Here is a 72,089-nt window from a genome sequence, read left to right on the forward strand (position 1 = left end):
ATGATCCCTAATGCTTGTACCAGAAAGAACTCTTGCCACTATGTTCTGGATATGTTGCAATTTATGGACAGACTTTGCTGTTAACCCTGCCAAAAAGTAGTTGCAATAATCAAGGCAGATTATAATAACTCATAGTGTGGATTCAGGCTGCATAATCAACATCTCATAGCAGAGTGGTCGTCTGAAAATTCTTTTATTCAGGGCAATACATTGCTGGCAAGTTCTTGAGACAGACTACCAATGAGCAAGTTTTCTTCTCATGAATTTCTTGTCTTTCTGAAAGAGCGTACAAGATTATATAGACATTAAAAAAAACTTACATCATAGGGTCAGCTAAAATTCAGTTCAGTAGGTCAGCAAAATAACAAAAGAAAAAGAGACTTTGACCATTAGCCAAAAACATATGGGTTTCAGGACAGAAAAACATGTCTTAGGTAACACTTTCTCAACCATTGATAAGAGAAAGAGAACAATTACTGATGTGTCTTATCTATCTAAATCATTCTTTATACAACACGTGACTGGAAAAGAAAACAATTGCCCCTAGCACCTTGCCTTGTGAAGTTTACTCTTCCTCATGGGCCCCTCAACTACAAATAAACAGTTCAGTTCAGTTCACATTGATCTGGCCTTCTCCTGAGGTCAGTTGAAAAGCTGAGAGCTGCAAATTTGTCTCATGTAACCTAGAAGCAATGCCCTAAGTTTTCCTGTTCCACAATACCAAGTCATCGGGGTTCAAGTAAGAATAAATCTTTTTGAAATCTCTGAAATATACGTATTCAGTTGTAGACCCTGTCTCATCAACTCCCAAATTGCAGAATCACTGGGTGCTAGAGCTCCACCAATAGTAAAAGGGAGAGGCAAATAAATCTGAAATGTAGGGGGTAGCACTGAAGAGGGAAAAAGTAACCAGGTCAGGAGAGGGGGAGAATCTGGCATTGGGGAGGTAGAGGTAGGGGGCAGGGGAGATGGATGGGAAGGGAATCCAGAATTTCTAAAGGACATATTAAGGAGGAAAGAGAGGAAAGATCCAGGATCAGGGAAGGGAAGATAAAAGAAAGAGAGAGACAGAGAGAGAAGCATGAGGCAATCAGGAGACAGAGGATTCCTTCTCTAAATACAACACGCCCCCCCCCCCCCCCACTACCACCACCACAGGTTCTCTTTCTCACACTTAATCCCATGCACCACAAAGATTTATCCCCACCAGTGCAAAATCTCTCTCACATACCACCGTGTCTCTCATCCACCATGCTGATCTCATCTCCCACCAACCAACTTTGGCATTCCTAACCTCCTTTCCATGACCCCTCCCCCCCAACTACTAAAAGCCTGTTAGGTTAGCAATTCCATAATCATCAAGCAGAACATATATTGATTTATAGCTGGCTTTTTCACTGAAATATTTCACTAAGAAGAATTAAAAGAAGCCGGTGAATATTTAATATTTCACAAAGGGTGATTAAGCAGGAAAGGAAGAAAGGGATTGAGAAGGTGTATCTACATTTGGGGAGAAGCAAAGATGTTGGTGGGGTGCATGTGTGTATGTTTGGGAAGGAGGAAAGAATTTGTTGGAAGTGTGAGGGTGTGTTTGGGGTAGAAAAGAGGATTTCTCAAGAGGAGGGAAGAGATTGTTGCCATTTCACATTTAGATATATACAACCTAGGCAACTACCTCTGGTACCAAATTTTGATATGCATTTGAGTGTCACTGCCACTGCCATGCCTTGATCTAGACCTGCTGTTGTGATGCTGTAAAGAGCAATTGACCTCATAGCAATAACCCCACCTCCAGTAAGCAGCTTCCATATGCAACCTGTGAGCCCTTATGCACAGACAAGCTTAATGGTACCCTAACTCCTTGTATGAGTTTTTATGATGACAAGAAGCCCGTGTGCAATGAGGGGATGGGGAGCTGTAGGGCAAGTGAGAATGCAAGGACCGGCAGAGCCTCACTGAAGTTTTTTTTTGCTGAAACACTGTTGCCACTGCAGGGACCAGCCTTCTTCAGAACGACATAGATGAGGGATGGCCACAATTTAAATCCAGTGCTGGGTTGTCAGAGTATATGTATATGTTTAGGGAAATGAAGGACCTTGCAGTGAGATGCCGGTATTTGGAGAACAAAGAAGAGTTACTGGGTGCATGAGTGTACATATGGGGAGAAATGGATGACCTGCTGATGTATGTACAGTATCTTTCAGGAGGAGTAGAGACCTTGCTGGGGTGTTTGGGGAAGAATATGGACTACTGGCGGTATTTTAGACGAAGGGGGGAGCATCACATTAATAGACAGATTTGTGCTGCTCTTATATGGCAGCTGTGATAGTCTTAGATCTCAGGTTAACAGTCCTCAAGCAGAAGGAAAGGATGTTTCAAACGTAACGGCATCAGCTTTACAACATTCAATGGAGCATGTGCCTGGGTATAAGATGCAGTGAATTGCCTTCCCTTGGCCTAAACATTCATTAGTTTCCTGTCTTCAAAACAGTTTATTACAGAAACAGAAGCTTAAAATCCACATATCATGTTAGCAGTCAGGTTACCATTTTTGTAAAGGCTTAAAACAAATGAAAACAGAACATTTCTGTTTTTGCTCCATTTTTTCCTGGTTGCTGTGGAGATGTCTTAAAGAATTAGAGCTTTGAACATTCTTTCTGCAAACCTACTGGTTGCACATATTCCACAGCAAACTTACACATCCCTAAGGCATCCAGTTCAAGAGGTGACAGACTCTGTACCCCTGTGCTCACTCCCTAAGCTCTCCAGTCCTAGACCCAGATGCACTAACTCCACGGAAAAAAAAACCCTGCCCTTACCAATCTCCAATTGCTGCTTAGTGATTTTGAAAAAAATGGGCATGCATGAAGGAAATTGCATGCAAATGAGCTGCTCGCTGTTAGCTCATTTGCATGCTATTTCCTTCCTAGGGGGTGAAGCCAGTCGGTCAGCCGAACATGCGCAGAGCAGCCATGCATTAAGCGTGGCTGCTCTGTGCATGCCAAAGACAGCTTCATACACGCAGACAAGCTGCATGTATAATAGCCATCTAAAGCCTCCAATAAATTGCCACAGAAGTGCCTGTTATGCTTCCTGCCCAGCAAAACCAAAGTATAATCTGGTTACGATGGCATTCAGGAGGAGCAAGAACCAGCAGATCAACAACTTCCTTGCACCAGCAACAGCTCACAGCAGCCCCGGCCAGGCATTAACGAGAGGCACAGACCTGTTAGGTTTTCTATGGTAAAGGTAAGGATTGATGTTGTGCATGGGGTAGTAAAATGGTTGTGCATCACCTTGCATTCACATTATAATACTAATTAATTCATCACAATAGATTTTAGATAATTTGCATTCCATTTTCGTTAGCTGCTACCGTGACAGGAAAATGGTTCGGAGAACCCTTTTGTACATGTCACGTGGCTCGTTAAGTTTAGTGCATCTGGCTCCTAGAGTTCACAGGGGCCAATATTCAGACTGTGGGAGTTATCTGGGCTGCCTCCCACGGTTGGCGGTGAACCCGGAAATTCAATGCCAGGCTGTATCCGGCAACTGGTTTTGAATTTCCTGGGGTTTTTTTTGGACGCTGTATACATAGCTGGTTAAGCTGATATTTATCGGCTGAGCGGCTAAATTATGGCGGGCAAAGATAGACCTGCTATTTATACGGGTCTATCTGGCCACTTAACGTAGCCAGTCAGCCAACGAATATTGGTGTTAACTGGCAATGTCCCGCTGAATATTAGTGTTTAGCCGGCTTAAGGCTATTAAATTGGCCAGGAGCCATTCCTGGCTAGTTAAATAGTGCTAAATATTAAGTGGACAGTCTCTGTATCCCTTTGCTCCTCCCCTGAGCCCTCCAGTCCTAGAGGTGACAGGCTCTATTTCCCTGTGCTCATTCTCAGAGCTCTCCAGTCCTAGAAGAGACAGGCGCTGTATTGTCAGGGCTCATGTCACTGAATCTTCAGGTCCACTATGATGTTGAGTTTCTCATAGGAGCAAAAGTCCATGGAAATCAAGAAACTGCTCAAGGCAACTGTCTCTCTTACTAGCAAGGTAGCTGGAGCCCTGATTAGAACAAGGAGAGTGGCATTTCAGCTGCACTCATTGACTGAAGCTATTGACTGCTCCTTGGCTTCTGTGACAGCCCCAGAATATGCTGACAGCTCACAGTCATAAAGCTGCTTAAATCGGTCTTTCAATAATGCAGCTTTTGTCTGAGTGACCACAATGTCAAAGATCAGGACAGCACTTCCAGACCTCAGTAAGCTTTGTACATTTTTTAAGTGGACTGAAGCAGTGGATGCACTTAGCCCGGAGCCACAAACTTGCGTATCACTATACCTTTAATGCTATGGCGAGGAATGCTTCCTATGATCTATGTCTGCAGTAATTCAAGTTTTTCCACTAGATTGGCTCACAGGACCCATGAGAACAAGTTAGTGTAGTCAGACCCATTCACTTTAAGGCTTTCCACCTTTTAAGTGAAGTTCTATAAAAGCACCACCTGCAAGTCCTAGAGACGACCTCCTCCTCCCCCCCCCCCTCCATTTGCAGAAAGCTAAAATACAACAGTATATTTACTGAAAGATATTCTGCCTGCAATGTTCAGTGATTTTATTTTTTAAATGCTGGCTGCTGTGGAGGGGCATAATCGAATGGGGCGCCCAAGTTTTCCTGAGGGCGTCCTTGCAGGATGTCCCGGTGAAGGGGCGGGGAAACCTGTATTATCGAAACAAGATGGGTGTCCATCTTTCATTTCGATAATACAGTCGTGGACACCCAAATCTCAACATTTAGGTCGACCTTAGAGATGGTTGTCCCCGGTTTTCGGCAATAACGGAAACCGTGGATGCCCATCTTAGAAACAACCAAATCCAAGCCATTTGGTCATGGAAGGAGCTAGCATTCATAGTGCACTGGTCCCCCTGACATGCCAGGAAACCAACTGGGCACCCTAGGGGGCACTGCAGTGGACTTTATAAATTGCTCCCAGATGCATAGATCAAGAGCCCCCTAAAAATGGACAACCAGAGGCTTTCGACATATCCTCTGGAAACTGCTGTGGCTTAGTTTGCCTCAGTTCTTTAACCAAGTTACTGTATGCGCTGTCATGGACCTGAGTATGACATCTGAGGCTGGCATAGAAGCTGGCAATCAATATCTTTAATGATGTTTCTTGAGGGTGGGAGGGGGTTAGTGACAACTGGGGGAGTAAGGGTAGGTCATCCCTGATTCCCTCCGGTGATCATCTGGTCATTTCGGGCACCTTTTTGTGCCTTATTCGTAATAAAAACAGGTCCGGGTGAAAATGTCCAAGTATTAGTCATCGACATCTTTGCTTTATTCCATTATGGCTCAAAGACATTCAAGTCTTAGGAATGCCCAAGTCCCACCTCCACCATGCCTCCGATATGCCCCCTTGAGATTTGGACATCCTTGCGACGGACTTCCATTAGAGACGTCCAAAATCGGGGTTTGATTATACCGATTTGGACATCTCTGAGAGATGGACGTCCAAGTGCTAATTTATGTCAAAAGATGGACGTCCATCTCTTTTGAAAATGAGCCTCATAGTAACTTATGGAACTTTGTAAGCCTATGTGCTTTGAAAATAAGCTCCATAGGCTTCTAAAATTTTAGGTGTGCATAAATTGTATATATGCATATACTTGTGAGCTGCATGCATACATTGTTCCCTGGATTTTATAAAGGTCACAGATCCCAGATCTATGTGCCAAAAGAATTAGTTAATGAGCTCCAATGATTTCATGATTGGAGATAACAAGCACTTAATTGGCATGCATTATGATTTGAGTGTGAATCTATAATAGGCACCTAAATTGGATCACATGCAACTGAAAAGGCGGCACGGCCATGGGAGAGGCATGGGCAGGTCAGGGGCGTTCACAAAATTTAGGAACAGTGTTATAGGAGATTCATGCCAAACTTGCACACCAGGATTTACACCAAGTTTAAGCAGGCATAATTGCTCACATCCAAAGTTGGGCGTGAAAATCCATACTAAGCACTATTTGATAAACAGTGCTCATCCCAGAGTGCACTTTATTGAATTGCGCTGAGTACGTGTGCTTAAAAATTGGAATGTGTGAAAAACACACAGAAATCTGAATTAAATAAATAAAACAAGCTTTCTTTTTGGCCATGCATTCCCTTAGCTTTAAATAGGAGTGGTAGGTGTGTACATTTTCACAGAACTTTTAGGTTGTCTATTCAGTAGATTTTTAATTTAGAAGTGTTAATAAATCCTCTCATAATATAATAAAAAGAAAACCAAAATGCACATCAGATTTTTTGAAATAAACATAAAATTCACAGCCAGGTCTCTCCAAACAGTGGTTTTTAATTTGTATACTATGAAAGGAGCAGTTCAGTGGTTATAGGCATGAAGCTCAAGCTGGTAGCACAATTCTTGCCTGTTTCTTTAGGAAAGACATTTCAGTACCTTGGACAGTTCTTTTTTCTGTTTAAGAGTAACTTTTGCAGCAAAAATTCTCCTGCCTTTCAGAGCCCTACCATGGAAGTGAGAAAATTGATTCTAGTGGTGCAGTGGCAGGATGTGGTGAAAACTGACCTCCATAGTGAGTGGTTTTGGGAGAATATGATCAACAGTATACAGCAGTGAGAACTGTGAGGAAAATGATAACAACAGCTTCATTAGTGGACCATTTGGACTTACTGTGCTAAGCTGGGCATATTTTCACTTCAGTGCACATGTGGAAGCAACTCAACAGAACACATTTCTATTTCCTATTCCTTTCGAGTATAGGAGAAATATGAAGGTGACATCTGGACACTGGCTCTGGGGGAGGAGAGGGGAAGGGGTAAGAATAGGAAGTCAAATTGATTGCTGGCATGGAAAAGCAGTGACCTAACACATTCCCAGTACTAGGCTTTAATGACTGGAGAAAACACATTTGGATACTTTCTTTGTTACATATCTGAACATGTTGAAGGCAATTCCTCCCACCCCCTCTTCTCCCAATCTCTCAAGCTGTTCACACTGCAGCACAAATGTGACTTTTAATCCCCTGGAATCTTCATCACAATACCAAAAAGAGTGGAATGCACTATCATCCTGGGATAGTTTATCCACTGAATACATGGCACGGAGCTTTGGGCATATTTGGGTCTTTCTGAAGAAGAGGACTGTTAAAAAGGGCCTCTCTTTTTACTCTGTTCCATCTGGCTTTCATCAGGTAGCCATCACCCATAGCCTCTACACTCTGCTCCAGGCAGATTTCATGGGGTACCACAAAATGCAGCCTCTCTCTCTCCCTCCTTCACCTCACTTAACTACCCTTAGGGAGCCATCCAGTCTAACCTCTTTCTTTCCTCCATCTCTGAGTTTCCTGAACCACTCCTGTGACCCCACAGCCAGTTGAGAACTTCAGGATATCCTCAGGAAGATGTACAAGACAAAGCTGCATAAACTGAATCTCTAATATATGCAAATTTATCTCAAGGATATTCATCACAAATTTCCTGAAACCCTGTCTGGCTGTGGGGTCAATCAGGACAGGTATGGGAGGCCTAGCTCCATGTCATTCAGCTGTCATCAGGGAGCCATCATGCATTAATTTTTACCTTCCTGTATCCTATCTGGCAGCCACCTAGAACCCCTCTTTTACCTCGTGCTACCCAGGGAGCTATCATACACAATCTGTCCTCTTATTCTGTCCCATTTAGTTCTTATCATTAGCACCATTTTCTGCGAGACCTTATTAGAGAAATGAAACAAGAAAGCTGATGAAACCACTGATCAGCCTTTCTCTTCCTCTCAATATATAGCAAACAGAAGCTGAACTTCAGGAAAAAAAAATGTAGAAAAGGTTTGTTAGAATCATCCACATTTTTCTTGCACTGCAATTTTAAAGGCTTGCACTCAAGGCCTGCAAAGCTTTCTCTGAACCACTTTAAGAGCATCGGAGTGTGTTTCCCAGGGACCTGAAAGCTTTCCAGGGACTACTGAAATAATAAAAACTAAGACATGGGGTTTCTTCTCAAGGAAGATAAAGGGGCAATTTAAGAATCTGTTCTAAGGGGGCAGAGTGAAAGACTATCTACGTTTAGACTCAACCTCTTACTAAAATCCTAGCATGAAAGTTTAGTTAGGTTTATTATTTAATTTGAGAACACACTTAAAATAAGCATATCAAAACTGGAACTATTAAGTTCACCAATGCAACAAAACAGCTGGTTTCAGGAAACAGACAAGTTTTCAGTATTTTTCTAAGGTCCAGGTAACATTCTTCATTGCCTAAGGTAGCCCCGATGGTCTCATATCTCAGATAACAGCCCCCAAACAAAGTTTGGGAGTCAGATAGGAAAAGGCACTTCAATGAGTAATCTCAAGCTTGATAATAGATGATGTGGGAACCTAAAACAATCTTTTCTAAGAAGAAAGATGTGTTCTTAATGGAACAACATGCTAAAATAGGTGTCATGGGTAGTTCCTGCACTGACCAGTTACAGCATCTACATTACCATGTAATACTGGTTAGCACAGGAATATCATGTGAACCCTTACCACCTACAAAATGGATGGTGATAAATGCTGCAGCAGCCAAGCAGTGGAGATGACCAAGAATAAGGGTGTAGCCAAGATTATTCCTTAAAATCCTTTAACAAACAAGTTGGCAAAAAATCATGCAATAAAATACATGACCTTCAAGAAAGACTTGATATGGGCCATGTTTTGGCGATAGTGCCTGCTTCATGAGTCCACAATACACATAAATCTGAACCAGAAAAATGAAAACATACATATGTATGGATTATGGATAATGAAATAAGAAACTACATGAATATAAAATCCAAAAAGAACTGTAATCTTAAAAAATGGCCATGCACTAATGGCCACATCAGTGCATTGCCATTAATACAGAAAATAGAAAAACAGCCATTTTATGAGGTAAAATGGCCTTAGCGTGCCATATGGGTGCATTAAAGCCTTTTTTGCCACAGCTTAGTAGATACTTAGAGCCCACCAACTTCAAGAATCTGAACACAATGCGTAAGAGTTTGGACGGGGCCTTTTTGATACAAACAGCCAGAGCTGCTTTTGCAGGACATATAAGATCTCTCCTCTCTATCCCAGTTAACAGCCTAGCTGCTGTGTTCTGACAACCTGAGAATGGTGTTTCAGTGACTGAAAAAAGCCAGAATACACAGAGTTGCTACAGTAAAGCTTTGAGATTACCAGTTCATACATAGCAGTAGTGAAATCTTGCACAGACAAATGCGGATGCAGCTATTGTAAGAGTTGTACACCACATCAAGTGAGGAAAGCATGCAAAGCATGACTTATGAAAATCTTTTTTAATTCCTCTATGGGTGGGTGAGTGCATGGCATATGTCTGTGCTTGTGCATCTATCTCTTGGGATTGGAGTAGTTTGGGGGGGGGGTGGACCAGTTATCAGGAAGAGGTATTTTGGGGGATCGGAGAAGTTGTGGTGGGGTAGACCATTTCAGGAGAGGGAAGTATAGAAAAAAGGATGAGGTGGTTTGAAAGGAAAAGTTCCCTTACTAAGATGTTTCAAACTATGTGTGGAGTGGAGGAGTGGCCTAGTGGTTAGGGTGGTGGACTTTGGTCCTGAGGAACTGAGTTCAATTCCCACTTCAGGCACAGGCAGCTCCCTGTGACTCTGGGCAAGTCACTTAACCCTCCATTGCCCCAGGTACAAATAAGTACCTGTATACAATATGTAAGCCACATTGAGCCTGCCATGAGTGGGAAAGCACAGGGTACAAATGTAATAAAATAAATAAATGTAAGTTTATATGCTGCAGAAGCTGGACCTGCTTTTCCCATAGAAATTCACTAGATCATTTTTTTTTTTTAAAGGGAGAGGGGTATTGCTCTGGAACCATCAGTAAACTCTGGCCCATTTTGTATCTCAATGTGTCTTTTCATCAGTTTCCCCCCCTTGCCCAAGCTAAGTTTTTATTTTTTTTTATTTTGTTACATTTGTACCACGCACTTTCTCACTCATGGCAGGCTCAATGCGGCTTACATGGGGCAATGAAGGGTTAAGTGACTTGCCCAGAGTCACAAGGAGCTGCCATGCCATTCTAATTTTTGGCCCCAGACAGTGGCGTACCAAGGGGGGGCGGTGGGGACAGTCCGCCCTGGGTGCACGCCACTGGGGGGGTGCCACGCACCTGTTGGCCGAGTCCGCTCGTTCCCTCCCTGCTGCTCCCTCTGTGCGGAACAGGTTACTTCCTGTTCCGGGGCAGAGGTAGCAGCAGGGAGGGAATGAGCGGACTCGGCAAACAGGTGTGTGGCACCCCCCCAGCAGGTAAAAATGCACCCGGGCAGGGGGGAGGGTGTAATTTTGCCGGGGGGGGGGGGGCAAGGGCGATCCGCCCCGGGTATCAGGCAGCCTAGGAACACCACTGGCCCCAGAAAGACAAGCATTCATTGACCTTTCTTGGATATTTCTTTCCAAATTTTGTTGGGTTGGAAAGAATAACAAGAGGGGAACACATGTGGCGCTTGGTTGATGGAATTCTTTCCAATCCCTTTGCATGTAAATGCATGTGTGTGTTTTTATGTTTTTGAAGTGGGGTTGGTGGATGTGTATGTATGCATGTGTGTGTGTGTCTATGCATGTATATTTGTGTGTTGGTATGTTTGTGTGTTGGAATGTGTGTATATGCATGCTTGCATATATGTGTGCATTGTAGGGGTAATCCCTGTGTCTCATCTTTGTTAGGCTTGAGGCTTGGTTAGGCCATGAACCATCTTTTCTGAAACATGGATTCAGCATTTCTTCCAGGCAGCATTGTGCTGTCTGGCATCATTCAAGGCCATGCTGTTTACTTGCTCTGGCCCTACAGTTCATCTCCTGGGAAACTGCGGTGGAGAGAGAGCTTTCAGGTACACAGGACCTCCAGTACCTTGTGTGAAATTGTGGAGGAGCATATGCACTGCAAGACATGAATGAGGTCATGCTTGTTGTTTACTTCGGTGGTGAGACTTCACTACTACTGATAAGGTCCCTCACTGTGATGACCATATGCAACCTGCTGAACAAAGGTATACGGTTCTTGATTGGTCCCTGATTGTTACCTGGGGACCCAGAGGGCAGTGCCTGAACTGAGACAGAGGAGTTGGGCTAGGAAGGCAGAAGAGGAGAGGAGCTGATGGTGTATGGATCTCTCTGAGGAGAAGGACTGAATTGCCAGAACACCTGTGAACTGTATCTCTCTGAGCTGTGTTTAGCACAAGGAAAGATTCGGAAGCTGATTTACAGCTTCCCATAGACTGAGTATCCAGCTGTTTTCCAGAGCAAGGATACATGGGACTATTCCTGATGCTGTCAGAAGGCTCACGGGGAATCCTGCTCAAGCCCTGAAGAAGAGACAATTCGTCACCCCCATTTAGATGCTGAAGCTATGGACTGCAAGGGTGAGAGAAGGGGATTTTCCTTTATAGTTCAGGATTAGTTAGTTTCTGGCCTTTCCTAGTGAAGGGTAGGTTATTACTCAATGTAGCCTAATATCGCTACTGACTTGGTAATAATAAGTATTTTGTGCTCAGTATATTTTTAGATCTTGCTTGCCATATATATATTTCCACATTGGCATGATTCCTTCTTTGGGGACAGCTTAGCTCAGACCAAAGGGCACTTAGGTGCTCTCATACCTCTAACCAAACAAGTACAGAGTAATTGCTATCTGAGTGATTATCTGTCATATAGCAGTGCCTACAGTGTGAATGGATATATATGTTTATGTCTCTGCATATGTATTTGTCTGTTGGTATGTGTGTGTGTGCTTTGTGTGTCTGTGATCAGGAGAGGAGATAAGGGGGAAGGCAGTTTGAAAGCTGCAATTCCGTAATCAGAATATTGCAGTGAATAAGTATTTATATTGCAGCTGTTGGAGCTGCTTCTTCTATAGAAGTGCACTGTGGCATGGGGGGAGGGGGGCATTTATCTTCCACCTCCCACCAGATACAGAAACTTCACTTGTAAAGCACAGAAAGCCCCTTTGGATCAACTTTTCCCTTCCTGTGACTAGAGCTGCCTCCCAGTCCTTTGTCACCACTGCCTTTCCATTGGCAGGATCCTAAATACAGCCTCTGCCACTGGTTACACTGGGCACAGGCAGGGCGGGGGGACTACAGAAGTGCAGACAAAGGTTTTATGTTTATTAGATTCTTAATATACCGCCTTACTGTGGAACAACCAGAGTGGTTTACATAATGTCCAGCATAGGTGGAGGTGACTCATCTGTTTGGGGAGGCTAAAGTGGCTGGGGCTAGATGAGGTCATAGGGTGGGGCTATGGTCAGGGTATGGGACAGAATGGAACTGAGCAGAGCAAGTTTAAATCCTTGGAGCAGGGGTGGGGGGTGGGCAACACCTTTCTCAGCAGTAAAAGGATGGTGGAGCATTTTTGAACACTGTGAAGAACGAGTTCTTCATCGTGTAGCTCTGGTGCAGCTGTATCAGCTGCCTTCCCAGTACCTCAGTAATATGCATACTGAATACACTCCAAGAATTATGTGCCAAAAGAAAATAATGCACTAAAATAATACAACATATTAAACAGAACAATATTTCCAGTATTCTGGAAATATATACATGCACTTTAACATAGATTCATAAACCCTCCAGAGAGAAGAAAATACCTACTGCATCTTAATATAACTCTTACTTAGCTACAATTGAAAAAAAAAAAAAAGCCAGAACTAAATCCAAATCCAAAATTCAGTACTAGGCATACTGTGAAGTAATACAAAACCTTACAAATCAGGACCTATATAACAATTCTACTAAACCCATAACACTAACCTCTAGGAGTCATACAAGGTCCTTCCTAGAAAAAAACAACGTAAACATTGCAGTGGATAGAAGAACATCAATATACCTACAAGAAAACTATACAAGCTGGTTTAGTACAGATCAGTCCTATACAGACATTTAATGCTATCACAATACCCAGCCTTTTTCACACACGAATACAGGCAGACTCTCATCAAGTATAGAATAAGCAACCACAAACTAAAATTAGAAATATGTAGACAAAAATTAAACTGAACTCCAAGAAGCCATATTCTATATACAATGCAACACCATAGAAACAGAACCAGTAACACGTCCCTGTGTACCGTACAAAATATAGAGAGCAAATATAAATTTCAGAAACTGACACATTCCAATTGCTACATTAAAAATTAGCAAAACAAAAACAGAAAATAAGGTGATACCTTCTTATTGGACTAACCTATTACATTTTTTGTTAGTTTTCGGAGGCCAAAACCTCCTTCTTTAAGTCAGGATAAGCATACTATTACAGCACATCAGAGGTAGAGAACTAGGTTTTGATCTCCAAAAGCTAGTCAAAAAATATTTATTAACTTTAAAAGTGGATTAACATGCTACTGCATTACTTCATCCTAAATTAAAAATACAATTATTTTCTACTTTTGCTGACTGGCTATTTAGTTTTTCTAATGGTGTTGGTCCTGGTCTCTGGTTACTGCTTTCCTGTCTTCTTTTAACTCTCTTTTCAAGGTTTTCCTGTCCATATGCCATTTTTTCTCTCCTTCTGTCTTCTTCAATCAGCTTTCCATCTCTTTTCCTCACTCTGGCCTACTCATTCTCCTTTCTCTTATTTCCCAGTTTTTCACTAACTCTTTCTCTCTACTCTTGCCATCCAGCATCTTCTCTGTCTCCCACCACCATCCAGCATCACCTCTCCTCTCTCTCTCCCCCCTGCCAGCTAGCATCCCCTCTCTTGTCTCTCTATCTCTCCCCTCCACCATCCAATATCACCTGTCTCTTTCCCTTAACCTCACCATCCAGCATTGCCCTGTCTGTCTGTCTCTGTCTCCCCCACAACCAGAATTGCCTCTGCCTTTCTCACCTCCTACCATCTAGCATCTCCCCTCTGTCTCTTCCTGCATCCAGCATCTTCTCTGTCTCTCCTTCCCCTCATCTAACATCTCCACTATGTCTCTGCACATACACCCATCCCTCTGTCATCCTGCATTACCTGTCTGTCTCCCCCTGGTATGCAGCAATGACCATCTCTCCCTCACTCTCTCTCTCTTACATCTGCTTCCTACACCATTCAGCATTGCCCCTGCCTACCTCTCTTCCCCCATCCAGTCTCTCTCTCCTATGCAGTATGTCTCTCATTCTCTCCAGCTCATAGCCTTTGTCTTCCTCCTTTTATCCAGCATTGCCCCCTCTCGCTCTCTCTTTCTCCCATTCATCCCTGCCCTGCAGCACAGTTTTGCTTCCTCCCTCCTGTTGTACCTCAGTCGGGCTCATGCTAATAAATAACCATAGAAGACTACCAGGCTCATTTTCAAAAGAGAAGGACGCCCATCTTTCGACACAAATCGGAAGATGGGCGTAACTCCAGAAAGGGTCATCCAAATCGGTATAATCGAAAGCCGATTTTGGACGTCCCCAACTGCTTTCCGTCGCAGGGATGGCCAAAGTTCAAGGGGGCGTATCAGAGGCATAGCGAAGGCGGGACGGGTGCGCCTAACATATGGATGTCCTCGACCCATAATGGAAAAAAAGGGCATCCCTGACGATCACTTGGACGACTTTACCTGGTCCTGTTTTTCTTATGACCAAGGCACAAAAAGGTCTTTAAAAATATTGATTGCCAGCCTCTATGCCAGCCTCAAATGTCATATTCAGTTCCATCACAGCAGTATGCAGGTCCCTGGAGCAGTTTTAGTAAGTGCAGTGCACTTCAGGCAGGCGGACCCAGGCCCATCCCCCTCCCTACGTGTTACGTTTGTGGAGGAAACAGCGAGCCCTCCAAAACCCACCAGAAACCCACTGTACCCACTTTTTTGTGCCCCCTTCACCTGTAAGGGCTATGGTAGTGGTGTACAGTTGTGGGTAGTGGGTTTTAGGGGGGGTTGGGGGGCTCAGCACACAAGGTAAGGGAGCTATGTTCCTGGGAGCATTTTATGAAGTCCACTGCAATGCCCCCTAGGGTGCCCGGTTGGTGTCCTGGCATGTCAGGGGGACCAGTGCACTAGAAATGCTGGCTCCACCCATGACCAAAGGGCATGCATTTGGTCATTTCTGAGATGGGCATCCTTGGTTTTCATTATCACGGAAAATCAGAAACGACCAAGTCTAGGGACGACCATCTCTAAGGACAACCTAAATTTCAAGATTTGGGTGTCCCCGACCTTATTATCGAAACAAAAGATGGACATCCATCTTGTTTCAATAATACGGGATTCCCTGCCCCTCCATCGGGACGTTTTGCAAGGACGTCCTCAACAAAACCTGAGCGTCCCTTTCGATTATGCCCCTCCATGGGAACTTGCTCTCTGCAGCATCACTAATGCTTTCTGTGCCGGTCCCGGAAGTGTATACTAAACAGGAAGCAGTTGCAGTGCTAAACAGGAAGCACTAATGGTACTGCAGACAGTCAGATCCCGTGGTCTTCTATGGTTCTTTATTAGTGCAATAGGAAGGAGGGGACAAAATGTGCTGCAGGGTGGGAGTTAATGAGAGGAGAGAAGGAGCAGGTCTGGTGGGCAGGGAAGGTTGCGGTTCAGGATGTGGAGGCTTAGTCTTCCCAAGCCTCTTATATGGGATGCCTATGATGTTTAGACATATTACCCGTCCTTTTACCTTCTGAACATTAATATAAAATTCTGCTGACTTCTGAAAAAAGGCAGACAGTTGGCAATCTTAACCTCCTGAGTCCTCTGCATATGCCACAGGGCACCTCTCCCCAAACATATGTGTGATATAAATTGTGTGCCAAGCTTTCCAATAATCTGGCCCTGCCCATGGCAACATATGTTGCTTGACAATATGCAAAGAGCCATATTTTCAAAGCACTTAGACTTACAAAGTTTTATAGTAACCCCATATATGATAGTAGCCAATAAGAAAATTATCTGAATAACTGAAATAGTTTCAGAGTAGAATTAATAACAAATAAAAATGAAATAAAGGGATAGGGAGATATTAACATTCCCTGTGTGAGCATATGTAGAGTCTGCATGTGTTTTTGTGTGTATTTATCTCTTTTATGTTGTGTGGGTGTGTTGATCATGTATTGTGTCTGTGGGGGAAGTAACTGGGGTTGGAGAACACTTGTGGGATGGCATGTTTGAGGGGGAGGGGGCAGTTGTGGGTGGATAAGTTTTTGGAGTGGGTCAATTTGGGGGTGTTGGGTCAGTTGCATGTAGGATAGTTTGTTGGTCTGGGGTACTTTATAGGGGTTTATTTTTCATGAGCGTGGCAGTTTGTGGGGTAGTGGGGTAGTTGTGGTAGCATTTTTTGGAGGTGGGGCACTTTACAAGGCAGTTTGGCAATTGCCAGGGATATACTGTATGTTATGTAACTGCTAAATTTAATTCTATTTAAGTTTCCATTCTGCAGGAGCTAGAACTCCTTTTCCCATAGAAATGCATTGGGCCATATTTTAGGGGACTCATTTCTCTGGAACCCATGGTTTGACTTGGCCCATTTTTAAACTCAGTTTGTATTTGTCCTTTCTCCTAGCAAAATTCCCTTTCTTTCCTGTTTTCTTCTTCTTTGTGGAATGATTGGTACTACACTGTCTATTTTGGTGTTCCTTTCTAATATGTTCTTTATACATAATTTTTAACCTGTAAACCGCTTAGGCCATGTAGGGAATTGGGGGGGGGGGGGGGGGGGGGTCATCAGCAGGCTTACTGCTTGCTAAACAGGGAGTACTGCCGGGCTACCGCAGCAGCCCAGTGGTAGTTCCCACCCCCAGCATGCGCCTATTCTGGTGTTACAAAAATATGTTTATTTTTGTAGTGCCGGTGTTTATCCAGCTGTAATCGAGCAGTGCCGCATGCTGCTCGGTTACTGTTTGGTTAGAGTGGGAGCCTTTACTGCCACCTTTATGGATGGAGGTGTTTCTCCCTGAAATGGCCAGTACTTCATTTCTTTTTAAAAAAAAAACATCTTTTTACCCGCTGTGGTAAGAGGGGGCCTCAGCAAGCTGAAGCCAGCGCAGGCCCCCTTTTGCCATAGCTTAGTAAAAGGACCTTCAGTATCGGGGTGCCTAACATTTTAGTAACTGCATTTTCCTAATATTTTTGTAATTGTGGCCATCTAAATTCAGCAGACCATGTGTACACCTCTTGCATTTATGCACTATGGATTAGATTTTATATATCATGCCTAAAACATTGGCGCCGAAACAAAGTATGCCTAGGCATTTTCCCCTCTGAATAATGAAACAAGGGTTACCTGTAAGATTTATTTCATCCCCCTCCCTAATTATTCTGTGTGCTGTTTTCAATCCTTGCTAACTAGATCAGGCTGCAGGGTAACTTTGTGAAACTGTGCAAGGACAGCCATGAGACCCACACGCCTCCTGTCTAGACTGGAACAAACATGTTTACGCATTTTGCATGATTTGTTGGGAAAGCGATGGGAGAAGAGGAAGTGGACCCTTCACTGAGACAGATGTGAGTGGGGGTGGAGAAGGTTATAGAAACTTGCTTAAGTTCTTGGGGAGGGAGGTGCATCATGAGAATGGAACAAAACAAATGTTTTTTTGTATTTTTGCTGACCAATGTTAAGGTCATGTCTAAGGCAAGATACTGAACAAGACAGCTTAAGAATTTGTTACAAGCTTTTAGTAGATAAGAACATATATATACAGTGGTCCAATGTAATTAAGATAACTTTTAGATTTTATATTAATCTTTGGGTCAGATTTCCTGTGTTTGAACTGTTTGAAACCACATTATATTTAGATAGTGAAAAGGGGAAGTTGGAAAAGTCTGCTAGCGGTCAGCTTGTACAGCAAAAATAACAGTTACAGTTTGGATTTGTGATACAAAAACTGCTGAAGTAGCATTGAGGAGGAATTTGTGACAAATGTATGGGTGGGAGAGAAGTTTCTAGTAGTTGGGTGACATCAGCATGTGTGATCAGATGGTTGGTTAGTGGGATGTGCTAAGACGGTAATTAATTTCCAGATTATTGTATAATATATATTGTATAAATGTGAGTGACAGACTAGGGCTTAGGGGCCTCTATAATCATTTCTTTTCTATATTTCTGACTTGCAATGGCCTCTGCTTGAGCCACTATTTACTTGTCTCCAGAATAAACTTTTCTTTTTATTTAAATTCTGAGTATTATTTATCTTATTAGTATAAGAAATCCAAGGATGTGAGTGCTCCAGCTGTAGTCAGTTGGGGTAAATTGTCTGGGGTGATTGTCTAATGTGTGATAATCGTAATCAGACCCCCACACAGCCAACAATGTCATTTTAGTGTTATATCAAGTTTTTAATAAACTGTAAACTGTATTTTTATACTTTTTTTTTTTCTCATATCCCAAGTTTCATCTCATTCCATTCATTATTCTCTGATACAGATACTGGAGCTCCCTTTCCCATGGAAATGCACTGGGTCATTTTTGTTTGGAGGGGTTATATCTCTGGAACCCCCTGTTCGATTTGGCCCATTTTCAAACTGTGAATAGTTTTTACCTCATACTATATTGCATCCCATTCTACTACATTTTTTGGAAAGTTATTTTGTCCCCAGATGGATAAACAGTGACAGGCAGACAGATGGGCAGATAGACATTTCCAAATCCTTTTGTATAGTTCTTTCCAACTTCCATTGGGTTGGAAAGAAGAAAAATCAGACCAAATGACAAATCAGGCCAATAAATACCCCAAGACTGTGAACTAAACGGCTGATATTCAGCCTGTGGGAGAGTCCGGATATTCAATGCTGGGCCATTTCCAGTGATTGACATTGAATATCCGTCTTTTTTCCAGCCAGTTTAAACTTAACTGGCCAAGTTGATATTCAACGCTGGCTGGTTAAGTTTATAGCAGGCAAAGATAGGACTGCTATTTAGGTGTTCCTATTTGGCTGCTAAATTTAGCCAGCAATATGCTGAATATTTGCAGCTCCCTGGTTATATTGCGCTGTATAGCTGGTTAGCCGCTATCACCCGGGTTCCATATATTGCACCTAGCATTCTGTGCCTAAATATAAGCGTATTATATAACAATGCATGTAACTTACTTGGCTTAACAAGCCAATCAGCATTAACAGCACTTAAGAAGCAATAATGAGCACTAATTAGCAATAATTAGAATTTACGTGCATAACTCACTAAGCGTATACTGTAATAAGCTGCGCATTTCATGGGTTTTCCCAAATTTACTTGAACTGTTTTAGAATATGGCCCAGTTCTCATAAATCTACATGCAGGGATTTACACAACAATTTTGTTGATGTAAATGGAGGCACTGGGCTATCAACTAAGTGTATTCTATATACCACAAATAAATATTACAGAATACACTTAGGCGAGAATGATTTTCAAGTGGATTTTCCAGGCATCATATATAGAATCTCCCCCTATGTGCTGAGTGCTAATATTCAGCAGAGATAAATGACTATCTTGCACTGAATATCAGAACTTAGCTGCTTAAGTGCTATTTAACTGGCTAGGAGCCATTCCTGGCCGGTTAAATAGCACTGAATATTGGCCAGTAATTCTTTAGGGACAACTGGATTAGGAGAGCATTTTTTTCTATCCTAACTACATGAATAGTGGATGAATATCACCGTTATCTGTATACCCAGACAGAAAGCTCTCTGCCCTTGCACTATGGGCTAGATTCTATAAATGGCACCCAAAGATAGGCACCAAAATGTTGTGTGCTAAATTAATATTCTGTAAAGGGGGCTTTGCGTGAAGCGACCTTTACAGAATACGAGCTTAGCACACATTTTCCCCAGGATTCTATATATATGGCACCCAAAGCTGCAAGCACAAATTTGGGCACATGCTCAATTCGTGTATGCAATTTTAGGGGCCCTTTTACTAAGATGTAGTAAAAAGGGCCCTGAGCTAGCGGCAGGGGCTGATTTTGCCGAGCTCTGAGGCCATTTTTACCACAGTGGGTAAAAAGGCTGAAAAAAGACATGGTCATGTGGTAAGATTATTCTTACCTCATGGCCATGTTGGAGGAGCACTTAACGCCACCCATTGAGGTGGTGGTAAGGGTTCCCACGCTAACCCAGTGGTAACCGGGTAGAACGCAGCGCTGCCCAATTACCGCTGGGTAACCCTCTGTGGAAATAATTTTTGAATATTTCTGCTAGTGCTGGAAATGCTGTACGCCGGGGGTGGAACTACCACAGGCGTCTGCATTGGGCCAGCGATAGGTCCAGATTGGTGTGTGATAAGCCCACAGTGGGCTTACCGCCGCTTAACAAAAAGGCCCCTGACTGAGCCAATAATTGGATGCTAACAATTACTGGCATTAATTGGCAACAATTTGGATTTGCACATGCATCTTGCTATACCCTATTCTATAATGAAGTGTGTGCAAATATTTAGCATGTAACTGAAAAGGGGGCATGGCCATGGGAGGGTCATGGGCAATACTAAAGATGCATGCAGTATTGTAGAATTTGGGGGGGGGGGGAGGGGGTTCTTTCATTTCAGTATTTATATACCGCTTAGACCTAAGTGGTTTACAGTTTCATTTTACAGGTACTGGGTCTGTCCCTAGTAGTTTCACAATCTAAGTAGTACATTGTACTACTGTTGTACCTGCGGCAACGGAGGGTTAAGTGACTTGCCCAGCATCATATGGAGCTACAGAGGGAATTGAACCCGGTTCCCCAGGATCTCAACCCACTGCCAACCATCAGGCAGCAGTGGGAATTGAACCCAGTTCCCCAGGTCCGCAACCCACTGTGCTAACCATTTGGCCACTCCTCCACTCCTAAGCCTAATTTATGTGCAAGGATTTACACCAGGTTTCAGTTGGAGTAAATCCTCGTGCTCAAAGTTGGGCATGATCCTGGCACTGTGCACTATTTTATAAATGGTGCCCAACTTAGATTATCGTTTATAGAATGGGGCTTAGTGCGCAATTTTTTCGGTACCCAAATTTGGGCGCCATTTACTGAATCTAGTCCTTTACGCCTAACTTTGGGCACAAGCATTTATGCCTGCCAAAGGCTAGTGTAAATGCTCTCGCCCAACTGATGGCAGTTAGGTGTGCAAATAAAGGTATTCTATAACATCGTGCCTAATTTCCGGGAACATCCCTAACCTGCCCATGTCCCTCCTATGGCCATGTCCCTGTTGGAGTTGCAAACTATAAAATTTAGGACAGTCCTGTGCATAACTCCTAATTAGCTCAAAATTAACGTCCCGACACTCTACAATTATTTTAGTGAGCAAGCTTACTTATTGGTGTACATAGACCTCAGAAGAGACTCATTTCACACAAGGTACAATGCCTTGTGACTCGTTCTCATCGTCATCGGTCTACACTTTAATGCTAACTTAGCTCTTATTTTAACTTTACTCTTTTTCTAAATTTCAATTTAAACAACATATCTGTAAGGACCCCGGCCAACATGGGCCATGTTTCACATTACTGCATCAGGGCTGGCGCTTAATTTGCCATAGCTAATTTTGCCGCTACCATCTTGTCAGTACCTTGTGTGAAACGAGTCATTTCTGAAGTCTAGTATGCACTCCAATAAGTAAGCTTGGAAGAACTGTTGCTCACTAAAATAACTATAGTGCACTGGGATGTTAATAAAATTTGAGTGACCAGACAATTCAGCTAACTTCTAATTACTGTCAATTCCATGCTTGTTAACATCAATTACTGATTGTTAGCACCTAGTTAACTGGTTTATGCAGGGATCTGCAATCCACAACCAATTTTGCATGCCCAACTTTGAGCGAAGTATACAGAATCCGGCAGAAAATGAATAGTGCTGTGCCAGTCAGTAAGAATTTTAGCGGCAGTATTCTGATAGTGGAGCTGGAAATTCACAGGTGAATATGTTTAGTGGCCACTGCTAAACTTGCAAGTGCTTTGGAGTATCCAACTGAAGGCAGCAAATTTAAGAAAAGCATCTAGCATTTTAGTATCCAGTCCAAGGCAAAAGTAGAAATGTGCATTTGTCTTTGAACTGGGTGACAGCTGACTTAGAAATGTTGAAGTAAATATTCAGCCGATGGCCGTGAGCGTTTTGCTGACCACAGCCAGTATTATTACTGGATATTCAATGCTTCAGCAATGAATAAACAGTTTATGTGGTGCCAGATAACACATAGCCAGTTAAGTCAATATTCAAAACTTAATCAGCCATGGGATGCTGCGTAAAGATAGGACTGTGTTTTATGTGGTCCCATTTACACGGTTACCCTGGCCAGTTAATATCAGCACTTAACTGCTCAAGAGCCAACTCTACCCGCAGTACGTCCTCAATACAGCTGGCTTTCACTTAGGTACTAAGGGGAAAATTCTATATATGGAACCTACAAAATCAGCGCTGAAATCAGTGTAGACTAAGCATATTCTATCATCGGAGCCTAGATTTAGGCGCAGTATACAGAATATGATTAGTTGATATATCAGTGCCTAAATCTGCTCGCATCCATTTACACCAACAAAATCCTGACCTAAAGCCCTGCACGTAGATGTAGGCGCCATATTCTATAACTATGCGTGTAAATTTTCAAACATCCACAAAATGCCCATTTCTCCGCCAATAACCACACCCCCTTTAGCCTGTGTGTGTTAGAAGTTAAGTGCACTTCATTACAGAATACGCTTATTGAGTTGTGCACGTAAATTCTAATCAGTGCCAATTAGTGCTTATTATTGCTTAAGTGCTATTATCAGCGCTCATTAGCTTGTTAAGTTATAAACATTGTTATGGAATCTGCGCTGATTTTGGCGCAGATCTCTAAGCACACTATATAGAATCCAGGGATAACCAGTGCGCACCAAAGGTGGGGCAGTCAGCCTTGGGTGCACGCTGCAAGGGGGTGCAGGGAGCAGCTACATGGCTGTCAGCTCCGCCAGTTCCCTGATCCCTCTGACGTTACTCCTTGTTCTAGGGCAGGGAACTGGTGGAGCCGACAGCTGTGCGACTTCACCTTGCACCCCCAGGGGGTGGAGGTGATGTATGGGGGAGGGTGTCATGATTTGTGTGTGGGGGGGTGATTCACCAAGGGGGCACAGCGGCGATCTGCCCTGGGTGGCAGCCAACCTAGAAACACTACTGGAGGTAACCACTAATTTTCAGTAGCAATAACTGGTTAAGTGCCGCTGAAAATTTTGAGATAGTCCCAAACAAGCGATTTAACTGGTTAGCGGCCGTTTCTGGCTGGTTAAAATCATTTTGAATATTGACCAGGTTCTGTTCTGTTAATTCTCATAATTTAATCGACTTTCTTTCAATAACAGAACAACAAGGCAGTGTTCAATGTCCAAAGTTGAGGTTTTTTTGTTTTTTAATTTGAGTTTTAATCCAGGCTTCCATTCACTTTCATTCAGAAAGGCTTTTGAAAATTATTTCTATGAAAATTACTAAACCTTTAAAAATATACATAGTAGCAGAGACATAGACTATATGGCCCGTCTAGTATGCCCAGTAACTACTATCTGATGTTATACCCTTTTTTTGTGTGGGTCTTAAAATAAATAAATAAACAGCCATACAGTGATAAATGATGTTCAGTCTAGCCAATTTTGTTCTTCTTAAGACTAAGATAAAAAGTGACATCAAGAAAATAGTAGAAAGCCAGAGATGTGCACTCTCCTTTCCTCCCACCGTCTCGCAAGCTGTTCAAACTGCCATTTGAGCGTGGTTCATTTAGTTTACAAATGTGCCTTTCATCCCTGTTGAACATATAGAACAGCATTTTACATGCTCAAGTACACTGTTATAAAAGGGGGTACATGCACATAACCCTGAGATGGATGTCGGGCAGAGTTGTGAGATACCAATATAACATAAAATGTACAAGACCCAAAAACATTCAGGTTAGGGAAATATGCAAAGGAAGATTTTAGAAAGCACCTAGAAATCGGAATTGAGACAGGCAGGTCAAGACATACAATTCCGTTAGAATTTAGAGAAGGATTGGCTGATGTAGAGCCTTTTCTAAATATATATAGTAATGGACATATATGTGCTGACTACAGTTCTTTTTACAAAGCTGCGGCAAAAGGGGGCCTGCACTGGCATCACTGTGTGTTTTTGATGCGCCCAAGGCCCACTTTTACCGCAGCAGGTAAAAGACAGGTCTTTGCTTTTTTCAAGCACTTGCCGCATGACCATTTCAGGGGGGAGCACTTACCACCACCAATTTAGGTGGTAGTAAGGACTCTAGCATTAATCAGGCGGTAACCGGGCAGACCCATTTTGCAATTGTCAACAACTACAATATCAATGGAGGCTAAGGAGCGGAGGAGTGGCCTAGTGGTTAGAGCACTGGTCTTGCAATCCAGAGGTGGCCGGTTCAAATCCTGTTGCTGCTCCTTGTGATCTTGGGCAAGTTACTTAACCCTCCATTGCCTCAGGTACAAACTTAGATTGTGAGCCCTCCTGGGACAGAGAAATATCCAGAGTACCTGAATGTAACTCACCTTGAGCTACTACTGAAAAAGTTATGAGCAAAATCTAAATAAATAACTAATAAAATGTGGCAAGTGCACATCTAAGTATCAGCATATACACACATATGCTGGTATTTGATTTGTGCTCAGTTGCTTGAGAACCATAGAGCACCTGGCAAAAAGGTCTGTTCCCCCTGAGGAAGCAGTAAAATACTGCAAAACACTGGCTGACATTGGGGTGACCTGATCTGCTAAGTAGCTTGCAATAAGCCTTTTATAAAAACTATAAAAGAAATGTATAATGTGAATAAATTAGACTAAATGTTAGAAGGTGGAAGGTTTTTTTTTAGCCTGTGATGGATGTTGGACAGGTTGAAAAATGTTTTGTGCCTGTGATAATCTTAGGCTTTTCCTTCCAATATTAAGTGATAATATTGAAAGTATTTTGGTCTTGAGAACTGTTTGAATACTGAACACATATAGAGTGAAGATTTTGTTGTATTGATATTGTTGGTATTCAGACCAGGGAGAATAAAACAGAGTGGAGACAGCAAAGTATGGAGGTGTGACCACAGGTCCACAGGGCACAATTTTTATTGGCTGACCCGACATGGCTGTAATTTGGCACAGTGCCTGTGTCAGGGGTCAAAACAGGAGATGCCTTATTGGTTAGATCAGCTTCCAACACAGCACTCACAAAATGGCAAATGCCTTATTGCTTGGAGGTGAGCAAGATCCCTGACAGACAGCATTTTAATTTAGTTCCTGAGAGTGGTGTCTATCAGGACCTTGCTTACCTCAAATCAATAAGTCACTTGCTGATTTATAAGTGCTGTGTTGGAATCTGAACTCAGAGAGCTAACCAATAAGGCATATGCTGTTTTGACTACTGATGCAGGCATTGTCCTGAAACACAGCTGTGTTGGGTCATCCAGTAAAGATTTTGCCCTTTGGACCTTTGGTCAGGCATCCATTCTTTCCCGTCTCCGCTCTGTGCTGTCCTCAGAAGTATCTCTGGAAGTCTTTTCTTTTTTGTTTATTATTGTTGCTTGTTGGTATTTCAGAACATACACATATAAATGCCAGTACCTAGATGTGTATGTCTGACATTTTAGAAACCTACATGTCTATGCTGTCCCAATTAGTTCAAAGCCCACAATCATTGGCACTATCAATTTCAGAGGGCGGGGGGGGGGGGGGGGGGCAACACTAAGGGATTAAAGGGGTGACCTCCCTTAATCCCTCCTGTACAGAGCTGCCCATACTAAGAGCTTTTATAAAACTTAGATGACTCCCTGGGAATAGCTATAAATTCTGATGTTGAGATTAATAAATGTACATCCCCCTGTGAAATAGGAAATACACATGTATTTTTAGCCCCCATGCAAAACACACCCAGACCACACCCCCTTGCCATATGCACGTATTTCGGAGTTACATGTGCAAATCCCAGCTTTCTAAAATCAAATTTTCTATATTAGAGACAAGCGTGTAAATACCAGTATTTGAATGTAGAAATTGTGAACAGGACTTCCAATAAACACCAGACTTCCAGAACGAATGAATTATGCTCTTCACTGGGGAACACTCATTCATTCGTGCACATAAACATTTTGAGAAAGGAACCTCAAATATTAATTACTGCATAACTGACTAGAATACAGGATATCCGCACAAGCTTTGGAGGTCCATTTGCATCTGCCTCGGAGTAGACGTAGACATGTGCACCTGTTTTCCCTGGGATAATTTGATGAAGGCACATAGGTGCACGGAGAGACAGGCACATGGGACTGGATTCAGTAAATGGTGCTCAACATTTGGCACAGAAAAAAAAACCAATCAGCACTGAACAGTATTCTGTAACAGATGTTGTGGTATTGGTACCCTGTACAGAATAGCGCGTAGCACAGGAGCCACATCCAATTTTAAGCGTGAGGATTTACACCAACTGAAATCTGGTGTAAGTCATGGTGCTTAAGGGCCCTTTTTACCAAGCTGCGGCAAAAGGGGGCCAGCGCTGGTGTGTCTTTTACACTCGCGCCAAGGCCCCTTTTTACCGCAGCTGGTAAAAGGGAAGTCTCACCTTCCTGCAGGAAATGGCCGTGCAGCAAGTAAAGCACTTGCCACGTGGCCATTTCAGAGGGGAGCTCTTACCGCCATCCACTGAGGTGGTGGTAAGGGCTCCCATGTTAACCTGGCGGTAACCGGGCAGTGCACGGCACTGCCCAATTACTGCCATGTACGCTCCGGCGCTGCAAAAATAAATGTTTGTAGCACCAGAAATCACGGTGCACTGGGGTGGGAAGTACCACTGGGCTGCTACGGTAGCCCGGTGGTACTTCCTGTATAGCGAGCGGTAAGCCCGCGTTGGGCTTACCACCGCTTAGTAAAAGGAGCTCTACATTAAGCATTAATCCTCAGTATTCAGTAATACTGCACACATCATAGGGATGCCACTGACCCACCGATGCCCCCTTGGGTTGCATGCTATAAGATTTGCATGTGGATTCTAGAGAATAGCGCTTAGCAAGATGTGCACACAAATCAAAAAATGTTGCCAATTAACACCAATAATTTATTTATTTGTTACATTTGTATCCCACATTATCCCACCTATTTGCAGGTTCAATGTGGCTTACATAGTACCATAAAGGCGTTCGCCAATTCTGGTATAAACAGTTACACAGTGATGTTGTGGTAGAATGAGGTTCATGTGGAACAGACATATTAGGGAATCGTATAGAGGAAGAGTTACGTTATGTCCATTACGTGTTTTGGTTTCGTAGTGTTGCAGGGTTCAGGCATTTAAGTTGGGTCGGTAGGGTATGCCTTTTTGAACAGGTTTTTAGTGATTTCCGGAAGTTTAGGTGGTTATACGTTGTTTTCACGGCTTTTGGTAAAGTGTTCCATAGTTGTGTGCTTATGTAGGAAAAGCTGGATACATGAGTTGATTTGTATTTGAGTCCTTTGCAGCTTGATTGTTAGCACCCAATTATAAGTGCTAATTGGCACCCCAGCCAGTTTATTTGTACATGTGTCCCAGGATAGCACGCAGTTTTGCATGTGGAAATTTGTGCACCATCCATAGAATCCAGCCAGTGGAGGGGGGGGGGAGTAATTCTAATAGATGGCATTTATTTATTAGGTGCCACCTATTAAGAGCAGAAGCGTAGCCAGCTTTTGATGTCAGGGGGAGCAGACCTTTTCTAAAAAAAAAAAAAAAAGGCATCAGTGTGAAGCTGAAGGACTGATCCGCATAGGCACTATTTTATTCAAAATCTGTTTGGGGGAGCAGTTGCTCCCCTTGCACCCCACCTAGCTACGCCTGAAAAGTAGGCACTTCAATTATGCATTAATGCAAGCACTTATGCCAGCCACAGAGCTGGTGAACCTGCTTGCACCTAGATTAGGGGTGTTGGCAAGTAAAACACAGTATTCTATAATTTATGCACATAAGTGTGTGGCCTGCCCACGTGCCACTTGAACCCCACCCATAGCCTGATTATTGGCATTTACCCATGCATGTTCATATACACACATGAAAGACTAGAATACTGGCATTTACATATATACTTGCCATCTAAATCTAGGTAGCTGCTTCTAAGCTTGCCCCCAAAGTTGTCCATATGCACCCCCCTGTGCCTTCTCTGCCCTGGTACTCTGCTATAAATTTACGTCCTACCCTCGGTACTAAAAGGAGTGAAATGTACCATTATGCTGAGATCTTTCCATCTGCAGAACACAGACAAGGCAGGGAGATCAGCACATGTCTCGATCTGCCTGAAGAAGAGGGCCATCAAGCAGGGCCTTTATCCTTACTCCATTCCATCTGGGTCTCATCAGGGTGCCATCCCATACAGCCTCTCTTCACAGCTTGTCCCAGTCTTGTCTCACTGGGGAGCCTCTTTGTTTCCTCCATCTCTGAGTTTTTCAAACCACTCTTGTGATCCCAAAACCAGCTCAAAGATTCAAGATATTCCCAAGGTAAAGCTGCATAAATGAAATGCCTAGTATACGCACATTTTTCTTATTCATTGTGGGCACCTGGCAACTCTGACTGACTGTGGGGTCACCAAGACAGCATGGGAGCCCTGCTCCCTGTCATTCAGCTCTTTATCAGGAAGCTGTATGCATGTGGCTTTCATTATGCTCAGCCCCTTTTACTTTTTTACTTCTTCTCTCTCCCTCCCTCCCCCCCCCATCTCATCAGGGAACTATTATACTCAACCACATATATTTATTTATTTATTTATTTACAAAGCATCATTCATTCATTCACTCTAATTTATTAATCAGTTCCCTTAAAAGCCTGAAGCAATTCACAATACAAAATACCCACCAGTCCTCTCATTACAAAATCATAAAAAGAGGAGCATTCTAACATCCTTATATTGCTAACTAGCTCATGAATAATAATCCCAACCAATCAGCACATAGCTGTTTCCCATCACCTAATATACAATGATCTTTACAATCTTATGATCCCTATCTATAGCATGAATGCTTACCTAAACAACCAATACTTTATCAAGCATCAGAACTATAGATCAGAGGTTTTCAACCCAGTTCTTAGGGCATATCCAGACACTTGGGGGTTTCAGGATATCCCCATTGAATTCAATGGAGATGTCCTGAAAACCCTGACTGGCTGGGTGTGCCCCGAGGACTGGGTTGAAAATCCCTGCTATAGATAGTCAGAACAACATCCTCAGTGACAGCATTCCACCAAGAGGGGCCCAAAATTGAAAGCTCATCCTATCCAGTTGAGCCTCACCCAAACCTGGGATCACCAATCAATATCTGCAGCTGATCTCAGCCAACAACCCAGCACATACTTTTCAAGTTTATTACCCAAATAAGCTGCGCTGACTCACATTATAGTTTAAAAATAGTTGTTAACATTTAAAAGGAACACCAAAATCAATAGGCAACTAATGTAATTACTGAAGCATAGCAGAGACACGGTCATAGGGATGCAATCCTCTGAAAATTCTAGCCATAGTATTTTGTAGAATCTGTAATATTTTAAAAGATCCTGGTGGAAGACTTGCATCAGCAGAGTTGCAATAGTCTAATCTCATTAAGACATCGCCAACACTACAGTCGCAAAATCTTAAAAAGACAATACGATCACAATTGTTGTAATATGCCAAGCTATACAACACATGATTGACTCACAGCAGAGCCTTGGCAACACAGATTTAGAAAGAATCAAGCCACATCCCAAGATCCTTTACCCATAATACCCATGGAATACAACTATTATCTAAACAGATATTTATATCTTGGGGTGGGGGGGAGTCTCTTGCCCCCAATTCACATCACCTTCATTTTAAAGACATTCAACTTTAATTGATGTTTCTGGAGCCAAACAGCAATCTTTTCAAATGATTCAGTCTCCTCAGCCCTCATTCCCTTCTTTAACAGGGCAAAGTATTTGTACGTCATCTGCAAACAGGTAATAATAGGTGCAACCCAATTCTTTCAGCACATCACATAAAGGTGTAATATATAGATTGAATAGCAAGGGAGATATAATGGAGCTTGGTAGAATTCAATTTCCAGCTCTGGGAGGTATATGGACCTACCACCACCTGCTCTAAAATATGCCAAAACTGATCCCCCACTCTCTACCATCCATAGCTGATTGAAAAGCAAATTATGGCTGTGTTAAAAGCAGCATTAAATCAATAAAAAAAATTGAACTGTATCCTGGCACCCTATTCACTTTGCAGAGCAGATCAACAAGTGCTGATTACAGTACAGCCCCCCACCCCCCCCCCCCCCATATCTCATAGGAAACAATCAGTTTCTTTTACTTCTCCCCTCCCTTGATCCATCATACTCAGCCTCTTAATTCCCTTTCCTCCAGATCTCATCATGAAGCCATCACATCCAGCCTCTTTTACCTCTTCCTCGCTCTCCCTCAATCTCATCACAGAACCATCACACTCAGCCACTTTTACTACCTCCCTCCAATCCCCCATCTCATCAGAGAGCTAACACACCAGGCCCCAATGCTCAAAAGTAAATGTGGGCGCTAGAGACCATTAGCGCCATCCTAGCGCCCACATTTACTTGCGCAGAATGTTCAGAGGCTTGGAGCACGGGAACAAATGAGCGCGCAGACAATGCAAGTAGCATGCTAATACACTCAAGCTCATTTTAATGAGGTCATTTTGTATTCCTCCCCAATGCTCAGAAAAGAGCATCCGACACAAAACTGCCTTACCGCTGCAAAAAATAACACCAGGTTGGAGCAGCCGTTAGGGGTTTGAAGAGAGGATTTCTCATGACTCCCATGCTTCTCTCATGATTCTTTCTGCAAAATCTGCTGTTTTTGTTTTGAAAGCAGAAGGAAGCCTGTGTAAGCCCTTAAGCACTGGTTGTGAGAAACCGCAAACCCCAGCAAAAACACACATTGGTGTCTGGTTCCTGTGCCTAAATATAAGCGTCCAAGCTAATAAAAATTAAAAACACTTATATTTAGGCCGCAGAAAACAGACACCAACATGTGCTTCATGTTCGGGTTTTACCAGGCGCATGTGACCAATCGCCAAGCTTACCGCAGAACTCTTCTGCATAAGTGCCAAGCACAATCCTCCTGTACCAAAGCACAATCCAGATGCAAACATGGGGCAGGCCATTAGCACTGGACTAGTGCCAACATTGGTGAGCACAGTGTGCTCTCAGAGGCTCTAGTGTAGGAAACAAGCACACCAAAGATTTATTTATTTAGATTTTGCTCACACCTTTTTCAGTAGTAGCTCAAGGTGAGTTACATTCATATACACTGGATATTTATCTGTCCCAGGAGAGCTCACAATCTAAGTTTGTACCTGAGGCAATGGAGGGTGGGTTAAGTGACTTGCCCAAGATCACAAGGAGCAGCAGTGGGATTTGAACCAGCCACCTCTGGATTGCAAGACCAGTGCTCTAACCACTAGGCAACTCCTCCACTCCACTCCAAAGATTAGCACAAATAGCATGCAAATGTAGTCAAATGAATATTAATGAGGTCATTGCCTATTCCCTCCCAATGCTCAGAGAAACAGCACACAAAACAAAGCTGCCCTTACTGCTGAAAAAATAATGCCAGCTCAGAGCAGGCATTAGGGTGTTTGAAACAAGGATTTCTCATGATTCTTTTTTTAAACTCTGCTACTTTTTCATTTAATTTCGAAGTAGAAGGAAACCTGTGCAAGCCCTTAAACCAGTGGTTGCCAAACTTTTTCAGTTCACAGCACCCTTCATGTCCGAGCAATTTTTCGCTGCATCCCCCCCCAAGCCACACAGATCTTCCCCCCCCCACCCCGGCCACACAGGTCTCCATCTTTTTCTCTGTACAAATATAACAGTGCTAGGGTGTCCCTATCACCAGTCCCTCCAATTGACACACTGATTATGATTTTTAACAAATTACTACTCTATGAAAAGTTATTCCCTTATTATACTTCCTCTTTTTTTTTGTTACATTTGTACCCCACACTTTCCCACTCATGGCAGGCTCAATGTGGCTTACATATACAGGTACTTATTTGTACCTGGGGCAATGAAGGGTTTAAGTGACTTGCCCAGAGTCACAAGGAGCTGCCTGTGCCTGAAGTGGGAATTGAACTCAGTTTGCCAGGACCAAAGTCCACCACCCTAACCACCAGGCCACTCCTCCAATGCTATACATCAGTGTGCTGCACAAACATGTTTAAAAATATAAGTGAGATTAAATAAAAAATACTACCAAAAATAAAGAATGACAACTTGAATGCAGCAACTCATAGGTTTGCTTGATTTGTTTTGAATGGGAAGGGAAACACAGACTGACTATTGGCTTAAACGTTTTGACTTCATCCTGTCTCCTGTTTTCATCCAACCTCCTTGGCAGTCACCTCTATAAGTCCCAAAGGCCATCTGCTCCCTATCCCCAGTGGCCACGACAAAACCCCTCCCCAAAAAACAAGCGAAGAGCCGCAGTAGCCTTCAGGCATGCGCTGTCGGCTCTGCTGGTCCTCTGCTGGTCCTCTGCCCCTGCTGACATCAGCTTCCAGTTCAGGGGGCAGAGGACCAGCAGAACTGACAGCACGTGCTTTAAGGCCGCTGCAGGGCTGCGCTTGCTTTTTTTGTTTGTTTTTCTGCCACTGCTGACTGCAGTAGCAGTTCGGGCAGGAGGGAGGTCAGGATTTGCCGCAGCACCCCAGAGAGTTCACTGTGGTGCACCAGGGTGCCAGGGCATACAGTTTGGGAAACACTGCCCAAGTGTTAGTGAGAAACAAATGTTTGCGAGTCAGAGCAAACCTAAAAGTGAAAGCATACATTGGTGCCTGTTTCCTGTGCTTAAATATAAGCCTTCCAAGTTTAAAAAAAATTGAAAAGCTTATATTTAAAGGCGCAAAAAACAAACGCCAATGTGTGTGCTTCATGTTTGGGTTTGCCTGGTGCATGTGGACAGGTGCTGAACTTACTGCAAAACTCTTCTGTCCATGTCCAAGCACGTCCCCCCTCCTTGCTTTTGCTTTAACAGCGCACATATGATTTGCATACCATTTCCTTTGAGCATTGGTGAGCTAATTATCTGAGCTGTTCCACCAGTATAGTTTCTGTGCTGTTGGCTTATATAAGTACATAAGTAGTGCCATACTGGGAAAGACCAAAGGTCCATCTAGCCCAGCATCCTGTCACCAACAGTGGCCAATCCAGGTCAAGGGCACCTGGCACGCTCCCCAAACGTAAAAACATTCCAGACAAGTTATACCTAAAAATGCGGAATTTTTTCCAAGTCCATTTAATAGCGGTCTATGGACTTGTCCTTTAGGAATCTATCTAACCCCTTTTTAAACTCCGTCAAGCTAACCGCCCATACCACGTTCTCCGGCAATGAATTCCAGAGTCTAATTACACGTTGGGTGAAGAAAAATTTTCTCCGATTCGTTTTAAATTTACCACACTGTAGCTTCAACTCATGCCCTCTAGTCCTAGTATTTTTGGATAGCGTGAACAGTCGCTTCACATCCACCCGATCCATTCCACTCATTATTTTATACACTTCTATCATATCTCCCCTCAGCCGTCTCTTCTCCAAGCTGAAAAGCCCTAGCCTTCTCAGCCTCTCTTCATAGGAAAGTCGTCCCATCCCCACTATCATTTCGTCGCCCTTCGCTGTACCTTTTCCAATTCTACTATATCTTTTTTGAGATACGGAGACCAGTACTGAACACAATACTCCAGGTGCGGTCGCACCATGGAGCGATACAACGGCATTATAACATCCGCACACCTGGACTCCATACCCTTCCTAATAACACCCAACATTCTATTCGCTTTCCTAGCCGCAGCAGCACACTGAGCAGAAGGTTTCAGCGTATCATCGACGACGACACCCAGATCCCTTTCTTGATCCGTAACTCCTAACGCGGAACCTTGCAAGACGTAGCTATAATTCGGGTTCCTCTTACCCACATGCATCACTTTGCACTTGTCAACATTGAACTTCATCTGCCACTTGCACGCCCATTCTCCCAGTCTCGCAAGGTCCTCCTGTAATCGTTCACATTCCTCCTGCGACTTGACGACCCTGAATAATTTTGTGTCATCGGCGAATTTAATTACCTCACTAGTTATTCCCATCTCTAGGTCATTTATAAATACATTAAAAGAAACGGACCCAGCACAGACCCCTGCGGGACCCCACTAACTACCCTCCTCCACTGAGAATACTGGCCACGCAATCCTACTCTCTGCTTCCTATCTTTCAACCAGTTCTTAATCCATAATAATACCCTACCTCCGATTCCATGACTCTGCAATTTCTTCAGGAGTCTTTCGTGCGGCACTTTGTCAAACGCCTTCTGAAAATCCAGATATACAATATCAACCGGCTCCCCATTGTCCACATGTTTGCTTACCCCCTCAAAAAAAAATGCATTAGATTGGTGAGGCAAGACTTCCCTTCACTAAATCCGTGCTGACTTTGTCTCATCAGTCCATGTTTTTGTATATGCTCTGCAATTTTATTCTTAATAATAGCCTCCACCATCTTGCCCGGCACCGACGTCAGACTCACCGGTCTATAATTACCGCGGGAGTTCTGAGCATCGGGGCATCAACCTCTTTTACCTGCTCTATGTGAATGTAACTGGCCTTGAGCTACAATTGAAAAAGGCATGTGTCTAATTCAAATAAATAAATAGATACATCCCTGGATTATAAATGCTTGTTTTATGGTATCTGTAGCCTTCCCCTATTCTCAAATCTTTAACCCCCAGTTCTAGAGCCTCCTTTCCACTGAAAATAGGTTTGCATTCTTTCTATCACTTAGAATGAGCACAAGCTTGGATACACAGATTTATGACACTACCGAGGTGCCCTGTGAGGCCTATTCTGAACTTCTTTTACTGCACTCCTAAAGCAAAGCACTTAATTCAGCTCCTGCCAGCGCTAAGATCACTCTCATCCTGGCCACCTTCCTCTGGAAAGACTGGGTTCTTGCTGCAGTGCCCTGGGGCTTCTCCCCAGTCCAGCCTGGCTGCAGTTCTGAGGGGATTTTCCAGGTCATCTTATGTAGTACGTTCAAAGAATGCTCTGTTTCAGGAAGAAGCAGTAACACCACAGGTTCCAGTGGGCCTGCAGGACAAAAAAAAATGCCCAGGCAGCTACTACTGAATGTAATTGTTCTTTTACAAGCAAAGATAAAATGGGAGGACCACACACTGGCAAGGAAGGTTACAGAACTGGATTTAGACTCTCTTTTTTGAAAGAGGCTGCAGAAATTCAGTATCCTTCAGTACACAGCTCTTATGTCCTGTGGGTTTGGCCTCAGCTTTCTCTGCATGTTGTTGAAGTCTCCTGCAGTATTTACAGACCTTGCGCTCTCTGCACATTGCTGAAATATCCTACAGTATTTTCAGCCCATGTGCTCTCTGCACATCACTGGAGTATACTATTTTCAGCCCCGCGCTCTCTGCAAGTTGAAAATGGGTATGGTCATGGGCATTTCTAAAATCTACATGCGTTGTTATAGAATACACTTGCTCTGCGCCTAATTTAGGCATCAGGATTTACACCATAAATAGCTGCGACTAAATTTAGCCATGTGGAGAGGCGCTCGGTGAATTCTATAAACTGCGTGGAAATTTAAGCCTATTCTATAAAATTTAGGCATACTTTACAGAATCCTAGGTGGATGCTTGGAATGCCCTCCCGCGGGAGGTGGTGGAGATGAAAACGGTAACGGAATTCAAACATGCGTGGGATATGCGTAAAGGAATCCTGTGCAGCAGGAATGGATCCTCAGAAGCTTAGCTGAAATTGGGTGGCGGAGCAGGAGGGGGGAAGAGGGGTTGGTGGTTGGGAGGCTAGGATAGGGGAGGGCAGACTTATACGGTCTGTACCAGAGCCGGTGATGGGAGACGGGACTGGTGGTTGGGAGGTGGGAAATACTGCTGGGCAGACTTATACGGTCTGTGCCCTGAAAAAGACAGGTACAAATTCAAGATATGAGTTTATCTTGGGCAGACTAGATGGACCATGCAGGTCTTTTTCTGCCGTCATCTACTATGTTACTATGAGGCATATTTTCAAAGCACTTAGCCTTCCAAAGTTCCATAGGTTTCTATGGAACTTTGGAAGGCTAAGTGCTTTGAAAATATGCCTCTATGTATTTTTTTTCACGCGTGAATTTTCAGTCACCATATATAGAATCTAGTTTTATGTGCTACCCGTGCCAAATTTTCAGCATGGAAATGAGTTCTAATGGATACAAGGCACCAAAATGGGGCAGAAACGGCAGATCCATATGAAAACACACTTACACACCCATTTATAGAATAGCACCTAATTGTTTTCGCATGGCCATGGAGGGGCATGGACAGGTCAGGGCAGTGCTGCATAGTAACTAAGTAAATGTAACTAGTTACTGTACTTAAGAAAAAATTGGGTCACTTTTACTTGTAAAGAAGTACAGGAAACATTTTTTACATTTTGTTAAGTAATAGTTTCCCCAGTTTTTACTTCTTTTATAATAATGCTTGCAGTGAAAAGTAATAGGCAAGATGTAAATGACAGTTCTTCAGTAAACCATGTAAAACAGCTGGAACAGAATTTTGCTATTGCAAACCTCAGCATGCTGTTCAGTGGAGTTGCCTGTGTTTGTTGAACTGGTTACTGGTCTCCACAAACAGAACAGCGATGATTGGGTCACTTTGAAACAGAGATGAGACTGAAGCTGATAGAGACATATGTCTGTTCACCAAGAATTGCTATCACAACGTACTGCTGGTCATCCCATGGAAAATTCTACATTGGAGTGACTGTCCACTGGATTGACAGTCTTTAGAGAGGAAGTCTTCTTGTCTTGACTTGAGAGTTCCCACACATTTGACATTTTTGCATTAGATGAAAATGTGTTAGAACAACAACAGACAATGATTCCAATATTGTGAAAGCCTTCTCTGTAATTGGACATCATGACAATGATAATGAAGGTGAAGATGCAAATGATAAACTGGACAGAACTATTTCTAATGCAGATAATGACAGTGATGATGATAAAGGCATTCTTTGCCATAAGGAAATCAAGTGTTTCGGACAGATTCCCCTGATCAATACCTGCAGACCCAGTCAAAAGACACCAGCAATATTGCAGCCTGGCCTGATTTGAACAAACTTTTATTAGACGGAACAATCCACTTCCTGCTAATGCAGTTGTTGAACACTTCCCACCCCCCATTTACAAAGCAGTGGTAGCGGCTGCCATGCAGTAATGCCAACACAGCCCATTCACTTTGATTGGGCTGTGTCGGCATTACCGCACCAGCAGCCGCTAGCACGGCTTTGTAAAAGAGGAGGTTTACTAGCTGTGCTGACTCACATAAGTGGCAGTCATTTTCAAAATCTAGCTTTAATGAAAGCAAAGTGGATTGAATTATAAAACAATAAAGCTGATGGGATTAAAAAAAACATTAACAATAGATTCATTCATTTTAGTGGTGGTACTTTTATTTTTACTCAAAAAGTATTATATTAGGAAATAACTTTTTTACTTTCACGTAGGTAATTTTTTTAATTTGCTCTTCACAGTACTTTTACTCAAGTATTAAAATTTACATTTATTTTTACTTTTACTTAAGTACTTTGACCTAGTACTTTCAACAACACTGGTCAGGGCGTTCCCTTAAAATATGCATAGGGGTATATTTACTAAGGCATGCTGTAGGTGTGTTAGCATTTTTGATGCACATTAAATGCTAATGTGCCAATAGGAATGTAATGTGCCTTAACTTTCACGGCACATTAAAAACAGTAATGTCCCTTAATAAACATACCCCGTAGTGTTATAGAATAGTGAGGATCCACATCCAACCTGTACACCTGGTTTCAGTTGGTGTTAACTCCTTGTGCCCAAAGTTAAGTGTGGATCCCAGCGCTATGTACTATTCTATAGAAGGCGCCTATCCTGGAATTCCCGTTATAGAATAGTGTTGATTTTTTTCCGCGCCAAAGTTTGAGCACCATTTACTGAATCCAGCCCTATAGGGCCGGATTCTATATATGGCGCCTAGGAAAATCTGTGCAAAAAAAAAACATTTCCATCTAAGCATATTCTACAAGTGGTGCCTAGATGTAGGCGTGGTATATAGAACATGCTTAGTTGATATCCTAGCACCTAAAACTATGCACCTCCATTTACAACAATGAAAACATGGTGTAAATCCCAGCACGTAGATTTAGGTACAGAGGGCCATATTCTATAACAACGGGTGTAAATTTTGAAATGCCCATGAAACACCCATTTCCCCGCCCATAACCACGCCCCTTTTTGGCTGTATATATTAAAATTTAGGTGCAGTGCATTACAGAATACGTTTAGGTCGTTGTGTATGTAAATTCTAATTATTGCCAATTAGTGCTCATTATTGTCATTATTGCTTAAGTACTGTTAACAATGTTGATTGGCTTGTTAAGCCAATTAAGTTACACACATTGTTACAGAATACGCTGGATTTCAATATGGATCTCTAGGCGTGCTATACAGAATCTGGGGGATAGTGCTATACATGCATGTGTGTAGAGGGAAGAGAAGGAATACTTCTGTATGGGCAAATTTTGGAGTAGCTAAGCAGAAATGCAGTTGATGGCATATTACATTGTTCTCTTCACAGCTGAGAGCTCAGAGGCACTTTCTCCCCAGGGGAAATAGGGCAAAACATTAACCCTACACATTCTCAAGAGCCTCATGAAGTTTCTAGATGTCATAAATGAGTGCTTCGTGGAGCAGCTGGTCTTGGAAGTGATGAAAAGGGAATTACTTTAGATCTAGTCTTGACTGGAGAATCTGGTGTGACTATAATGAAGGTGGAGCTTCCTGGCAATAGTGATCACAGTATGATGGCATTTATCATAATCACTGAAAGGAGGACACTAAAGAAAACTACTAGTTCAGCATTTAATTAGAATCAAAAGAACATAAGAATAGCCATACTAAGTCAGGCCAATGGTCCATCCAGCTCACTATCCTATTTTTAACAGTGGCCAACCCAGGACACAAATACCTGACAGAAACCCATATAGTAGCAACATTCCATACTGCTCATTCCAGGGCAGGCACTGGTTTCTTCTATGTCTATCTCAATAGCAGACTTTGGACTTTTCGTCCAGGAACTTGTCCAAACCTTTTTCAAGCCCAGATACACTAACTGCTGTTACCACTATCCCCTAGTTTTTCTACTTTACATAGACCTCAATCACAACCCCCTCAACTATCTCATTACCAAGCTGAAGAGCCCTAACCTCTTTAGCCTTTCTTGATATGAGAGGAGTTCCACCCCTTTTATCATTTTGGTTCTTCTTGAACTTTTTCTAATTCTGCTATATTTTTTTTTAGATACCGCGACTAGAATTAAACACAATATTCAAAGTGAGGTCACATTGTTTGCTTTTTTGGTCACCGCCGCACACTGGGCAGAAGATTTCAGTGTATTGTGTGTACAATGACACCTAGATCCTTTTCTTGAATGCTGACTCCTAAGGTAGACCCTAGCATCAGGTATGTATGATGTGGCTTATTCTTCACAATGTGTATCACTTTGCATTTGTCCAAATTAAATTTCTTTTGCCATTTGGATGCCCAGTCTTCCAATTTCCTAAGGAGTTCCCACAATTTTTCACAGTCTGCATGCATTTTAACAACTTTGAATATAAGTACATAAGTAATGCCATAATGGGAAAAGACCAAAGGTCCATCGAGCCCAACATCCTGTCCACGATAGAGTCCAATCCAGGTCAAGGGCACCTGGCAAGCTACCCAAATGTACAAACATTTTATACATGTTATTCCCGAAATTGTGGATTTTTCCCAAGTCCATTTAGTAGCGGTCTATGGACTTGTCCTTTAGGAAACCATCCAACCCCTTTTTAAACTCTGCCAAGCTAACCGCCTTCACCACGTTCTCCGGCAACGAATTCCAGAGTTTAATTACGCATTGGGTGAAGAAACATTTTCTATTTGTTTTAAATTTACTACAATGTAGTTTCATCGCATGCCCCCTAGTCCTAGTATTTTTGGAAAGTGTGAACAGATGCTTCACATCCACCTGTTCCACTCCACTCATTATTTTATATACCTCTATCATGTCTCCCCTCAGCCGTCTCTTCTCCAAGCTGAAAAGCCCTAGCCTCCTTAGTCTTTCTTCATAGGGAAGTCGTCCCATTCCCGCTATCATTTTAGTTGTCCTTCGCTGCACCTTTTCCAATTCTACTATATCTTTCTTGAGATGCGGCGACCAGAATTGAACACAATACTCAAGGTGTGGTTGCACCATGTTCTCCATACCTTTCCTAATAATACCCAACATTCTATTCGCTTTCCTAGCCGCAGCAGCACACTGAGCAGAAGGTTTCAGTGTATTATCAACGACGACACCCAGATCCCTTTCTTGGTCCGTAACTCCTAACGTGGAACCTTGCATGATGTAGCTATAATTCAGGTTCTTTTTTCACACATGCATCACCTTGCACTTGTTCACATTAAACGTCATCTGCCATTTAGCCGCCCAGTCTCCCAGTCTCGTAAGGTCCTTCTGTAATTTTTCACAATCCTCTCGCGAGTTAACGACTTTGAATAACTTTGTGTCATCAGCAAATTTAATTACCTCGCTGGGTACTCCCATCCCTAAATCGTTTATAAATAGCTTTGCATCATCTGTAAATTTACCCCCCTGTTTACTAAGCTGTGCAGCAAAGCCGACACAGCCCATTCAAAGTAAATGGGTTACGTCGGCATTAGGGCACAGCAGCCGCTAGTGCGGTTTAGTAAACGGGGGGGGGGGGGGGGGATTAATCACCTCACTTGCCATTCTGATTTCCAGATCATTTATAAATATGTTAAACAGCACTCCCAGTACAGATCCTGTGGCATTCCACTACACACCCTCTTCTATTGAGAAAAATGGCCATTTAACCCTACCACCTGTTTTCTGTCCAATAACCAATTCCTAATCCACAACAGAATATTGCCTCCTACCTCATGTTTTTAAATTTTTCTCATGAGTCTCTCATGAGGAACTTTGCCAAAAGCTTTCTGAATACATCAACTGGTTCACCTTTATCCACGTTTATTCACTCCTTCAAAAAAATGAAGCAAATTTGTGAGGCAAGAATTCCCTTGCCTGAACCCTTGCTGACTCTGTCCCATTAAACCATGTTTGTCTATGTGTTCTGTAGTTTTATTTTTTATAATAGTTTCTTCTATTTTGCCTTGCACGGAAGTATGGCTCACCAGTCTGTAATTTCCTGGATCTCTTTTTAAAAATTGGAGTTATGTTGGCCACCCTCCAATCTTCAGGTTCTAGGGACGATTTTAATGACAGATCACTAACAGAAAATCGGCAATTTCATGTTTGAGTTTTTTCAGTACCCTGGGGTGTATACTATCCGGTCCAGGTGATTTATCACTCTTAATTTGGATCAGTATCAGGGGCATTTTCAAAAGAGAAGGGCACCCATCTTCTGACACAAAACGGGAGATGGGTATCCTTCTCTCAGGGTCGCCCAAATCGGCATAATTGAAAGCCGATTTTGGGCGTCCTCAACTGCTTCCTGTCACGGGGATGATCAAAGTTCACGGGGGCGTGTCGGCACCCTAGCAAAGGCGGGACTGGGGCGTGATTAAGAGATGGGCGTCCTCGGCCGATAATGGAAAAAAGAAGGGCGTCCCTTACGAGCATTTGGTCGACTTTACTTGGTCCATTTGTTTTCACGACCAAGCCTCAAAAAGGTGCCCAAACTGACCAGATGACCACCGGAGGGAATTGGGGATGACCTTCCCTTACTCCCCCAGTGGTCACCAACCCCCTCCCACCCTAAAAATAAAAAATAAAAATGTTTTTTGCCAGCCTCTATGCCAGCCTTAAATGTCATACCCAGCTCCATGACAGCAGTATGCAGGTCCCTGGAGCAGTTTTAGTGGGTGCAGTGCACTTCAGGCAGGCGGACCCAGGCCCATCCCCCCCTACCTGGGGGGGGGCATCTGGTTCACATTCATAGATGCCAGCTGTGTGAATGCTGAGCACCCCCAATATTGATCAAGCTTCTTAATTGTGTCCAAGCTACCTGGGGTGGGGGGCATCTGGTTCACATTCATACATGCCACCTCTGTGGATGCTGAGCACCTCCAATATTGATCAAGCTTATTAATTGTGTCCAACTTAGGGTAATTGTGATGTGTTTAGTTCCCCCAACCATTTGAAATAGTTGGCACCTATGTTCACACCAACAAAATGGTTTACTTGTCTCCTGCCTTGATGCTGGACATGCCTTAACTGCTCCTCCCATCCCCTGTTGTTCTAGGTGACCACCTTGTCTGCCTAATGCTTAAGCCGGCCGTAATGAGGAAATTAGAAAAAAAAACTAAAAGGAGCAGTTGCCAAGGTCAAAAATTTGCATGACATATGGACATTATGTAAAAAGACCATTTTGGAAGCCTAGATAAAATAAATTTTATGCTTTTAAAAAAAGATGAAAGAAAACCAAACAATTGCCAGTGTGCTTTAATGGTGAGGTGGAAGTTACCCAAAGGGCATCCTTCAGAAAATGGAAAGCGGACACTAATTATGAAGGAAGCAATTACTGGCAGGGCAGATGTAAAGCTCTAGTAAGTTAGGCCAAGACAAACTTTGAAAACAAACATTAAATAGGGAAAACTTCATACTAAAACTGTTTCAAGCACAGTGACCCCGTTGAACTGTTAAATGACCAAGGGGAAAAAGGAGTGCTCACAGACGATAAGATAATAGCAGAGAAACTGAATGAATATTTTGCTTCGGTTTTTACAGAGGAGGATGCTAAAGTCCTACCACACTATCATTGTGGACAATACATTGAAATTTTCAGCCCAGTGTTGTGGCTGTCCAAAAAGCAAATAGAATGTTGGTGATTATTCAAATAGGTATGAAGAAACTGAGAATACCATTATGCCTCTATGACACAGTCCTCAGGAGGCACCTGGCCAGTCAGGTTTTCAAAATATCCACAATGAATTTCCATGAGATAGATCTGCATATAATGGAGATAGTCCATGCAAATTTATCTCATGCATATTCATTGTGATATCCTGAAAACCAGACTGGTTGGGTGTGTCCTGAGGGCTGGGAGGAGAACTGCTGCTCTAAATACCTCCATTGGGTGATCACACCTTGAGTACTGAGTGCAGTTTTGGTCACGCCCATCTCAAAAAAGATACAGCATAGCTAGAAAAGATTTCAAGAAAGGTAATAAAGAGAATAGAATTCCTCCCTTCTGAACAAAGGCTAAACAGGTTATGGCTCTTCAGGTCAGAGCAATGGTGAATCCATTCAAGGTGCATGTGTTGCAGACACACAGCCTGTCAGACAGTTTATCTGCATTCTCCTTTCTGCCCTCCGGAGGGCAGGATGGAGAATGCAGATAAACTGTCTGACATCTCTCACTTTTCTTCAGGGCAGGAGACAGAATGCAGATAAACTGACATCTCTCACTTCTCTTTCCGACCCCGCAAAGCTCTGCAATGCTTTTCACCTGCTCGCCCCCTCCGCCTATGCCTTTACCCGTGCAGTGGCAGTGGCAGTGGCACTCATAGGCTGCCTGTGTCTGCACCATGACTTTCTCTCTGAACCGCCCCGCCCCTTCTGATGCAACTTCCTGTTTTGTGAAGGGTGGGACGGTTGGTGCAGAAACTGGAGTGGAGCTGATTTGAAGGTATGGGGGGGTGGGAAGATGCACCCCCTGTGAACAATTTCTAGGTATGTTGCTGATTCATAGAAAAGATAACTGAGAGGGAATAGGATAGAAATTCATAAAATCATGAGTAGGATGGAACGGTTTAATAGGATACCGTTTTTAACCTTTCAAACAACACAAGACTGAAAACAAATGGTAGAAAGTTTTTTTTAACATGCAGCTCATAATTAAGTAGTGGAATTTATTGCCAGAGGACATGGTCAAGGCAATTAACATAGCAAGGTTCTGACAAGTCTGTTAAAAAAAACAAAACTATTAGCCAAGTAGCCTTGAGAGAGCCATCACTTATCACAGTGGTTCCCAAGCCTGTCCTGGGGGCTCCCCATCCATTCAGGTTTTCAGGATATCCACAATGAATATTCATGAGAGAGATTTGCATACACTGCCTCCACTGCATGCAAATCTCTTTTATGAATAAAATCATTGTGGATATCCTGAAAATCTGAATGGATGGGGAGCTCCCAGGACAGGTTTCACTGGCTTATCACTTGAAATGAGCTATGAGAAGCTGATTTACTTTCTGGGATCTCCTAGATATGTGTGACAGGTTGAGGTTAGATCACCAAACACAGGCTAAACTAGCCCTGGTTTTACCCTCTACATCTTCTATGAACATGTAGGTCGCAATTTCACCAAGAAAAGCAGAACTACAAATCCAGAGGTGCATTGAGGGGAAGGGGGATAGAATCAAGATTTAGTTCAAGTTTATTAGGTGTTACTATCTAGATTGTAAGCTCTTTGAGCAGGGACTGTCTTTTTGTGCATGGTGTACAGCGCTGTGTATGCCTTGTAACACTAGAGAAATGATAAATAGTAGTAGTAGTAGTTTTTACTACCTCGCCCATCACAAATACATCTAGGCGGCTTACATACTAAAAGGAAAACTAGAAATAAAAAAGGTGGGGGGGGGGGGACTAGACCAGAACAAAAGGAAAGGAGGTAGAACTACAATATTAATAGGATAGCAGGGATAAACACAGAAGGAGGGGGTAGCTGTTGTTCAGGTCCACTTCTGAGAGGGGAAGTCTTAGGCATCTTGGAAGAGGAAAGTTTTTTACTCTGTTTTACATTGTTGACGTGTTGTTTGTTTGCGCAAATTGTGGTAATCTATTCCAAAGAAATAATGGCCCGTGTATGCTCATGGAAAATTTCCCTGAATGAGGGGACCACAAGGTGGTGTTGAGTGGCTGATCTTAGTGTTCATGAAGGGATGTAGGGAGTCAGTAGGTGGGAAAGGTATTAGGGTTCACCAGACATGAAAACCTTATGCACTAGGAGAAACATTTTGTAAATAATTTGATGAAGTAATGGTAGCCAGTATGCTGCCTTAAGAAGTGGTGAGACGTGATTGAACTTTTTAGATCTGGTAGTTAATTTAATGGCAGTGCTTTGAATGAGCTGTAAAGAGCATATATCCTTTTGGATAAGTCCATTGCAGTAATCAAGTTGGCTGATAACTGGAGAATAAATCAGGATATTTAAAGCCGGAGGATATATCAAAGATTGAATTGATCTAATTTGGCTGAGCTGTCTAGTAAAGAAATTTTGATGTTTGCTACATATGTGGAGCTCCAAGATCATTTCCTCCAGATTGTAAGCACGATGCTCAGAAACAAATCAGGGAATCAATTATGAAGTTTTAATGCCTATTATCTAGGAAAATCCAAATTAAGGCAAGCACCTGGGGTTAAATCAAAGCTTTCAAGATGCGAACTTCCTAACACAGGAATCTTTATTAATATATTTTAGCATATTAGTAATGACTTACTCTGCAAAGGGCAGTCACTGGCAGTTAATGCGTCCAGCATGAATGATTGTCAATACCTATGGTTTAATGTTTAACTGTATGGTAGATGTGGTTGTATTTTTTTTTGTAGCATGGGGATGTTCTTTTGGGTCTGGTATGACTCCTCTACATTTGAGCTTCAACTCACTTGAAATCTGCCCAAAGCTTATTCAGTGATCTTGGATGGTACGATAGGTTCAAAGTTGAAGCACACTGGTGTCTCCTTTATCACCAACCAGTGGAATTGCTTCATTTAGGCCACCTCTCCTTCCCTATAACCCAGCATCCATTACAGAGATGATCTTGGCAATGGGACCAGAGATCATGACCTGTGAAAGACAAGATCCCATGTATAACTCACTCTTATCAAAGCTCAATAATATAATTTTGTTTCACTTTGATGCTGACCTGCAGGTCAACTCAGAGAAACGCTGGGCAAGTGACATGTCCTAAGGTGAAATAAACTATGGAGATGCTTGTTCTAGAGAATGTACTACATAAAGGAAAAGAAAGACAGGCCAGGATGCAGTCAGGAGTACTGTTTGGTAGATTCCAAAAGAAGGGAGTTCGAGGCACAAAGGTTTGGAGATGATGATCGAGGGGGGGGGGGGGGGGGGGGGCTAGTGGAAGTGTCTGCTGAACAGAGGGTGCAGACTATGAAGGTATAGTAAGAATTAATGGCCGAGATCACAGAGGGACAGAAGAACATAGAATCTACTCCAGATACAGCCTACACGTCATGCTACAGATAGATTCCCAAGGGCAGGGCTTCATGGTTCCACAATCATGTAGTTAATATGGACAAGAGATGATATTGGCTCCTAGAGTGCAATCTTTGTGGACAGCTGCACTTTATTTCAGAAGACCAAAGTGGTAAAGTGGGGGGGGGGGGGGGGTGATCTGTGCAGTGCCAACCAGGTGTCATACACCTTTCAAACCACTGAGCAGGCCTTCTTCTGTCCTCCAAAGTACCCTTCTCAAACTGGAGGAACAGCACTTGCTTCTGTGGCCGTTAGAAGTACAACAGCCCTGGGACATCAAATAAAGCACTAGGAATTTCTCCACAAATACACTGACATGCCATAATGTTTTGATATGATACAAAAGCTTCTGAATTGGCCTGAAGTATTGCAGTTTCTCCCCCTCAGTGTTTTCCACTTCCAGTTATAAACAAGCAACGAGCATGTGCGCAGACAGAAAGAGGAAACCTAACTGCTGGAGACTGAATCGATAAAACCACTAAAAGGTAGGACCAGAATCCTTTGTCTGATCAGGCATGAAGCTGCTCCTGGTAATGCTGATTCCGCATCAAAAGAGACGGCTCTGCAAGGCAATTTATAACAAGGATCCTTGAGTTATAGTGTAAGCAAGCTCCCCCTCCCCTTCCCTTTATCTCCCTCCCCATTCCTTCTTTCCTCTGTCACTCCCCTCCCACCGCTTTCTCTTTAACTATACTGCACTTTCCCCAACCCTTTATCACACTTTTCCTTTCTCCTCCCACCCCCTCTACTCCCTATCTCAACTGATTTTTATCTTGCACTTTCTGCAAACCCATCACACCTTATAACAGCAGAGAAGCAGGACAGACTTTAAAAAGCCACTGCCCAGACACAAATCCAATTTAATCAAGCATGTAAAACAGCCTCAGTCTTTTCTTCGTTCTTTCCTAGTTGCTACAGGACCCAGAGCCAGATGCACTAACTCCACGGAAAGAGCCCTTCCCTTACCGATCCCTTAGCGAATTGGTATCAGCTAAACGCGCTGTGATTGGCTGAGAGAGACCTGGAGGGGCATAATCGAAAGGGACGTCCAAAGAGTTTTGATTTGGGCATTCTCGCACGTCCCGATCCCCGATTCTCTCCGGCGGTTTTTGGGCACGTAAGAAAAACATGTCCAAGAGAAGGACGCCCATCACAAAATCTGAAGAAAAAAAACGTCCATGTGCTCGTCAGGGACGTCTTTTCAAGTGCCTAACACTTGGATGTCCTTCACTCAAAAAAATAAAGGACGTCCCTGACGAGCACATGGACGTTTTTTTTCTTCTGACTTTTGTGATGGGTGTCCTCCTCTGCTTGGGTCCCACTCACAGCAGCCCCAACGAGAGGTGCAGACCTCTAGTTAGGTTTTCCACGGTGCATGGGGTCGGAAACGGTAGTGCGTCGCATCACATTATAATAGTAATTAGCTCATTTGCATTCCGTTTTCGTTAGCTGCTACTGTGACAGGAAAATGGCTCAGAGAACCCTTTTGTGCATGTCTCGGTTTACTACTTGCCCGTTAAACTGGCTAGAACCAGTTTAAAAACCAGGTTGCTGGCTCGTTAAGTTTAGTGCATCTGGCCCCCAGTCCTTTGCCAGACAACAGCCAACCTTCCTTAGGAGGCTTTTTATAGCAGCAGGTCACAGACTAGTTGTGAATGTAGGTGCTCTGCAGTTCAACAACACAGCTGCAACAACTATAATTGATTCTCCCAAAGGCTACAACATTCATTCATTCTGTAACACCATCATTAAAGCAACCACAAGTTAAATAACAGCTGGCAGGACACAGGGGAATGCCACAACTCTGTTCTCTGGCTGACCCCTCCTCCCCCTGGGGGGAGGGGGGGATTTGCCTTGTCCAACACTGGCCATCAATTGAGCACTTTGGGAAACACTAGAGGGGCAAATGTACCTGGGAAGAAGTGCAAGACGCGCAGCTCCAACGCCGAGGGGAGGTGCCGATCTTAATGGGTCTGGCAGGGGGGGCACAGCTGCAGCTCTCCACCTACACTGTCCAAATTCTTCCCTGGTCACCCATTTCCTCAGCGCCCCAGGCACTGTCTATTGGGGTGGTAGGTAGTAGGAACTGTTTCAAGCACTTCTTAAGCATTTGATTTCCACAGCGGCCAAGGTGTCTTTTCTAAGTTAGCCTGCCCGTAGCCAGCATGCGGCAGTCGCCCCCCGAACTCATCGCCCTGCTCTCCCACTCTCCAGGGCTGAAGACGACAGAGCCAGAGCAGCAACAAGCCAACATCCCAAGGCCATCTTAATCCAGGATCGCCCCAAACTGATCCTCACACTTCCATGCCCAAAGTATATCTACATAAATGCACACGGTAAAAGGATCACCAGGTTGTGCAAACAAACAAACAAAAAAATCCCCAAAAGATGGAACAGTAACCCCAAGACAGGCGCTTCAGCAGGTGCAGGACTCAGGAGGTCAGGGAGAGTGAGAGGATCCAGTAGGGGAGCTCATGTTTTGCAGTTGCCCCTTCGTTTCTCTTACCCACTAATCCCTCCATCGGTGATGTGTACTTGGGTATAAAAAAAAAAGGGTTAATTGGTCTTCTTCCCCCCCCCCCCTTGAAATGGAAGAATGGAGGTCGCAGACTGGTCCCACCCCCACCCGCCACACATGCAGATTTTACACCTTTGATGATAATATCAAACAGCTGCTGAAGAAACTATAGCTAAACATCTGGAAGGGAGAGGGCATTAAAAAAAAAATCCTAGTCGGTCATGAGTCTCTCCCCCCTTTCCAGCTCCTGGGGTAATTCCAGCAGAGGGAGCTGCTGTCCTAGGCCGGTTCGCAACTTTATACGTTTATTTGTCCAGGTCTGAAAATAAGGGTCACTGCCTCCGGTTTCATTACGATGCAGCACGCTGCCTCCGACTCCCCGAGATGTCACCTTGAATCTTCCTTCGGGTCTGGGATGTATTTTCCTCCCTGTCCTTGTCCGGCTGCCGATGGATTTGCGCCCAGGTGCCCTCTGGTACCCTGGGCTCTCTTCCCCGTCGCCTCTCTCTGCTTTACCGGTCTTTGGTGACGACCAAAGAAGGGGCTCCGCTGGATCCCTGCAAGGCCGGATCGTCAAGGGAGAACTGGGGACTGCATCCCTGCCTGCATCCCCCTTGCACAGCCAGCGCCCAGATGTGCTGCAGCTGCTGATTTCGGCTGCCGATCCTGCCTGATCGCACTCATTTATCCGCCGTGATGCGCACTGGGGGAGTTTCAGTCCCTTCTTCGTCTCCGCCTGCCCGTGGGGACGGGTCAGCCTGGTCCCGGGGACCTAGAGGAACAGAACTGGTGCTACACAGCAGCCCCGGCTCGGCTGCTTCCAGCGTGGGAGGGTCCAACTGCTAAAACATAGCGGCTGCTTCCACCCTTAAAGAAACAAGGACCTGTTCTCCTGCCAGGTTTTGCATCTCACAAAAGACACATTGCCTGGTAGAGTTTTACATTGGGGGGAGGGGGGGAGAAGGGGTTAAAGCCATGGATCCGCTCCTGGTTTTACCCATCTTCTATTACTGCATTCATGGACTCTTGTTCCTGCTTTTTCCCCTCTTTGGGAAAATAAGAACTACAAGACCCTGCATGCACTGGTGTAAAACCAGGTCTGGATTAGCCTAGCTCCCTAGACTTGGAGTGGCCTGGTCACCCAGAGGATACAAGCACAGGCTGTGTCTCCTTTTCTTGGTGCTGCAGATTTTGGATCTTGTTGGGTTTCTTTTTTGCACAAAGAGCTCTTGTTTAAGTTCAAACATTTTATTGAATGTTTATAACAAACAAAATATAAATTAAACATAATTATGTCATTACCATTGTCAGACGGGAAGAAATACTACAATCATAATAAAGAGCTCTTGTTAATCCAGAGAGAGGAGGGTTATGTTGGGATGTTTTTTTTATATGGGAATTTAAAATGTTATTTATAGACTTCATATATTTAATATCTTTTAGACTAAGACATGAATTGAAAAGTATAAGCCACCAAATGATAAGGAAGAGACTATCTGAAAAAAAGAATCATTATTGGTTAAAAAAATAACCAAGATGGACTTCTGGTTCAACTCAAGGACAATTTGGCATCTTAAACTCGGAGCTCTGTTTTACCTAGATCATTGTTGCAGCAAACCACCTCATCATCATAGGTTGTGTTTTGTTTTGGTTGTGATTTTTTTTTTTTGTAATATTATGTTCTATCATGAACTCTGCAAAGCCTGAGAGTCAATTCAGTTTGACTTCTGGTTGTAAACACTACAAATCCAATTTACTTTCTCCTGACAAACCTAGCGGATCTAGAACATCTGCGATTACTGAAGACACGGTAATATCTGCACTTAAATCTACTCATATATTGAATTGTCCCGTAACATGAGAAAGGAGATTGAGGAAAAATATGCTAAAATCACAGCTTCTCAATTGTACACAAAGGCCTTAGAAAAATGCATAACAAAGATGGAATCTATGTTGCCTCTAATTGAATCGAATGCTGATGCCATTAAAGACATGAAAATCTTGAAGATTTAGAAAACAGATCTCATAGAAGTAACATAAGAATCATAGGCCTTCCAGAAGGAGTAGAAAATCAAAATGAGAACCTACAGCCTCACTAATAGTCACCTCACCAACCCACTCAATTATGAACTACCCTAATCACTCCCTTCCTTCATCTTTCTTCCCTTCCTAATTGCTACACATTACTAACTGTATCTGATATCCTGAAATGACAATGTTAACAAATCTATGTAAGCCACATTGAGCCTGCAAATAGGTGGGGGAATGTGGGATACAAATGCAATAAATATAATAATATAATAAATATGACATCCTTTCTGACTGATTGGTTACCTGCGCCTGTGTTTACAAAGGTGTTCTGTAGGCGTTTTAGCATTTTTAACGCATGTTAAACACTAACACACGTCAAACGCTAATGCACCTATAGGAATGTATTGGCACGTTAGCGTTTAATGCACCTTAACTTTATAGGCACATTAAAAACACTAACACACCTTAGTAAACATACCTTCTGGGTTTTTTTGATATTAATCTGGCCCTTGAAATTGAAATGGCCCACTGTTCACCATCCCACCAATTATCTAATGTGTCACATCCCAGGTCCGTGGTGGCAAAAATCCTACGATACCCAGAGGCCCCTCAAATCCTTATGGCTGCAAAAGATAAATCTTCTTTAATATATCAAGGCAAAAAAATACTTCTACTAGACCTATCAAAAACCACTGCTATGAAAAGGAAAGCATTTCTAACTCATAGCCAAGACTTCAAAGATTTGGAAGCCCATTATGGGTTAATGTACCCTGAAAGAATAAAAATTATGTACAATAACCGTAAATGTGGTGATTACTCATTTATCAATAATCTGGCTACATATCTCCTTATAAGTGATCTTCTATTCTCATCATTTACATATGAATGAGGCTTGAATTTGCTGTCACGGTATCTTAAACCTGAAATTCATGGTAAAAATGTGATATTTGATTTAAATGTATACATTGCTTGTTATTAGATGAATACGATGTCTCTTTATATCATTAGATCATCTGTGATATGTTTCTGATTACATTTATGCTCTTCCAAAATGTATATTCAGTTAGGGTTCCTTTTACCAAGCTGAGGTAAAAGAGGTCCTGCATTTAGCATCGAAGCGTGGATTTGCCGCGTGCTGAGGCCCCTTTTACCACAGCAGGTAAAAAGTTTAAAAAAATGGAAATGGCTGTGTGTTAAACACTTGCTGCACGGCCATTTGTGGGTGAGGGAGGAGCCCTTACTGCCACCTATTTAGGTGATGGTAAGGGCTCCCGCACTAACCCAGTGGTAACCCTCCAGCATCTTACCGATGCTTTGTAAAAGGGGGCCTTTAAATCTTTAATAACTCAGACCATTGATAAAAATTCCGGTCTCACAAGAAATGGCGCACGCTGGGGGTGGCCGTGGCACTACTGCCATTTCTCGGATTATACCAGTGGTAGTGACGGATTGGCACACAACAAAGTGGTGGTAGATCTACCGCCACTTTGTAAAAAAGCCCCTTTATGCTTTAACTAGATAAATATTACTTTCTACTTAATCTGGGTTGATGGGTGAATTTTATTCATATAGAGAACGAGAGCTGTTTAAGCTTCCACATGCTTGAAATGGCTACTGGAATGTCATTGGTTCTTTATTTTAACTGTTTTAATAGTTTCGATGATGGGACTACTGATTTGGTCAACTTTTTATTTTATTTTATTGCTATATCATGCAGTTTCAATGTTAAGTGCTAGCTACTCTATGGGGTGGCCTAGTGGTTAGAACACCGGTCTTGCAATCCAGAGGTGGCCAATTCAAATCCTGCTGCTGCTCCTTGTGATCTTGGGCAAGTCACTTAACTCTCCATTGCCTCAGGTACAAACTTAGATTGTGAGCCCTCCTGGGACAGAGAAATATCCAGAGTACCTGAATGTAACTCACCTTGAGCTACTACTGAAAAGGGTGTGAGCAAAATGTAAATAAATATATACATCTTCAAACTTTCTTTTTTTTTTTTACATGGTTTGATGGCATCCTTTTGTAATATAGCCTTGTGGAATGTCAATGGACTGAATTATCCAACTAAACGCCAAAATAAATATTTAATCATGCTAAAAAATGCAATCTTGACATATAACTATTACAAGAGACTCACTTGTCAGAGTGAAATTGTGTGAGGTTTAATCCTCCTTGGATTAGTCACTCAGGGGTCCTTTTACTAAGATGCACCAAAAAATGGCCTGGCTGTTGTAGACGATGGTATTGGACATGCACAGGTCCAATTTTTAGCACACCTGCAAAAAAGGCCTTTTTTTTGGCCGAAAATGGACGTGCAGCTAAATGAAAATTGGTGCTCGACCATTTTGGGCCTCAGACCTTACCACCACCCCATTCACTTAGCAGTAAGGTCTCATGCGCTAACCGGGTGGTAATCATCAGCGTGCATACAATGCTGATTACTGCTCGGTTAGCGCTGCGCGCCAGAAAATAAAATATATTTTCAGGCGCATGTACTGGATATGCACCAAAAATTAAATTACCACCTGGGCCACGTGGTAGCTGGGCGGTAGTTCCAAATTGGTGTGCATTGGGTGCATGTAGGTGCCTACGTGGCTTAGTAAAAGGGACCCTCAATATATAGGCAAAGGGAAATGGGACTTGATTTACTGCCTTTCTGAGGTTTTGCAACTACATTCAAAGTGGTTTACATATATTCAGTTACTTATTTTGTACCAGGGGCAATGGAGGGTTAAGTGACTTGCCCAGAGTCACAAGGAGCTGCAGTGGGAATTGAACTCAGTTCCCCAGGATCAAGGTCCACTGCACTAACCACTAGATTACTCCTCCACTAGCAGCATTCCATGTAGAAGCCTGCCCTTGCAGATCAGCAATGCGGCCGCGCAGGCTTCTGTTTCTGTGACAGTGGCGTAGCCACAGGTGGGCCAGGGCCCACCTACTTAGGGCTCAGGCCCATCCAACAGTAGTACATGTTTAGCTCTGCCAGCTGAAGACTTCCCCCTGATGGTAACAAAAATGCTGCTCTCCACGATGCTAGTACCGGCAACTGCTCAGTTTTCAGTACATGCCTGCTGCAGATTGCCAAGGTGGAGCGAAGCATTTTCCCACCAGCTGAGATATTTTTTTGGTGGAGGGTAGGGGGGAGAACACTTGGTGCCCACCCACTTCTTGCCTAGGCCCACCCAAAACCTGCTGTCTGGCTACGCCCCTGTTCTATGAGTCTGATGTCTTGCACGTGCAAGATGTCAGACTCACAGAAACAGAAGCCTGCGCAGCCGCGTTGCTGATCTGCAAGGGCAGGTTTCTACATGGAATGCTGAATAGCAACATTCCATATAGAATCTCAAATAGTAGCAACAGAATCTCAATAGTAGCAACATTCCATCTAGAATCTCCAATAGTAGCAACATTCCATCTAGAATCTCAACTAGGGAAAGGGAAATGGGACTTGATATACCACCTATCTGAGGTTTTTGCAACTACATTCAAAGCAGGTACTTATTTAGTCACAAGGAGCTGCAGTGGGAATCAAACTCAGTTCCCCAGGATCAAAGTCCACTGCACTAACCACTAGGCTATTCCTCCACAGCTGATTTCATACATCAAATCAGAGAGATTCTATTAGGATACAGTACTGGACCAATCTTGTTGGCCGGAGATTTTAATGCTAGTTTGGACAACATCCTGGATCATCAGTTTAATTACATTCAAAGAAACCAAAATGGGAAAAGAGCTTCTTACAACCATTCAAGCCTTAGGTCTTGTGGGTTTATGGTATCTTCAGCACCATGATGGTTGTGAATATTCTTATTATTCTGCTCCACATCAATCATATTCGAGAATAGACCTTTTTCTTCTCTCTAAGGGCCCCTTTTACCAAGTTGCGGCAAAAGGGGGACGGTGCTGGCGTTGGCGTGTGTTTTTGATGCACATCTAGGCCCCCTTTTACCACAGCAGGTAAAAGGTAGGTCTTGCTTTTCTGCAGGAAATGGTCATGCGGCAAGTAAAGCACTTTCCACGTGGCCATTTCGGGAGGGAGCCCTTACTGCTACCCATTGTACTTCCTTTTTAACGAGTGGTAAACTCATGTTGGTCTTACCGATGCTTTGTAAAAGGGGGCCTTTAAATCTTTAATAACTCAGACCATTGATATGAGAATTGATCCAATTTTAATCACTGATCATGTAAATGATTCATCTTTAGCTACAGCTTGACTACAGCAAACCAAAGCACATATGGAGATTTAATAAAAAAAAATTATCTGAGGATTCAGATTTCATCCATAAAATTAACACTTGTATAACAAACTACTACACTTTGCATGATAAAATAGACCAGTGTTTCCCAAGTCCTGTTCTGGAGTACCCCTTGCCAATCAGGTTTTCAGGATATTCACAATGAATATGCATGGCAGAGATTTGCATATAATAGAGGCAGTATATGCAAATCAAGTTCATGCATATTCATTGTGGATATCCTGAAAACCTGACTGGCAAGGGGTACTCCAGGACTAGACTTAGGAAACACTGATATAGACCCTCCACCACCTACCACCTGGAAAACCTGCAAAACCTAGCTGTGCATAAAACTGGTCATTATATTTCAGCTAATAAAACTGAGAGACTGTTCACCAGATATATTGCTATAACACAACAAAGATATTGTATATCCTCTATACATTTAGATAATACGTAACAAAATTTTTAGAAATGCCATTATCATTATCAATGCATATTGAGTATTTCTTGTGCAAATCCTATAGACACTACCACAAATAACTTCATAGAAAGTTTGCCTCATCTAGCACTTTCCCATGTGGAAAAGGAATCTCTTGGTGCACCAACCAAATTTGAATAAATAATCTTGGTCATTAAGTCTCTGGCTAATAACAAAGCACTTGGACCAGACAGATACATGGCTGAATGTTACCATATTTTTCACAGCAATCTTATCTCCCATTTTGTGCTCTTTATATCATTTCTTATGGCAAAATCCCACATTACAATGTCAATTTGCTAAACCACAAGTTGTTGTTTTACCCAAACCAGGAAGAGACATAACCAAAGTTTAGAATTTTCATCTCATATCTCTACTTAATTTGGACTGTAAAATCATGGCTAAAGGTCTGGCTACAAAACTAGAATCTATACTTGGTTCTCAAATCCACACTAATCAAGTTGGATTTCTGTCTGTAAAATTCATTGGAGACAATGCAACATTTCATGGTCTTTTGACTTTTATAAACACCAATATTTCATCTTTTGCTTTGGCTATCACTTTAGATGCAGAAGAAGCCTTCAACATGGTTGAACAGCCATATCTATTTAAAATTCTTGAATGCTTTGGATGTGGTTCTGTCTTTGCTAAGTGAGTGCAAGTACTGTATACAAAACCATGTTCAAGAATTCAGATAAATGGTGATCTTTCTGATGTCAATCTAGCAAGGAGTACCAGACAAGGATGCCTGCTATCCCCCCTCTCTTATTCAATCTAGCTGTGGAACCCCTATTGATTGCCATTAGAAATTACTTTAATATATCTGGTGTGGCTATTGATGGGCATGAATTCAAATTGTTGGCATATGCAGATGACCTTATGGTCTTTTTGACAGATTCAATGGCATCGATTCTAGCCCTCCTTAAATTAGCCAATCACTTTTCTTCATTTTCTTGATATCAAATTAACTGGAATAAATCTGAGGCTATGCCTGTGAATGGCCACACAATGCAGACAGATTTAGGATCTGATAACTTTTGATTGTCCCTTATCTATTAAATATCTGGGCATGCTTTTCCATAGAAACAGAGAACAAATGGTTAACACACTCTTGGTGGGGTAAGATCAAAACTATAAAAATGACACTTATGCCTGCTATCAATTACTAAATTATCATGTATCGTTTTGTTGCCAATGTTGGCTCCCTCCATTTTTTTAATAAAAAATATTGATTAAAAAACTCACTAAATATTTACAGAAAAGAAAACAACCTAGAAAAGCATTAAATAATTTGAAAGCTTCTAAAGGTGTTGGATTCCTTGATTTTTATACTTACCATCTTGCTAATCTTTTACATTATCTAATCAAGCTTGCAATCCTGATTGGTTCCTGATAGAAAAGGCACTTCTTTATAATATTCCTTTTAAATGTCTGCCTTATACTAAACTTTTGAACATTTCCCCTGACATGGAACACTAAGATCTATACTTATTGCTTTAATTGCTTTATATAATAGTCCCATTCTTTCTACTAGCCTCACGCAAACATTGTACCTTTTAATACATAGAACACAATGGACCCCAAACAAAGTGCTAGATTCTATTCATGGTACTTAAAAAATCAGTGCCAAAAAACACCCCACTTAAGCAGTATTCTATAAGCCACTCCTAAGGCTCAGCGCAGTTTATAGAATAACCCCTGGATTCTATATAGTATGCTTAGAGATCTGCGCTGACATTGGTGTGGATTCTATAACAACGTATGTAACTTAATTGGCTTAACAAGTTAGCGTTGATAACAGCTCTTATTCAATAATGGGCATGAATTGGCACTACTTAGAATTTACGCACACAACTCATTAGGGGCCCCTTTTACTAAGTGGCAGTCAGCCCAATGCGGGCTTACCACTCGCTAAACAGGAAGTACTGTCGGGCTACCGCAGCAGCCCAGCAGTACTTCCCACCTCTAGCGCACCGTCATATCCGGCACTACAGAAATATATTTATTTTTGTAATGCCGGATTGCACCCGGCAGTAATTGGGCAGTGCCTCTCACTGCCTGGTTACCACTGGGTTAGTGCAGGAGCCCTTACTGCACCTTACTTGCCACATGGCCATTTCCTGTAGGAAAGAGAGACTTCCCTTTTACCCACTGTAGTAATAGGGGGCATCGGTACATGTGAAAACACCCGCTGATGCCAGTGCAGGCCCCCTTTTGCCGCAGCTTGGTAAAAGGGGCCCTCTGTATTCTGTAATGAAGTGCGCCATACTTGTAATGTGCGCAGGCAAAAAGGGCATGGGAGAAATGGGCATTTCATGGGCATTATGCTCATAGTTATAGAATATGGCCCAGTGTGCATAAATCTACACACTATAGATTTACGCCACATTTTCATCGATGTAAATGGATGCGCGTAGTTTTAGGCGCTGAGATATCAACTAAGTGTATTCTATAATCGGTGCCTAAATCTAGGTGCTGATTATAGAATACACTCAGTCGACACTGATTTCAGCGCCAAATTTTTAGGTGCCATGTATAGAATTTCCTCCTACATGTTTAAGTGGACAGGTTGCACATAAGTTTAGGGGCCACCATTTGCACCAATGAAAATGTGGTGCTAATGCCCACACTCAAATTTATGCACTGAGCACCATTATTCTATATTTATGCATGTAACTCACAACCACGCCCTTGATCTGCCCTGAAACACCCATGACCCTCCCACTTCCGCACCCCTTTCTTCGGCCACATGTAAATTTTAGGCACAGATCGCGCACCTAACTTTACATGCATAATCACCAATTAAATTTAATTAGTGCCAATAATTGCTTGTTAAAAAGCCAATTATTAGCACTAATTGGTTCATTATTCTATTAAATTGTGCATCTAAATTGGGTCCATACCTAAATTTGCATGCACAATTTTTGATGACCTTTATAGAATCAGGGGGGGAAATGTTTAAGGCTGGTCTTTTCAAGATGACAGATGTTGGTGCTGTACCTCATCATGAGGGGATCTAAAGCATATGATATATTATGGTCCCATTTTATCTTTCTGGACATCTATATGGGTGGAAAGTAAAGCTTTCTCCCTATAAATGAAAAATTGACTTTCCAAATACTCTTATTTGGATCATTAGCTGTTTCTAAACTATTAGATAAATGGCAATCTTGATTACTAGATATTCTAGCTATTACCCTACAAATGATCTTCTCAAATTGGAAAAATGTACCCTTGCTTAATACTTCCTTTTGGTGACATACTATTTATGGTTCATAGATATGAGTGCAAGGCTATAATATATTTTTGCTCTAGACCAATTAAAGAAGGTGTCATGCCAGTGCTGCGTCAACTACTTTAATTATCGTTTTAAAAATGATGCCTCAACCACCCAAGGGCAAGTCGTAGACCTTTTAATCAACTCCAACTGGATTATTCTATCATTGGTTTTTTGAACTGACTGGAAAAACAGCAGTGGAAAACAACTCCCTGAAAGGAGAAAAAAACACTACTCAAAAAAACAGTCTTATTATGCAGAAAACAAATTCAAGCAACTCTTCAATTTGGTAACTCAAAATTCATGCTTGTAATTTTAAATCTAACAAGTTCCACAGTATTGTGCACGATACAAAAATGAACTCTACCACTTATGTGTTCAAGTGAGTCACTGTTTCATGTCGTGAAAAATCCCACTGTAATTTCAACAAACTTCTTCAAGTAGCAAAAAAAGGGCATAGGTTTGCTATCCCCGACAAGGGACCCCGTGTTTCGCTAAGCTGCGTCAGGAGGAGTAACATGACTATACACCACATTACTGTGGAACTTGTTAGATTTAAAATTATAATGTTGAATTTTGAGTTACCAAATTGTTATTCCATTTGTTTTCTGCATAATAAGACTGTTTTTTTTTTTTAGTAGTGTTTTTTTCCGCTTTTCAAGGAGTTGTTTTCTACTGCTGTGTTCTCAGTCATTTCAATGAGCCAATGATAGTATAACCCAGTTGGAGTTGATTAAAAGGTGTTTTCCCAGTCATTTCAAGGAGCCAATGATAGTATAACACAGTTGGAGTTGATTAAAAGGTCTACAACTTGCCCTTAGGTGGTTGAGACTTCAGTTTTTTATGATAATTAAATGCAGCATTGGCATGACACCTTCAATTGATCTAGAGCAAAAATATATTATAGTCTTGCATTAAATAGGACATTTTTGCCTTCCTTTTCATAGTTTTATGGATATAAACGCAAAGCTGCTGAATGTACTAAAAGACATAAATCAATTGAAAAAATGTGGTCACCAATTGCCTCTCTCCACTGAGTATCCTCACATCCCATGGGCCCTCCTGTTAAGATATTTCATTTTCGATTTAAGTTTCATTTTAAAATTTTCAATTCTATATTCTTTGCATACAAATATTTTTCTTCTAATATTTTGATATTATATACTGTTTTGATTTTAATAGTGATATCTGTACGATACTTCCTGTAATCTTATTGTATTGATTATTGTTTATATGGTTATTGTTAGTTCTTGTTTTATACTGTTAAGTATTGTTTATATTATATTTTTGTCTAAAATACAATACATATTATGTAACTTAAAAAAACAACACAAGAAAAAGAAAGGTGTCCAAACGCTTCCATTGTGTTAAGGTAAAATCAAAGTGGGAACAGAAAAATATAGTTCTGGCTCTCATTAAAACAAACAACATAAAATTGTATATTTGTCCTTCAGTTTTATCCTGCCCTTGGCTGGGCTACTTCAGTGTAGGGCAGTGATTCCCAAACCTGTCCTGGGGATCCCAGCCAGTCAGATTTTCCGGATAGCCACAATGAATATTCAGAGATCAATTTGCATACACTGCCTCCTTAGTATGCAAATCTATCTTATACATATTCATTGCATAATATATCCCCAACTATGGACAATCTACATATCTTTAATCTATATTTGAAAACTATTAAAATCTGATAAATATCAGGAAATTGTTATAGTGCACTTCTTCAAACACACACTACATACACCACACATATCCCCATTCACTCACAACTCCACTACACACTTCAGACCTAAATTGCCTGCTATGGCATTATAATATTAGTGAAACACATGAATAGATCCAAATATTCTCAGTCCACTGTTCACGTTCATCAAAGTACTTGGCCCACTGTTCAAATTTATAAACATATGGCTTGAAATATCCAACCATCATGTGACATGTTGTGAATCCAAAGTGTCCAATCAGTGTGTTTCGATGTCCTCACATCTGAGGTGTATATCTATTATGCATGTTTGTATGATAGAACTATATTGGAATTGAGGTTTCTCCATTGTGGGTGTATGTATACATGTTCATTGTGGATATCCTGAAAACCTGACTGGGGTTCCCCCAGGACAGGTTCTACACAGTTCATAGGACACACCAGGTCGGTCAGATTTTCCCCACAGCGAATATGCATGAGATAGATTTGTTTGGTGTGTTCTGAGGACTGGGTTGAGAACCCCTGTCTCAGTGCAAAGTCAACTGCTCTTTGTTTACAGCTTCCCAACCCTGTCTTGGAGACCTCACAGACAGCCATGTTTTCAGGATATCAACTATGAATATGCATGATATGAATTTGCATATATTACACATCCAGTGTATGCAAATTTATTAAAATATAATCATTGTGGCTATCTTGAAAACCTGAGTCTCCAGGACAGGTTTGGGAAACTCTAGTTTAACAGAAACTTCTTTGGTCTCTCTTGAGCAGCTGAGATAGATCAGCATAAAATGCAAGTCAGATGGAAAAGACTGAGTCTAATTTATGAAGCAAATTCTTCAAAATACAATTTTTAATTGATAAGCAAACAACCCAGGAACTTTCTGAGCCAGAATCACGCTCTGTGAAACATGTCCCCTAGCACAGATTTGCATATAATAGAGGCAGTGTATGCAAATTAACTTCTTGCATATTTATTGTGGATACCCTGTAAACCTGACTGGCAAGGGGGTGCTCCAGGACCAACTTGGGAACCACTGTTCTAGCAGTCCCGCCTTGCCCACTGCACCACAGCCAATACAGGGGAGAGAATGGATGAGGAGTGATTTTTGCACCCTTGTTTCCCTAGTACCCTATGCAGCCACCACTCATACTGCCCTTGAAACAACTCTGAAACAACTCCCTTCCCACCGTGGCCTAGTGTTCTCTGTAGTCAAATTAACTGGCTGATCAGATTCCTGATTTCAGTTCCCTGATGGTGACTTACCTTTCCTAGGTGTGTACAGTAAACTTTAGTTAAGGGTGGAGAGTATTTTTAAGTATTAGTAAACTCTCAACTATGTAATTCTTCAAGCATTCTAGTCATGATTTATATTTTGGAGGGGGGGGGGGGATTTTACAACTCTTAAATTCTTATAGTTATGGTATATTTTTCAAACTCTCATATTTTCTCTGCAAAAGGTATCTATCTATCTATCTATCTATCTATCTATCTATCTATCTATCTATCTATCTATCTATCTATCTATCTATCTATCTATCTATCTATCTATCTAAGGGTTTCTTTTACTAAGCCATGCTTAAAAGTGGCAAAGTGGCTGGTGGTAGGTTTAGTGTGTGGGTTTCCCATGCACTCTGGCCACTTTTTAGCATGGCACTAAAATTTCTGCCATTAATGGCCACACACTAATTTCCAACTTAGTGCATGATCATTACCGCCTGAGCCCTTACCGCCTTCTGTTTCTCAGGTGGTAAGGGATCACAAGCTACTGGTGTGGTAATCGGGCAGCAAGCAGCAATGTGCCTGATTACCTCAGGGAATGCCTACTCCATGCCCCCCAGGTTAGAAACCAAAAATTATTTTCTAGCGTGGGAAACAGTGTGTGGCAAACTCAGAGTTCTGAGTTTGCCACACACTGTTTCCCACGCTAGAAAATAATTGGGTACACCTGGCGGTGGTGCTGTTTTGCTCAGGGCCTCCGAGAGGGGTGGGCAGCAGGGACAAAATTCCCCGGGCACGGGCCTCCAAGGGGGGCCCGGCGCCAGGGTCAGGCCGCTGGCGCTGCAGTTCCCGGTCTCACCTGCCTGTCTCCTCGGCTCTGGGCCCCCTACATACGAAGCGGCAGTCACAGATTGCCTCCCTTCGGGCCTTCCTTCCCTGTGTCCCGCCCTCGCGGAAACCGGAAGTTACATCAGATGAGGGTGGGACACAGGGAGGGAAGGCCAGAAGAGAGGCGATCTGCGACTCAAGAGAGGCAATCTGCGACTGCCGCTTTGAATGCAGGGGGCCCTGAGCCGTGGAGGCAGGCAGGTGAGACTGGGGACTGCAGTGGCAGGGGGCGGCAGCAGCGGGGGGGGGGAGGGCGGAGGCGGGGCGGCCTTGCCCTGGGCCCGGCCTAGTCTCTCAGCGGCCCTGGTTTGCTGCACGGTAGCCCTACTGCCACTTAGTAAAAGTGTCCCTATATCCCTATATCTATCTATCTATCTATCTATCTATCTATCTATCTATCTATCTATCTATCTATCTATCTATCTATCTATCTATCTATCTATCTATCTATCTATCTAGACAGATAGATTACAGTTTACCAAAAGCATGTTAATTGCACTTAAAGAGGAATTGCCTTTTTAAAGAATCCCCCAACCCACTCAGACATGGCACCAATACACTGAGGCATCAGAATCAGCCTTTTTTTTTTAAGCTAAGGGGCCTAGCAATGGTAAAGTATAAATATCCTTAATTTTAAAAGAGACTAAAATTATTTTAGGATTAAAAAAATGAAAGGAAACCTAGGAATAAGAACTAAAGCAGAAGCAATCCTTCTGGTGCTATTGGTGCCAGGTACACTGCTTTGATAAATGCATTTTCAATGTTATCATTGTGGCTTGAGTGCCTGATATTCAGTCCCTTTTTAGTCTTAGAAGTGGCTGGTTGGTATAAACTCAATCAGCCCTGAATAATTACCTTTTCCGCAGTGTATACTGCAATGTGCTATGGATTTTTGCATGGGGATGTATATATGGTCTGTCCTGAGTTACTGCTCCTCCTTGGAGGTTTCAGCACTAGTAGCTGAAGGTATCATTCTGCACAAAAGTTTTGCTTTTCACCAGGGTGGGATTTTTTCTCTCTCATTGAGTTTGTCTTTACAGACATGTTATGATAACTGCAAGTTCACACTAAATCTTAGTGCATACACTTAAAATTAAAGCAAATTCAGATTCTAATACACCATAAACCATACTTGGAAAAATTTGGCTGTGTTTTTTGGAGCCCTACTATTTACAAAGAAAGACCACGTTCTGCAACCTTAAGCTGATTAGGGGTTGGCAGGACACCACAGTAGTGATTTGGCCCGTGCCCATAATGCATGCATGAATTATTTATTTATTTCCTCCAATGCACGCAGGTTATGGTGGTAATTGGCACTTGGCATGCGCCAACCGGTCACTGAGTGTATAGAGCGTGAGCCTTTACCGCTAGATGAATGGGTGGCGTTAAGGGCTCAGGCCGATTTTGGGCACGCACTGGTTTCATTTTTACCGCAGGCCCTTTTCCCATCCCATTAAAAAAAAACCATTTTTATAGATGCAGTAAAAACTGGCCCGGCACGCACCCAATACACGTGCCCTAATTAGGGCATCATTAGCCATCATTCACATTTACGTATGTGACAGTTTTTCCCTCTTGGTCTCTTTCCAGTTCAGCGCAGTTATTGGGAGACATTCCTCAGAAAGAGTAGATTAATGTGTAATCTTCTGGATCAGGGCTCATGTGAACCCTAAAAGCTCCATTTTGCATGGAACATTTAAGTAGAAATTGGGAAGTTCTCGATTCACTATGTAGCAAAGGCTTTGCTGAATATGGAGCCTTTTGTAAAATATGTATAGGGACACTGGTATATGCCTTTGTATTTGCTGGTATGTCCAAGAGCAACAGCCATTTCACAGAAAAACATGTTTAAAAAAAGAGCTTTATGCACAACTTTACATATATAATTTTCATGTTATGTCGTTTCCCATATCATGTACGGGAGTGTTCATTTTGTTTTGGGGGTTGGAATGTTTTCCTTACTAGAGCAATGTTAAGAGTTACATGCTCTTTAAGAAAGAGTGTGTACTATTTGCAAAGAGGACACATGGGTACTTTCTCGATAACAAACAGAAAAAAAGACAACTGAGCCTTCAAGACTGAGACAACAGGAGTCCTTTATTGAGATAAGACCCGACATGGGAGGTATTTTGGAGCACACAATGCCTGCCTCAGGGGTCTATTGATAAAACATATACATTGCAACTAACATAAATAAAGAAATAAAAAATAATAGTAATTTAAAAAAAAAAAATATATATATATATATAAATGTAAGCAGCATAGTCATAAATGATATTCATACAAGAGCACATAGATAAATAATTAAGAATCCACATTAGTAAGAACAAAAAACATAAAACAAAAAAATAATACATACATGTATAAAATGATACACTTTCATATAAAAATGTTATACATTAATACTGTTAAACACAGCTTAATATTGTTTGTCACATAGGTCCCAAAGATATAAAAAATATATAGAGAGTGTATGGCTATCATTATTTTATGATGTTCAGCATACTGTTGTAAATAAATGTAGAGTATGGCTGTCATTGTTTTATTAAGTTCAGAATACTATTGTAGATAAATGTATGTAACTCCTTAAAATGTACATAAAATATATATAAAAATTTTTTTATATATCACTGATGTAAATCAGAAAAAAGTCTTACCCAAGTTCAATATCAAGGTAGGGAACTCCGTAGGAGCAGATGTTTAGTTTAATGTATAATTCCTACAAAAGGGGGGAGAGAAAAAACAAGCAATTGGCTAAAGACTCACGAATGGCTGAAAAGTCTATTGTTCAATGGCTGAAGAGAGACCGAAGAAAATCAAAATAATCATGAGTTATGCTAAAAGACAATTTACATATGTTCGATGGTTTGGGAATGTGGGAAAGAGGGTGAACCTTTCCAGAAAAGTGCACAACTCTTCTTGAAACGTGCACACTCTTTCAGCAGACTGTGCATTGTTAACAACAGAAGAAAAAAACATGAAATTTTGTGGGGGGGTTTCTGTTGCTTTCATTGGTGATATTTCCATTCTGTATACTTTGGCATTCCCTGGTCCCAACTGTGCCATCTTCAAACATTTCTCATAACTCTGCCGCCTATTTTCTCTGTAAAGTTGGAAACACGATCATGCTTCTTCTCGTTAGGCTAGGTTGCATTGGTTACCAATATATTTTTATGTTTATTTTAAGGTTCTCTGTCTTGCTCATAAAGTGTTACATCAAAAATGACCTCCCTATCTTTCTTCACTGATGATTCCCTATATTCCATGTCCTGCCTTACATTCGCTTGATGCACATCAGCTTGTTCTTCATCCTCCTAAACAGGCTCACTGTGAGTCAAGCAGAGAAATTTGGCATTTTTTTCTTGCCCTTAAGCTGTGGAATGATTTGCCCTCCTGCTATACTTTTATTTATTTATTTGCATTTGTATCCCACATTTTCCCACCTATTTGCGGGCTCAGTGTGGCTTACAATACATTGTAAATGATGGAAGTGCAATTGGTTGCAGTACAATTATGGGTTATATTGTGTCGAGTTATATAAGACAGAGTAAATTCAGGATATTATTAGGGGATAGAACAGTGGAATATAACAGTGGTGAGTTGAGACGGGGACAAAACAGTATCGAGGGAACAGGGAGGTCTGACAATTTTATCTGTGAGTAGGGTTTAAGAGTGGTGAGAGCGCGGGAGAAGAGATTTCAGAGAGTGTATTGGTGTGTGTCTATGAGATTGTATGGGCTTCATGTGTTTTGATCCTTGCCGTAGATTTTCTCAAAGAGATAAGTCTTTAGTAGTTTGCGGAAGTCGGTCAGTTCGTAGGTCGTTTTCAGGCTGCGTGGTAGTGTATTCCAGAATTGTGTGCTCATGTATGTGAAAGTCGATCCGTGCAGTACTTTGTATTTTATGCCTTTGCACTTAGGGAAATGGAGATTGAGGAAGGTTCGGGACGATCTTTTAGCGTTTCTGGGTGGCAGGTCAATTAGGTCGGACATGTAAGCAGGGGCTTCACCGTGAATGATTTTGTGGACTAAGGTGCATACTTTAAAAGAACTCTCTCATTTATCCGATTTAAATCTCTTCTTAAGAAGCATTTTTTCAGCAAACTTTTAAAGTCTCACTGTCACCCAAGAGGTGAGGTACTGTATAGTGACCAACGAAGGATTGTACTGCTATATTATTTTGTAGTGTATCCTATTTATGTCTTGTCTTCTTTGAATGAATGATTTCTTTCCTGTTGTAATTGGACTTCTTTTCATTCTTTTTCATCCCATGGTATTTATTTTGTGAACCGATTTGACTGATCTGTTAGAAAAGGCAGTGTATAAAGTGCTCTAATAAACAGAAATATTGTCGTTACAAACTAATGCATATCACTAGTGAGGACTGGTAACCATGCATTAGTGTCTAGCTTGCAACTATATGCATATCTGTCGCTACTTAAATATGTGCAGTGCCATTTTAGAAAAGACATGGAAGTGGCGATATGGATGTTTTAGTGAAAATGTGCTGAGCCTGTGAGATATTTTACAATAGCAGGGCTGTAGGTGTAAGTCCCTCATCGAGACATCTAAAAAGACATCTACGAGATAAAAGTGGATCTCACGAAATGCTTTCATGGTAAACATACACATCCAGAACATTCTGAAAGGGTGCCTTTGACGCAGAAAATGTCTCCACATGGGCAAACACATGTAGTAATTAGCATCCACAAGGTCTCTTGGCTGTGGAAGCTGACCAGTCGATAATTTTTTAAATGCTGTCTGTCACTGGCTAGATTTGCTCTGAATATTCAGTTTGAGGCCATGACCGGGCACTGGTGCTAAATTCAGTGGGGATGACCACCGGAACTTATGAAGGTCCTAGTCAATATCCAACCAGAGCTTGCATACCACACTTATGCAGGCTTTGGTTGAATATTATTTATTTATTTAGATTTTGCTTTCACCTTTTTTTGAGTAGTAGCTAAAGGTAAGTTACATTTAGGTGTACTAGGTAAGTTCACTGTCCTAGGAAGGCTTACTATCTAATTTTGTACCTGAAGCAATGGAGGATTAAGTGACTTACACAAGATCATAAGGAGCAGCAGTGGGATTTGAAGCGTCCACCTCTGAATGTCAAAACTGGTACTCTAACCACTAGGCTACTCCTCCAATCCTGGGACCTGCATAAATACAATTTTAAAACATCACATGATAAGGGGAAAGAAAATCAAATACATATAAAGGATGTTCAACTTTATAATGCAGCATTATAATTTTTTTGGTTTTAGTACGAATGGTATCATATTTGTTTACTTATTTCTTCAGTGTGGATGTTTCTTTAATTTGTGCTTTCCTATCAAAAATTGGATTTCTTATGTTTTTATTTCTTGTGTTTTAAATGTATATTTTTTTTATAACGTAAACCATTCTGATTTGCCGATGCAATAAGTGACGGTATAGTAAATAATTAAACGATAAATGATATTTTGGTCATCCCTTTTTCAGTCTTCTCCACCTTCTTGACTTAATTTGTTTGCATGGTTTAATCCTGACTACATTTATTATGCACAATCTTTCCCTATATGCTGTTATAAATAGCTTGAACTCTGGGAATTTAATGGATTGAGATAGCAAACTCTGTCTGGGTTTTGTATCTTTTCATCATTGGTTCATCTTTTCTTGATATTCTACTACTACTACTACTACTACTATTTAGCATTTCTATAGCGCTACAAGGTGAACGCAGCGCTGCACAAACATAGAAGAAAGACAGTCCCTGCTCAAAGAGCTTACAATCTAATAGACAAAAAAAAAGTAAGCAAATCAAATCAATTAATGAGTACAGGAAGGAGGCGAGGAGGGTAGGTGGAGGCGAGTGGTTACAAGTAGTTACGAGTCAAAAGCAATGTTAAATAGGTGGGCTTTCAGTCTAGATTTAAAGGTGGCCAAGGATGGGGCATGACGTAGGGGCTCAGGAAGTTTATTCCAGGCGTAGGGTGCAGCGAGACAGAAGGCGCGAAGTCTGGAGTTGGCAGTAGTGGAGAAGGGAACAGATAAGAAGGATTTATCCATGGAGCGGAGTGCACAGGAAGGGGTGTAGGAAAGGACGAGTGTGGAGAGATACTGGGGAGCAGCAGAGTGAGTACATTTATAGGCAAGTAGAAGAAGTTTGAACAGGATGCGAGAACGGATAGGGAGCCAGTGAAGCGACTTGAGGAGAGGGGTAGTATGAGAAAAGCGACCCTGGCAGAAGACGGGCAGCAGAGTTTTGAACCAATTGGAGAGGAGAGAGGTGACTAAGTGGGAGGCCAGCAAGAAGCAGATTGCAGTAGTCTAAACGAGAGGTGACAAGGGTGTGGATGAAGGTTTTGGTAGAGTGCTCGGAAAGAAAGGGGCAGATTTTACAGATGTCTTGGCAATCTGCTGGATATGAGCAGAGAAGGAGAGAGAAGAGTCAAAGATGACCCCAAAGTTTCGAGCTGAGGAGACAGGGAGAATGAGAGAGCCATCAACAGAAATAGAAAATGGGGGGAGTGGGGAGGTGGGTTTGGGGGGAAAAATGAGAAGCTCGGTTTTGGTCATGTTTAATTACAGGTGGCGTTGAGACTTCCAGACAGCAATGTCAGACAAGCACGCTGAAACTTTGGTTTGGATGCAAGGTGAGATATCAGGGGTAGAAAGGTAGATTTGGGAGTCATCAGCATAGAGATGGTAGGAAAAGCCATGGGATGAGATTAATGAACCAAGGGAAGAAGTGTAGATAGAAAAGAGGAGGTGACCAAGAACAGAACCCTGAGGTACGCCAACAGGCAGAGGGATAGAAGTAGAAGAGAATCCACCAGAGTGAACACTGAAGGTGCGGAGGGAGAGGTAGGAAGAGAACCAGGAAAGGACAGAGCCCTGGAATCCAAGTGAGGACAGGGTATCGAGGAGTATGCTGTGATCGACAGTGTCAAAAGCAGCAGAAAGATCAAGAAGAATGAGGATGGAATAGAGACCTCTGGATTTAGCCAGTAATAGGTCATTGGAAACTTTAGTAAGCGCAGTTTTGGTTGAGTGGAGAGGGCGAAAACCAGATTGTAGTGGGTCAAGAATAGCATGTGAGGAGAGAAAATCAAGGCAGCAGTGGTGAACACCACGCTCAAGTAATTTAGAGAGAAAAGGGAGGAGGGAGATGGGTTGGTAATTAGAGGGACAAGTAGGGTCGAGTGAAGGCTTCTTAAGGAGAGGTGTGACCACAGCATGTTTAAAGGCAGTAGGGACAGTTGCAGTGGAAAGTGAGAATGTGACAGATAAACGGAATAAGAGCAGGTGAGATGGCATTAAGAAGGTGGGTGGGAATGGGATCAGAGGAACAGGTGGTACATTTTGAGGAAGAAAGGAGAAGTGTAGTTTCCTCTATAGTAACTTCAAGAAAGGAGGAAAAGGAATGAGGGGAAGGAGAGAGAGGGGAATGGACTAGTGGAGGGAGAGGTGGCGAGGTAGAGAATTCAAGGTTTATCTTTGAACCTTGTCGTGAAAGAATTCAGCAAGGGTCTGAGGAGATAATGAAGGGGGAGTTGGGGGAGGGGGCACCTTGAGGAGAGAGTTCAATGTGGTGAAGAGAAGTCGAGGGTTAGAGCCAAGAGAGTTGGTCAGTTGGATATAATAATCCTGTTTGGCACGTAAAAGAGCAGATTGGAAGGAGGTCAGCATGAACTTAAAGTGTAAGAAATCAGCAAGGGACCGAGATTTCCGCCAGAGTCGTTCGGCGGAATGGGTACAGGAATGTAGGTAGCAGATATTAGAAGTCAGCCAAGGTTGGGGTTTTGTACGCCTTATAGGGCGGGTCATCAAAGGTGCAAAAGTGTCTAAGGCAGAGGATAGAGTATTGTTGTAAGAAGAAACAGCCTCGTTGACAGATGTGGATGGTGCCATAGTAGAGAGGAGGTTTGAAACATGAGAGGATAGAGATGAAGGGTCAATATCATGAAGATTCCTAGATAAATTAGATAAGATAGGACGGGACTGGGAGGGAGGAGATTTAAGTGTGAAAGTTATAAGATAGTGATCAGAGAGGGGAAGATCAGAGGCAAGGAAACTAGAGGGTGAACAGTTGGAGGAGAAGATGAGATCAAGACAGTGACCATTTTGATGAGTGGGGGAGGTGGAGCATAGTTGGATATTAAAGGAGGATGTTAAAGCGAGTAACTTGGAAATATAAGAGTTGGAAGGATCATTAGCAGGAATATTAAAGTCACCAAGGATGAGAGAGGGGGAGGAAGGATCATGGAAGAAGGCATGCCAGGCATCGAAGTCACTGAGAAAGGATTCTCATTGTTGGCTCCTTTAAATATGACAATGTTTGCCTTTATATTGCAGCCTTATTGCTAGACCTCTGTATATAATATACAAGGCTATTTGATTCTTGTATAAATACTCTGAAGTCCCTCTGTTTCATCAAATCCCTAATTTGTATCTGCTTATGTACTGCCATAGTTCTGTTATCTTCTTCATCCCTCCTGCATCCACCAAGACTTCTGCATCCACCAAGGTCCCTTTGTGTCTGTCCTATGTACATTTGAATTCTACCGCTGTTTTGGTTTTTATAAACCCAGTATGGATTTTCTTTTAGGTGTCCAATGATATCTTGGTTAAAACAACAACAACAATAACAACAACAACAACAACAAATAAAAACAAAACCATTTTTATGCATTCCTTTCAGCTCCCCTCCCTTCAGTTTCATGTGATGACCCTGTGTATGTATCATTCTATTGAAAATGCTACTTTCTGGTACTTTATTGAAGCCTGACATATATTTGAGTGATTGTATCATATTTCTGCTTTTTTCTTCTCTCCTGTAGAGAGTACAGGGCCAATGTTCAGCGGGGAATAAGTCTCCTTCCCTGTTATCTCCCGCTGACTAGATTATCTCTGAATTTTCAACAGCACATAACTGGATAATGCTGCCAAAAATCTGGGGAGATCACCATGGTGCAATTCGGTTAATGCTGGGATGGTCCGAGGCGGAATCAGTGCAGAAGCAGGAGTCATCAGGGCACCGCTAATTTTCGCTGGTGGTACTCGGATAACTAAGGACATTAAAAAATGCTGAATATTGATGGTATCTGGGTAACGCCAACAGCCGCCCAGATATTCAGGCACAATTCAGCCAGCAGGGGCCAGCATTTAAAAAACTGCTGACCACTGACAGCTGAATATTACACTCCTTAAGTCTCTCTTGGGGGCAGTAGAGTACGATCTCAGTTTTGATATAATTGGCCTGATATTTAAACTCCACCCTCAGCATTTGTTTAAAACGCCAGCTACAGCATTTAAATAATTAATGGATATTCAGCACCACTATCTGGATAGGGAGTGTGGCATCTTTGCTATCTGAATAGCAATCAAATTCAGACTGCAATTCTTAAAATTAGGATACTTTTTTGCTCATTTTATCCCTGTCTTTGGGTTTCCTATCAGTTGTCATTAACTTTAACTGAATAGCAGTCTGAATGTGTCACTATCTGAATCATTTG

General features: G+C 42.3%; 1 long non-coding RNA gene across 1 annotated transcript; it reads right to left on the bottom strand.

The window, feature by feature from the left end:
• Positions 1-13,625: 13,625 nt before the first annotated feature.
• On the bottom strand, positions 13,626-39,233 carry LOC115479639. The gene is made up of 5 exons (XR_003943731.1): positions 39,183-39,233; positions 37,102-37,104; positions 33,445-33,490; positions 30,009-30,014; positions 13,626-13,637 (listed from the first exon to the last, which is right to left on the bottom strand). It is a non-coding gene; the product is annotated as an uncharacterized LOC115479639 (long non-coding RNA).
• Between the last annotated feature and the right edge of the window lie 32,856 nt (positions 39,234-72,089).

The sequence above is a fragment of the Microcaecilia unicolor genome, chromosome 11 (assembly GCF_901765095.1).
Source record: "Microcaecilia unicolor chromosome 11, aMicUni1.1, whole genome shotgun sequence".
NCBI lineage: Eukaryota > Metazoa > Chordata > Amphibia > Gymnophiona > Siphonopidae > Microcaecilia > Microcaecilia unicolor.